The sequence below is a fragment of the Miscanthus floridulus genome, chromosome 18, assembly GCF_019320115.1.
Source record: "Miscanthus floridulus cultivar M001 chromosome 18, ASM1932011v1, whole genome shotgun sequence".
Taxonomy (NCBI): domain Eukaryota; kingdom Viridiplantae; phylum Streptophyta; class Magnoliopsida; order Poales; family Poaceae; genus Miscanthus; species Miscanthus floridulus.
Genome location: NC_089597.1, coordinates 86,175,372 through 86,244,462, shown reverse-complemented (window position 1 = coordinate 86,244,462; position 69,091 = coordinate 86,175,372). Strand labels below are relative to the sequence as shown.

At 44.5% G+C, this 69,091-nt stretch overlaps 2 protein-coding genes and 1 pseudogene across 4 annotated transcripts; all 3 read right to left on the bottom strand.

Annotated features, from left to right (window-relative positions):
• Positions 1-14,600: 14,600 nt before the first annotated feature.
• On the bottom strand, positions 14,601-18,069 carry LOC136522180 (zinc transporter 10-like; annotated as a pseudogene).
• Positions 18,070-18,729: 660 nt separating this feature from the next.
• LOC136522984 (uncharacterized) lies at positions 18,730-27,542 on the bottom strand. The gene is made up of 6 exons (XM_066516768.1): positions 27,034-27,542; positions 26,885-26,925; positions 25,596-25,759; positions 25,412-25,514; positions 25,083-25,252; positions 18,730-19,659 (listed from the first exon to the last, which is right to left on the bottom strand). Exons 1-6 carry the CDS (start codon positions 27,321-27,323, stop codon positions 19,189-19,191), a joined length of 1,239 nt encoding a protein of 412 aa, XP_066372865.1. The 5' UTR covers positions 27,324-27,542; the 3' UTR covers positions 18,730-19,188.
• Positions 27,543-31,435: 3,893 nt separating this feature from the next.
• Positions 31,436-38,420, bottom strand: LOC136523038 (probable phospholipid-transporting ATPase 4). Of its 3 annotated transcripts, none has more exons than XM_066516820.1 (11): positions 38,271-38,420; positions 35,988-37,918; positions 35,789-35,899; positions 35,259-35,535; positions 35,053-35,141; positions 34,858-34,945; positions 34,547-34,756; positions 34,342-34,467; positions 34,113-34,211; positions 33,834-34,025; positions 31,436-32,477 (listed from the first exon to the last, which is right to left on the bottom strand). In XM_066516820.1, the coding sequence occupies exons 2-11, from the start codon at positions 37,796-37,798 to the stop codon at positions 31,821-31,823; spliced, it is 3,660 nt and encodes a 1,219-aa protein (XP_066372917.1). In that variant the 5' UTR covers positions 37,799-37,918; positions 38,271-38,420; the 3' UTR covers positions 31,436-31,820. The 3 variants fall into 3 exon arrangements, with proteins under 3 accessions (XP_066372917.1, XP_066372915.1, XP_066372916.1); XM_066516818.1 differs by having other exon boundaries at positions 35,988-37,912; XM_066516819.1 differs by lacking the exon at positions 38,271-38,420 and adding an exon at positions 37,994-38,130 and having other exon boundaries at positions 35,988-37,912.
• Positions 38,421-69,091: the final 30,671 nt, after the last annotated feature.

Sequence of the window (69,091 nt, the reverse complement as noted above, 5' to 3'; positions counted from 1 at the left end):
GTATCCTCTTTGCCATCCATTTGTTATAAACTGATTTAAACCTTCTAATCAAGATTTCATTATACATAGGCACTCAATCTTTTAGCCCTGAGTTACTCTTTCAATCTTGAGGAGTATTTTGATGAGGATGAAATTGGATCATCATACACTTCTTTCAAGGAAGTTTTGTCAGAGGAGACCAAAAATCAGTTAAAAGATGTTCTGCCAATGTTTAAAAAGAATATAGCCGATTTGGTCCAAGACATTGATTCAACACATAGAGCCTTCTTGGTCATTAAGGGTAATCTATCTCCGGCTCTCTCCAGAGTTTTATCCCCTCTATCCATTTTTGAAGTTCAGGTCCTGAGGGTGAAACGGGCTTAGAGGAATCTGTTTGATCATGAAACTTTGTTGGCCAAGGGGAACTCTAACAGGCAAGAGGCTAAGGAACTGACACAGTTGATTGATCACTTGAAGAACTCCTCCCTCAGTATTGACCCAGAATTGTCTCAACTGGAAGCCAGGCGTGTAGAACTTGAGAAGGAGCTAGAAAATGTGAAGGTTGCCATTGATCGTCATAAGTCCACCCTAGCTCAAATACCTGATGTCATTCAACAACAAAAAACAGAAACTGCTGGCCAAAGTCAGAGAAGGCAGAGCCATCCGAAGTAGCCTCGAGAGTATTCCTGGATCAGCCGAAGAAGACAAACAACAGATCGCAGAAGTTGATGCTATTCGACTAGAAGTGTTGAAAGTGATCCAGGATGTTCTAAACTTATAATTCGTGTATCAATATATATCTTGTGTAGAACCAATGACAACCATACTTTCCGTTGTCTCATTGTGTTTTCTTTGTTTCGGCTAAAGAGATGATTTAAAAATAGTCAATTCCAGACTCCCGATCTTAATCCCATTTAGGTCTGAAAACACTGCCTTTATTAAGAGAACCCCTTGATCTTCTATCTTTAGTCGCCCCACGCCATATTCTCTTCGGTACTAGTGAGGTGACGCTTCGCCTTCTATTAATTGCGGTTGCCTTTTGCACGTCCCAAGGCGTCTACCTCTTCGCTCCGTGGCTTCAAATACCAGGCGAGGGCTTCGGCCTCGAACACATCTGCACTCGCAACCGCTCATGTTTCTTTGCACTTCTCCGTCCTCGTAGAACTCTGTAGCAGCCTTCCTCCCTTCCTATAGATCCAATCAACTTTATGGCTAGTGAGGACAACCGCGGCAAAGTGGGTTAAACGATGGGTTAAACATAACTCATCGTTTAAGATGCAGATTAAATCAGTTTAGATTAATAAACGATGGGTTAAACAGGATATAAGGCCGATCTAGATCAATCCCAATCGGGCAAAGTGGTATTACTGTAATTAAATAAATAATAAAAGCAAGAAGCAATATCGGTAACTTAATGAATCTATCCGAAGGATGCCACCCTTAGATAGAGCCGATAACTTGACCTTAATCTAGTTCGAGCAGTGGAGGTCGACCGGATCGATGCAGCCGTACAAAAAGAAGTATAAGCTATGATGGTACTTACAGACAAGCCGGAGGTCGGTCGGACCGATGCAGCCCTGCTCGTTGAAGAACTCGCTGAGATCTACTCTACTCTTACTCCTAAGGGGTGGCCGGAGCCAAAAAAAAATAAGTAACTTGTATTTGATTGATTGTGTGTTCTCTTACAATAGCTGGGGTCCAATATTTATACCCGGAGCCTAAACATAAATCCTACTCGAGCACGACTCATTATAATCTTCGGCATAGAAGAAAATATTTCTAATTTAAGATAACTTGGACCCTAATGTTTCCTTTTTTGTTTTCTGGCGTCAACCGTAGCTCATCATCGCTATCTGCTGACGTCATCCAAAGAGATCCGATTCCAGAGTCGTATCTGAATCAGCTGATATCGATCCTTATGCAATCGATCCCTTGGTTGGCACAATCTTGGAAGCCTTCGAATTCCCGCGTTCTTCTTCCAAATTTTGGTGTAAACAGTTTTACACATATGTTATAAGTGTATGTTCTAAATATTTTATGTTGCAAGTGTTTCGCATTTCAGAGGTATATTTAGAAAGTTATTGGGGCACGGCCCGGGCACTGTGGGAAGGGGTGTGGCGAGCCGGGGGCCAGCGGATGGGGCGCGCGATGCGGCTAGGGTTCTACGGACGAGGTGTGCTCGTTCTCGTCCTGGCTCTCGGGTCCTATCCGCGCGGAGAGAGAGAGCGGGGGGTCAGGAGAAGGAGTGGCGGACATGGGGCAGGGCGAGACGGGCACGGGGCAGGATCAGGTAGACAGGGAAGGCCGTTCGGTACCGTCTCACGGAGTCCCATCCCATCCCATCTGTCCATTCCAAATTGCAGATAGTTTGGATCTGTACAAGCTTTCACTTTCTCTATCTTTGATCACGAAAAGATGTTCGGTTAGACATGTGAGCCAAGCAGTTGCAAGGACGGTCTAACGATTCAGCGTCTCGTTGGAGGTGGGTCTTTGCAAACAATATATCTCTCTATCTGTACGATCGATCTTCTCGTCCAAGTTAATTAACATTCGGTCACCATCGTCAGATCCAGCGCTCAACTAATAACCACACAGCCGCGTCCTTGACTCGAGAGAGAGAGAGAGAGGGGTCAGTCAGTCAAGCTCCATTTGCTTGCTTAATTGTGATTCTTTTTGCCATTTTATTATTGGAGCAAGTACGTACGTACGTAGGATCGATCGCAACGGAGCTTTAATTTGAGGCCACGGCGTTACGCGTCGTCGTCGTCCCCGCGTGTCACAGTCGACACAGATCAGATGCAGGGCAATTTGTTTAGTCAGGTATCTAACGACGAGTGTATAATTATATATATTTGGCCGCGTGTCGGGTCTGATGTGTTCACACCTTTGTTGTTTCCTTCCTTAGGAAGAAATAGTGCTGCACTTCTGCATTTGGAAGATTGGAAGAAATAGCTGACGCGTTCGCGTCTACAAGAAAGAGTTAGTTAGGTTAACCCAACTGCCAATGCGCACCTATTAAGAGACAACCGTACGTACCCATTGATATTGATTTGTAAGCGCCGAGCCATGCATGCCATACAAACAAAACTTCACGCCATAGTCAAGCTGAAGCAATGAACCGGTTACCGAATTCTAGTGAAGGATCACCATTCGCCATTCGACTAGCCCAGGCGATAAATCAGAAGCAGTACGCAAGGTGAACAAGCATGTCGTCCCCTGCCCATTTTCCGTGTTCCTGGAGTGTCAGCAGGCAAGACGAAACTAGCCATATAATACTTACACAGGCAACTTGAACTTGTATTGCTAATATATATAAACATTGATTTCGTATACGAAAATACTCCAGCAATATACACGTGTACATTTAATGCCTGCCTGCAACGTGATGCCTCCATCTGAACGCAGCTGCTCCTCTCCATACCATACATACAAGTTGCATCCGTCTGCATGGGTTAGAATTTTTAATTTTAACACTTTTTTATAACTAATTTTAAATTTAACACTGTAAGTTTTTTTTTTAAAACTAACATTTTTGGCCGTGCCTATTACCCTGGCACGGCCAAATGCCTGTGCCGCGTCATGCATGGTGGCGCGGCAGAGGTCTGACGTGGCGACGACCGGTTTCGGTGACCGTTGACGTGGCAGCTCTTGCCGCGCAACCTACCTTGGCGCGGCAGTGCCGCGCCCTGATCCATGGCGCGGCAGAGCCGAATAAATACCGCGTGGCCGGTCGGCCGCCCGCACGCAACATGCCCGTCCGCCTGCCGCCAGCCGCCGCACAACGCCCGGCGCCAGCGCCCGCCCGGCCACGCCGCGCCCGCGCCCGCGCTCGCCTAGCCTCGCCCGCCCGACCACGCTGCGCCCGACCACTCCCGCTGCGCAGCGCCCGCGCCGGCCGCGCCACGAACGCCGGCGCGTCAAGACCGCCCGCTCCTAAGGTACCTCCTCTCAATTTCATATTTTTTTTGCTTATTATTAATTTAGGATAATTAGTGATTTAGGATAGTTAGTAATTTAGAATAGTTATGGTTGATTTCATATTTTTTGATTATTATTGATTTAGGATAATTAGTGATTTAGGATAGTTAGTAATTTAGGATAGTTATGGTTTTATGATTGGTATTGATTTATGATAGTTAGTGATTTAGGATAGTTAGGTTAGTGAATTTGTTTGTGATTTACGTAGGTTTGAGGTTGTGTGTTCTAGTATAGTTATGATTTTGGGTTTAGGGATTGTTTATGTATTTATTATTTAGTTTATAGTTAGTTATTTAGTTAGGGATTTTGGGTATAAATACTAGTTTACTCTAAACCAAAAAGGGTTTAGGTATTTTAGGGATTGATTATGTATTTATTATCTAGTATAGTTAGGATTTTGGGTTTAGGGATTTAGGATAGTTAGGTTAGTGATTTATTTGTGAACTTACTAATGTTAATTTAAATTTTGTTAATTTGAATACTCTAATGCTTTACTTATCAATTCGTAACAGGATGGCTCCTCTCACGTAGCACCCGTTGTACCCCATTCTTAAGGTGGAGTACGACGACCAGCACCGAGCACACATCTTGAGTGACAATGACGTAGAGGTGGCCTTGCCTCCTTTGAGGCCCCGCACGCATACCAGGGCGCACCAGTGAGACGAGTGTTATGCTTCGTACATACGGCGTGCCAGCTTTCTCGAGCTTGTCCGTGTTGTCAACCACGGTCTTCCGCCTCTTGACCCAGCACTACTTATTGTAGCTGTAGACAGGTGCGAGTGCATTCTTTGTACGTAAACTTTCTTCTAACAAATTTGAGGCAACTAACAGTCATTCTATTCTTATAACAGGTGGAGGCCTGAGACCCACACGTTCCACCTATCTTGTGGCGAGATGACCTTGACGTTGCAGGACATGAAGGCTATTTTAGGCCTTCGATTGGGGGGACTTTCAGTGACAGGGATAGTTGACAACGATCACTGGAGGGAGCTGGTGGCTCAGTTTACTAACTTTCTTTCACCGGACGACGATGCTTCCAAGAAAAATAAGTGAGTAATTCAAGCCTATTTAATACTTGTATTGCTTTCCTACAGCCATGGGATCTCATTTTCTTTGGTTAATTTCAGAAAAAGTTCTGGGGTTTCGTCGTCCTGGATCATGGAGTGCTTTGATTACTTGGACCCACATGCTGAGGAGGCTCTGATCGACAGGTTCGCTCGTGTGTGGCTCTGGCACTTTCTTGGTGCTTTCCTCTTCCCAGACGCCTCGGGCAACATGATCATCTAGATGTTCTTTGACATACTACGACAGTCGTGGGAGAACATAGCGGCGTACAGCTGGAAAGCATTCCTAATTTAAGATAATTTTAACCCTAATATTTCCCTTTTGTAGAGTCCGATATGTAGTTTCCTAGCGCCAACCGTAGCTCATCATCGCTATCTGCTGACAACATCCAAAGAGATCTGATTCCAGAGTCGTATCTGAATCAGCTGATATCGATCCTTATGCAATCGATCCCTTGATTGGCACAATCTTGGAAGCCTTTAAATTTCCGCGTTCTTCTCCCAAATTTTGATGGAAACACATGCCCCCCACTTTTGGGATAAAAGTGATTTTATTCCAAAATTCCTATTTATCCGTTTACCATACCGCAATCGTTCCATTCCGAGATATACGCATGATTCCTAACTTTTCGGCCTGAGTTTTATATAATTTCCTAACAGTACCTCTTCCAACTCACTCGACCTTTTTGCCTTTGTATTTGGTCACAGTCCAATTGATGAGGACATCACTACTTCATCACATACAAGCCAAGTAGAGGAGGAGATCCAGCATGGACGTCCAATTCGTCTTTTTCATGGTGGAAGCCTAGTCCAACTCAAGTTCGAGTCCGGTTCGGGCTCCAGGACCAGTCTGCCTTAAACTGGTCACTCAGGACGCATCCGGACTCCGTTTTCGACGATCCATATATGGTTGGAAAGCTAATTTGATAAGGAAGCCAATTCAAGTGGTTTCAAGTCAAAAGACCTTCGGAATCAACGGTAATCGTCGAAACAAGTCAGCGTCCAGAATCTACCAGGGTGCTGCGACACCGTCTTTTGGTCCGTTGGACCATGTATCGTGTTTGGGCCCATTAGGGGGCGCGTCTAGGGGGGGTGACGCCCAAAACTCTATAAATAGCAACCATCACTCTTCTTAGGGTTTGGGTTTTATTTAGTTCTTGATTTCCTCGTGAAACAGACATCGTTTTACTGCAACTATCGCCGCCAAGGCCGCTTGCTGTGAACCAGGGCCCCAGTTCTTGATCTTGTTCACCTGGGACGATTAGTCCTTTTGAATAAAGACTTGAACTCCTTGATTTCATAAGCCTCATATTTATTTGCAATTTCAGATTATGTTCATCCTGTTCTTGCTTGTGTTCTCGATTCGCTTGCAGGAAAGCCTTCTCGGCGAGGTCAATCGCGTTCGCGTGGTTGATAACCAACGGAGTAGTGGTGTAACGGTTATGGGGGTCCGAATCAATCTTGGTTCGAAGCCTAGATTGTGAACATCGAGTCTCCACCAATCGACGCTATCATATCTTTCGGAAGATCGAGTCTAGTCTACATCACCAATGACGATCACTCTAGCCGATGTTTATATGTTGACCGGCCTTAGAATTACTGGATCAATACAGCCTTATGAATACCTGAGTGTCGGATCCAAGAAATTTGCCAAGATATCAGACTACACAGGATGGGCCAATTATATTTTGAACCATATTGAAGACGAATCAAATGTTAGTGAAAGGGAATATGTAGCCTTTCTGAACATGTGGCTTGAGAGATTCATCTTCTGTGGATCATCTTGTGGCCCGACTTACAATCATAAACTCACGGGCGGGCATCTAGCAGTAGGCAAGGACATCTCTCTTGAAAAGTATGTGTTAGGAGCCGCTTATCATCTGATGTACCAGGTAGCTGCCCAATTACTGAAGAATGTACCAGTGCATGCTATCAGTGGCCCCTGGTGGTTGATACAATTGTGGCTTAACTGGTACATGCACAAGATTGTAAGGCTTGATCTCAGAAACCTGAGTTTCCCTTCCTCCAACTTTAACGAGGAATATAGAGGCGAAGAAGGAAGAACCTGTTAGTGTACAAGCTATGGTGAGGCTGCATCGGTCATAACAATCGATATTGACATTGGCCATCTCTTCAAAAAGTTTTATAGAGGGTTTGATGCAGACATCCTAAATTGGCTGCCATACGACAAGGATGAAGACAATGATTTGATCTTCCCATTCAAATTTCGATTTGAATCAGGCTGCTCGGATGAGACGGTGGCTGCAATCTTCAATTCCTTTATCAAGCCCTGCGTCCTTCCAGCCAAATTTCATCATGGTCGTGGCAAAATGGCCATAGGTTCCTTCCTCCCAGGCAACCTTCCAACCTATGAATTCTACAACCCCTCTTTTGTAGCTCATCGGTTTAGTTTTGGTCAATTGCCCCCTCAACTTTTCTTTAAGGATATACTGAGGCCAAGAGAGGATATTAGTGAAGTACTAGAAGTCTCTAAAGTTTTCTAGCTGGGGTCAGATCTTTCTTCCCTCTACTTGCATGATTAGGTCAGTGTCAGCTTCTCTTCCACTCTCTTTGACTCCTGGTGGCAAGAATGACACTCTCATCTTTTTTGTGGGTTGGTTCACCCTTTGTGTATAGCTCTAGATAGGAATTTTGCTTCTGTCAGAGAGATAACTTGCCATTTCTTTTTAAGAAAACTACTCGACGAATTCCTCTGCCAACTGTTCTAATCGACCTTTTTAGGATGCTGAATTTGATCTTCTGAGCTTGGATAGGAAGGGGCGTCCTATAGATTACCAGCCACCGTGCCTAGTTTCAAGAATAGGATCGGCTGCGCTTTCACTGAAAAAATTGATGAAAACTCATGCTGCCTCCACTATTGTAACATATCATTCTTCAAAGTGCAAGGCGGCTCAAGGGACAACCCAGAAAACCACTACTAGGAAGAGGCTCCACAGAACGAGACCGTCAGCTGCTCAGGTAAACAATTAATTTCCTTCCCATAATGATATTCAATTGTTGACCCCGTTCCTTCACAGTTATCGACCATTGCGTCCTAACCTGCTCTAGGCACGGGACTGCTATCCTAGGCGTTTAACTCAGCACCAACTGAACCCCCAATCGGCTGATCCTAAAAAGGAGCCGATTTTGGTTGAAATAACCGATGCTTCCATAACAACAGAAAATGTGAGTTTTATCCTTGATGCTTGTCAGAGCATTTCCTTTAACTTTTTGATCTACTCAATTTCCATCCTTCATCTGGCTTCTTACCATGCCAAATACTTCCTGAAGAAACACCAACGCAAGAGCAGGAGCCTGACAGTCCACTTAATGATCCTGTCGGCGTCGAAGGTGATCTGTTGCCGTCGATACTCAGACTATTGATTCCCTAGCTTAGCATGCAACTAATGGTAAGGAAGTTATATGTCCCTTTTATTCTTCTACAATAATTATGAACTAAAATTTTCGTCAACATTGCAGATACCAATGTTGAAAGCTCAGAGCCGATTCAACCAGATGCTATTGGTGCATCATCAGTTGTTCCTTCTTTTTAGATAGAGGCTACTGCAGAGAAGGTATTGTATCCTCTTTGCCATCCATTTGTTATAAACTAATTTAAACCTTCTAATCAAGATTTCATTATACATAGGCACTCAATCTTTTAGCCCTGAGTTACTCTTTCAATCTTGAGGAGTATTTTGATGAGGATGAAATTAGATCATCATCCACTTCTTTCAAGGAAGTTTTGTCAGAGGAGACCAAAAATCAGTTAAAAGATGTGCATTCTTTGTACGTAAACTTTCTTCTAACAAATTTGAGGCAACTAACAGTCATTCTATTCTTATAACAGGTGGAGGCCTGAGACCCACACGTTCCACCTATCTTGTGACGAGATGACCTTGACGTTGCAGGACATGAAGGCTATTTTAGGCCTTCGATTGGGGGGACTTTCAGTGACAGGGATAGTTGACAACGATCACTGGAGGGAGCTGGTGGCTCAGTTTACTAACTTTCTTTCACCGGACGACGATGCTTCCAAGAAAAATAAGTGAGTAATTCAAGCCTATTTAATACTTGTATTGCTTTCCTACAGCCATGGGATCTCATTTTCTTTGGTTAATTTCAGAAAAAGTTCTGGGGTTTCGTCGTCCTGGATCATGGAGTGCTTTGATTACTTGGACCCACATGCTGAGGAGGCTCTGATCGACAGGTTCGCTCGTGTGTGGCTCTGGCACTTTCTTGGTGCTTTCCTCTTCCCAGACGCCTCGGGCAACATGATCATCTAGATGTTCTTTGACATACTACGACAGTCGTGGGAGAACATAGCGGCGTACAGCTGGGGCAACGCAGTCCTAGCATGGACGTATCGACAGCTATGCATTGCCTGCCGTTGCACCTCAGGATATGCGAACATTGGGGGTTGCTCGTACCTACTTTAGGTGTGGTGTTGGGAACGATGGCTCGTTGGGAGGCCCCTTAATAATGGTTTACCGGTAAGTACTTCGGTTCACTATATTCTTGGAGGTAGTTACATATGAATTCATTATTAATGGCTAATTCATTATCGTGTTCAATGCAGCGATGGAACGAGCAGGATACACTCCCTACAGCTCTGTATATCTGGACGGAATTAGCGTTAGTTAGAGGGAATGCATGGCGCAAGTACAGGGAGTACACGGACGGTCTCGACGTCCTGACACAGCACCAGGTTACGCTCTCTTTACTATCATACATGTGTCTTCTTCGATGTACACTATATCATAACCTAACTCAATTACGAAATTTCAGGTGCATTGGTGTCCTTGGGATTCTCCGGAGCTCTAGGACTATCTCAGTCCTGTCACTAGGGACGAGTCAGACGAGTATTGCTGTGACGTCCCTCTTATTTTTTTCCACGTGGTCGAGATTCACTTACTCATCCGGGTCTGCAGACAGTTTGGAAGAATGACAGGCTGCCCACCACCGCTTTACTCCACCAACCAAGAATTGCACGGGTGCGTTATCGATTAATAACAATGCTACAATCCAGAGGTGTGTGGTACAACTAACATCGTTTTGTTGCAGGTATGACCGCAGGAAGAGGTACAAGACCAAGGATTGGCGCGTGACACACAGCTCGCGCATCCATTTGTGGCAGAACAGGGTACGACATCCGGTCCATGCGGGTCCTCCATACGACCAGCACACCTTCGATGAGTACCTGCGGTAGCTTCACAGGTCTACGAGGACACATATCAAGCCCCCGTACACTGACGTGGCGATTGACGAGGACTCGGAGGAAGATGTCATTGAAGATGTGTACGACATTACCAATAGAGAGGACACACAGCTGGAGAGAGCCCCACTTCAAAGATACATGGTAATATACTTGAATGGTATAATTTGTTATCCTTTTGGTATTAAGTATGTGTACTAAAACTGTCCAACCGCATTTCTGTACCCAGGCGACACAATTGTCAAGGATATCCAACGAAGCAGCGTTCCGGCTTCACGAGTCTAGAGGTCAGGGGCCAGGCGTTCTCGCGGCTTTTGTGGAGGTAACATAAACTTATCCGTTCCGAAAATGTTTCTTTAGTGTATATGTGTTTGGATAATACACTAACTTTAACGTCTATTTATGCAGAAGGTGAAGAAGAGCTGCAGGAAGCTGGCTCAGAAGCTGAGTTGCATGGACACTCCTTATGAGGAACCGCCACTCCTAGCGCGGTCGGGTAGCACGTTTTCATCCTCTTTGAGGACACCAGCCGGCTCTTCTCAGCCGATAACATGTGCCACTTTCGCGGTGCGTACACCACCACATCATAGCGCTGGGAAGGACCCTGCAACCGAGGACGACGATGACGACGACCCCCCGGGCTTCCGCAGGCAGCACGACCAGTGGGACGATTGGCCGCAGGACGAGATCGGCATGTCTCAGCTAGGTGGTGCCCCGCTTGGTACCCAAGGAGCCTCACAGGTACTATCAAAGATAGTTTATTTAAATACGTAGGCTCCATGATCTAATGATCATAAAGAATTATAAGTAATCGTGTGTATCATATACTTGCAGGGTATGAGCCGTACGCACCGTCGACGCGACCATACCGACGTTGGCTACACTCCTAATGTGTTGCCAACAAATCCGAAGAGACAGATGCGTCCAAGGGATCCTTACACTCCTGGGTCTTAGTTTGTTAGGTCAAACAAATATTGGCGTCCGAAACTTGCGGGGTTATTTGGTTATGTTATGTCAAAACAATGAAAATATTATGTGCCAGCTTGTCAACTTGCACACGGACTTCATTTATCTGTTTCATATTTGTTTCTTTGCATCGCGGCAGCACTGCCGGCGAGATTAAGTACCAACTAGTTCGGGAACCGACAGTCCCGACGTATCTCGATGCCGGTGGCAATTTTTCATAATCGATTAGTTAAATTGGTGGTTAACCGTATTATGAAAGATGGAAAACAAATCATTGGCTTATCAAATTCTCTATTCTGCCGTGAAAAAAATTCAACAAAAGATAGAAACAAATCTACTATTGATTTTACGTCAAGCAATACTTAGAATAACTCCCACTATCGGCGCGACGCGTTCGGATTAAACCGTTCAGGTACCGCCGGCTGGGCGGCGGGCGCGGCGACCAGGCGGGCTTGCTACTCGGCAGGCGGAACTAGGCGTGATATTTATTCGGCTCTGCCGCACCACGGATCGGGGCGCGGCACTACCGTGCCATGCATGGTGGCGCGGCAAGAGCTGCCACATCAACGGTCACCGAAACCGGTCGTCGCCACGTCAGACCTCTGCCACACCACCATGCATGGCGCGGCACAGGCATTTGCCCACATCAGGGCAATAGGCGCGGCCAAAAATATTAGTTTAAGAAAAACTTGCAGTGTTAGATTTAAAATTAGTTATTAAAAAGTGTTAAAATTAAAAAGCATGGCAATTGCAGCACGTTTGAAACAACAACATCTATAGTATATACAGTATTTGTTTAGCCCGCCACACGAATTTTTTGGCAACACCCGTACTTTTCAGCAAACGAATGATATTTTTATCTCATAATAAATTAGCATAAGCTAAATTTCAGCGAAGGCTAACCGCACAAGCCAAATTACTACCGCAGCGCATTTCACACTAGCAATCATTAGAGGACTACTAACCGCTCTGAAATAAACAAACCCGCCTCCCTTCCGCAATGTCTGTAAGTCTGTACAGAGCACAGAACCACTTCATCGTCATTGGAATCATCATCATCATCATCATCACCGGAGATAGGGCCTATTCGCTCGAACTTATCAGCCAGTTTATCAGCTAAAATCTATAGTATTTTTCTCTCACAACAAATCAGCTTCAGTGACTTATCAGCCGACTTTAATACCAGCCGTAAATCTCGGTTCGTTGTTTCGGTTTCAGTAGTGCTATATATTGTTCAGATTCAGAAACGGGCAGTTTCAGTCTACCACGAGATTAATAGTCCCTGGATTTCAGCTGAACTCACAAAGACTGTGAACTCTGATACTCGTTGGAATCATCATCATCATTGGATGGAATCAGCAGCCAGACGGAGACGGCCAGACGGGGTGGGAGTCGCTCTAGCATTTGAACTGCAGCAACCTCCTCCTGCTGTCGTTTCACAAATCAGAATCCACATACAAATATCCACCTCATCAGCTGTCATCGTCGTCTTATTATCAACTTTACTTACTACTAGTACAGTATCATCTTATCCTGAGCACTAGTAGGTTGCATGGGCGCCGCTCACTGCCTCTGGTGACGTTGATCGCCTTATACGTCAGTCAAAAGATCCCGAAGCTGAGTCCGTCTCTGAAGCATGTAACCCGGAGGCTCCATCCATCCAGCATCCATTGCAGAGAGTCGGCTGCCACGTTTGTACTGACAAACAAACACTGCCATATTGTTCATGGGGGAAGCGAATATTGCTCTGCTCCACGGCCCACGGCGAACAACTGGGTTGACGGGCACGCAGGATCTTTTGTTCGTTCGCCCTCATCAGGCAGCAGATTCTTTACTACTATTAGGAGCACTAGTATGTCCTGAGTGGCAGCCACGTCATGTCGTTTTGCTGTCACTGCCTCATCCTGATGAGTCCTGCCTTGAGAGTTCTCAGTCCAAGGTCCAAGCAGGCATTGCACCTTGCGTACATGTCGTTTTCTTCTGTTCTGTCTCTATCCATGGGCATTCAGTATTTACCTCATGATAGATAGATAGATATATGTAAAAAGAACTTTAGAATAAAGAGATCATGTTTATCTCGTCAGATTTCAGCGGCTTGTGCAAGAAAACAGCATGTGCCTGACAATATACTCTAGCACTAATTCGATTTGTCTCCAAATGGACAGAGAACTCCCCCGAGCAAACATGCAAGTTCCATTTGATCTAGCACCACGCGGTTCTCACAGGATTATTTGATGTTCACTTGTCCAGGGAGGCAGGGAACTTATGGTTGGCACTGGCAGGAACGTTGCCAATGATCTTCACGTGCCATTGTACCTACCCTGCAGTCCACAACTACCTTTTTTTGAACCATACAATACGGTCACCATCGTCTGTATATCAACTTGAAGGAGCTACTAAGCTAACCAAGTTCATGGCCAAACATTCATCAGAAATACTCTAGTAGCTCGCATGAATCATTCAAAGGTCATTTTCTTTTCTTCCTTTCGGTCCAATGGCTAAGCGGTTGTTCAGGGAGGCAGGGTTCAGGTGTTCCATTCCAGTGGCCATTACCAAAAGGAGGCAAAAGCTTTCAAAGCCGAATCCATCCATCTCTGAGGTCTGTCTGAGCTCGAGAGTCGCTCCGGAGTCCTGGATGTCCATGATGGCTTGGCTGCCGTATTCCCTGCAGAGCCATATATACTGACTGACACAGTACCGAGAGCGCATATTCCCCCACGGGCAACCACTGAAGCACTGCAGATATATAATAGTAGATCCTCTTGTCGCTGGGGACAAGCAAAGTTGCCACAGTTGGCACTAGTAAACTGGACACCACGGCGCGCCGGATTCGTCACAATTCGCGTGGGACAAGCAGCAGTCATATCATGTTGCCACTGGGCCCTCATCAGAGACTGCATCGAACTGGCTGGGGGTTATTCCATTGGGCCTCTCTCTATTCTGTCTCTATCTGTCGGAAGCCACATTGCGTGGCAAGTGCACAACATGTTGCAGTTACCAAAAGTAACGAAACAAATTTCTCCCGCAAATTTGAAATTTGCATGTCGCAGCTGATCAATTAGTCATCAGACCTCCCCCATGCCTCTGACTTGTTGGCAAAGTATCTTCTGGAGTCCACGAAGTCTCATGGACAATCTGCAGTTGGCATCGACTTGATCCCCACAAATTGTTTGGGGGTGGGTATTGGGAACAAGAGCAGCAGATGCAAGTCATATCTCCACTTGTCGAAGGCATCTGGAACTGGAAGGGGGGAAACAAAAACATCTTTCTTTTATTAGCAATAGCCAGTGATTTGACTTACGAAAACATCTTTCAGTCTTGTATGCTTACGAAAAATGCTTGTAAGGCAGAGCACTGATAAGCCATTTCTGTTTAATATACATCTGCGAAAACTGATGGGAGTCAAGAACCATTTATTTCGTGAAACCCTGAACTATGTTCATCTGTCTTCTAATCCAGTACAATGTATCCCAAAGAAGGGCATTGATTTGTTACGCCAAAAGGACTGAATCTTACGGCCCACCACCAACATGAAGAGAACAAATAGACAAACAAAAGAATAGAGGAAAGAAAAAAAAAATTGCCCCCATTCTCATCAAGAATTGCAACCAACTAGCTGCCCGTGAGAACCTCCTGCTATGAAAGGCAATTAAGCAGACCCTCTCGAACCTTTGCCTTACTTCCATTCTACTTGCTAAGCCCAGATGGCCAAAGACGACATAGCCATGGCACCAAGGAACAAGGCAATGTATGAGCCGACTTGAAGCCTCAGGTTACAGCTCATCCTCTTACTGAGGAAATCAGCCGCAATGAGGTCCACCAAGGCCATGTAGATCAGAATACCAGCCGATATGGAATCCAGAATGCCCTCTACCACAAGTGCCCTCGGGCTGTTGGGGTTGTAGAACGACGCGATACCTGCCCCCACAGTGATCCCAGTAGGCGTTGTGATAGCAAAGAAGAAGGCCATAAGGAGTGCAGAAAAACTCTTGAACTGAGCCTGCATTTTGTTGGGCAATGAACAGAACACCACAAACACAAACACATCTGCTTCAAATGTTGTGTTCAAATGATAAATTGTTGATCCAAATCACAAAAGGAAGTACTAGATATTAACCTCAGAAATGCAGCCGCCCAATGCAAAGCCCTCAAAAAACTGGTGGAAGGAGAGGGCAGCAACTAGAGGCTTGATGGTGCAGGGATTCTGTGAGACGCCCAAAGATAGCCCGATGATCACGGAGTGCGATACAATCCCAAGCTCAAGAATCTAGTAGAGAAAATAGCGTAGGGTTATTCACCATTTTGCGGATATTATTAGAATATGAATAGCCTTAGAATGTGAATGGTCTTAGCATATGAAGAGTCATGTAACTTGTATTATAAACACTTGTTCAATGAATAGAAACTCAAGCCAGTTACTCTAACAAATATGAAGCAAGTCACCACATATCATATCTCCGGTTGCCGTACAAGTTACAAGAAACCTATAGAAATCAGCTCAGAAGGAATTAGCATGAGAGTGAGTTCATAGTATTTACTGATACATTATCACTACTTGGGGCAAGAAGCTAGAACACCTTAAGAGCATGAATGAATGCAGTTTCATATTTTCATAATACTCTTGGCAATTAGGTGAGCAATAGGCTAGACCACGTAATTGAACATTGCATGGTGTTATAAATCCTGTTTGTGTCTTTTTGGGTCGTCCATGGTCGTTGTAACTTGTAAATTGCGGTGTTCACTTCAATGCTCATGCTACAGATTCCTTTTTAAAAAAAATAGCGCCTGCTAATCATATAGTAGGACTGATAACGCTGTTTACCATGCAATTTTACCCAAATGCATTCCAAAGAAATTTAAATTTCAGTGAAATTTGACCAATTTTTGTGAAAACTCAAAGATATCACATAACTTGTCCACATTTGACTAAACGAACAGGGCCAATTGTTGATAGGGTTTCACTATTCGAAGTGTCCTGGGTAATCACAGGCCAAAATTTTAGAGAGTCCACAACTCCACATGCATGCCGTATCGTCACTCTCTAGTAACAAATGTAACATGCCTTTTGAAGTCAGGAATTTAGCAAGTATCATCACTTCATCGTGCAGTTGGAATATGCATTTTTTTTGTTCTGTGTTTCGAGAAGAGAGTTAGAAACGTACCTGTGAGACAACCACATGACGAGCTTGGGACGGCTCCTCATCGTGCCCATTGTGACCGTCATCACATGGGTCCGATCCCGTGGGCGTAGCTATGCCTGTGTGCTGCGGCGTGCGCGCGCATCCCCACGATGTGCATGGGGTCCTTGTGGCCTCCCCCTATGCCGCTGCCAACGCTCCCCATGAGCGCGCCGTCTCTCCCTATGCCGCTGGCAACGCTCCCCACGAGCGCGCCGTGCTCTAGCAGCGCCACGGTCACGTCGTGGCCGCTCGCATTGGCGCTGGCATTGCCTTCCGCCGCGTCGGCGCGGTGCTGCTTGCTTTCGTACATGTGCGTGCCGACGAAGTCGAAGACGAGCGTCCCGAGCGCGGCGAGCATGGCAACGAAGCCCGGGAACGGGAAGCGGCGCCACGGCGCGGCGGGGAGGCAGGGGTCGGTGAGCGCCTCGTCCGCGTCGTGCAGCATGTGGACGAAGCCCGTGGCCAGGATCACCCCGGCCGCGAACGCCTTGACGAGCACGAACGCCCCGCCGCCGGTGGAGGGAGGAGGAGGAGGCTCCTCCCCGCCCGCGGCAGCGGCGGCCGACGAGCGGGATCGTGACGCCGGTCGCGCCGGCGACGAGTATGGCCGCGACGGCCACCATCTTGAGCCCCAGCGCCGCCGCCTCGTCGCGGCACTCCGCGTCATCGGCGCCGCTATTAGACGCGCCGCAGCTCGCCGTGGAGACCTGATGCTGCCACCACCACCAAGATAGAGAGATACATGCACGCAACCGCATGCCGCGTCAAAATCACAGAACGGACCACGAGAGAGAGAGTGAGGAATCAGAATCAATTTGGTGCTCTTGCTTACCTGCGGCTATCTGCTGCAGGTGTGTGCGGATGTACGACGATCCCTCCATCATTTCCTACGATTCATAGCAACGCAACAACCGAATTATCAACAAAATCTGCGATTCCGCCTCGCAATTCAGCGGGGTAAATGAAGGGGGAAACTAACGAACGAACACGGAAGAACACCGCCCAAATTTCGAGGGGAAAAGAATAGCAGCGAGAAGATAAAAGCAATGTGGCCCAGGAACACGCGGCGAACTAAGGGCCGCGCCACGAGGTTCGTAGAGGATGAGACGGGAGGGAGCAGGTGGCGCGCACCTCGAAGAACGGCATCGCCGCTGAAGAGAACGCTGCTGATGCAGGAAACAGATAATCCCTCTCCCGAACAATTGATGGATTCTTCCGATCCGCGTGGTAGCCAGCGGCCTCCATCGATCGTTTTATACGCGCCAGCAGCGGCAGAGGTGTGGGCGTGATGGTGGGAGCCCACGGACCACGGGCACGCGCCTCACTTCTCTACGTCGGCGCACGGCGGGGCGGCTAGCGGGACCTGCCACACGACGAGGATGTCGTCATCCCCTCGCGGCCCGCCGTCCGATCGGATCATACGGCGGGGCAGTGGTCAGCACGCGGAGTGGGCACGGGGCGCGGGCATGCTGCGCCACAGGAGTCAGTGGCTGGCGGGGAAGGTCCGGACAACGAACGAACGGTCTCTGCAGACCGGGCGCGGCGCCGTGGGTGCGGAGGCGTGCGGCTCCGGGCATGGAGCAACGATGTCGACACCATGGCGAGGGCTGTGCGTGGCGTCGGACCACCGCCGGAAGAACGAGCGAAAATGCAGTAGACTGGTTGCGTTTGGACTTTGCAACGCCGACTGTAGTTTCTTAGAAACGATCTGCTGTATTGTCGTAGACAGCGGCGGATTCAGGGGAAAAAATTCAGGGGGCAGAATAAAAGTACGACATCAACATATGTCTGATGTTCGATCTTAAATCTCGGCTTCACCTATATGATAAAACTTTATAAAAGTGTGACCAGCGATATATCTTCGACGGCTGCTCGATCTTAAATCTCAGTCGTAGAACTTCGCATAAAAATTCATCGAGGGCTTTAGGCCTCCGATATTAAAACGTCGCCTGGGGGCTTCAGCAACCCCCGCGTTGAATACGCCGCTGGTAGTAGACCAGTGTACTGGGCATTCCGTAGCCTTTCACCTAATATAAAACTCGAACTTCAAGAACCGATCAAACTCGAATCTCATATACCAGTACATTCGAAAGTCAAAACATCGTCGGGGGTGTACCAGCTCTTAAAATTGGCAATCGCTACCATGCAAGCGAGCGCATGACAGTGGCCCTTGCCAATCATCCTTTTATTGAACCGTGACAGATTAACCAGTGACAACCAGTTCATCAATAGAAATTAAATCTTCTATTTTCCTCTATTTTAACAAAGGTCCACTTGGGACACCAGTAAGGAGACAACCACACATAGCTCCAGCTATCCAAAAATGGATAGCAACCCACACAATATAGAAACGAGATAACATGCATTCAGATCAGAATCGCAATAAAGATAGCAACCCACACAATTCAATAGTATCAGTCCAATCCTTTGCAAAGCTTCTCTCCATACATAAGCAGAGATAGCAAGTTACTGATCAGTGAGCGAATGTTACATCCAAATACATCTGTTCCATGACACCATATTGTTACTACCACAAAGTTTATAGTTTCAAGGGCCTTCTAAGGCTCATGCCAGACTACGATAATTTTAGCTGCAGCTTCTACAGAAAGCTCAGGGGGGGTGGGGGTGGGGCAGTTCAGGGTTCAGCGACTAGAGACTAGAATCTTTGTTGTGCAATGAAAAGCTCCAGGGAAAAAAATGTTCAGATGCCGCTGATTCGACAAGGTGAATGGAATGTCCCATTTTCTCAGTAGCAGAAATGAGGGAAGGTATAGCTTTATTATCAGATCCTAGAGAAACTGGATGATCATTTTCCATAAGGGTGGTATCTGCTGGAGCCCCGACCACCAGCGCTGCCACCACCACCCATGCCTCCAGCCCCACCGTAGCTGCCATATCCTCCCGCACCATAACCTCCTGGAGCACCATATGCACCACCTCCATAGGCACCACCATATGCCCCGTAGGCACCATATGGACCTCCATACATGGAGCCACCATATGCAGAGCCATAACCTGAGCCATAGCCAGCAGGAGTACCACCATATCCATACCCTCTGCCATATGCACCATATGCTGTGCTGCCATAATATGCTGCAGCAGTTGATCGGTAGCCACCACCGTATCCATAGCCGCCACCACTGCTGTTCCCAGAAACACCACTGCCACCACCACCACCACGGTATGAATCACGGTGACCACCACCACGACTGTGTCTTCCGTTTGAGCTTGAATCACCCCCGCCTGGTTTCTTTGGTTCAGCTTTCTTAATTTCAACCTGCAAAATTATAGAACAATTGGAGAATTTAGTCAAACAATTTTCAAATTGACTCCTGTTGCAATGATACATCAAATATAACAGCAGAAATTATAAGACATAGATGACTTCTAACAAAGACAAATGATGCACCTCTACTATAAGTCTATAACTAAGGGAGAATTGTTGCATGCAGATAAGTCACGGCATAAAACCCCAACCAGAGGTCACTAGGCAAAAATTTTATCAATGAACAATGTTAAGTGATACCAAGTCCCAGCACAGGATGCAGATTGCTAAGTCATCCAACGAAATGCTATATCTTCTAATTTGTCGGCATTGTTCTGTATTCTTATTACCGTCATCATTTGTGTTCCGGTTCATTTATCTATATCAATCACAAAAACCCACCCACTATTTAAAGGAATGTTGGCATACAAGAAATTTACAACAATATACCATAACTTGCCGTACGTATTTCCTACAAACACGAAAACTTTATGTAACCCTAATTAATCCTAAAGGCATAAACCCTAAACTGCTAAACAACAAGAAGAGGACCTAAGAGATATACAAGTGTACTATCGCTGAAAATTCTCCGCAAAGACCATGCAAGGAGAACAGAAGCAGTGCTCTAAAAGATGTGGACCAAAATCATGTGCTTGAGATATAACTCGGATATTGAGGGAAAAAACTGTCACAACCCAAATTGAATTCACTCACAAATCAAATCACAGCAACAATCAAACTAGTTTGTTGTAGTTTTTAGAAGGTGCTGGATACAACAACTATGAAGTGATCAGGAGGAGGAAGGAAAGGTAAATCGAGTCCAGAGACTCGCCTCGAGCAGAGCTCGTCGCCGGATCTGTGGTCTGTTCTTCGACAAGTCCACCGTAGCTACTGCTGCTGCCCTTGTACTCTGCATCTGATGCCTCCGCAGGCCAATGCAAACCCAGTCCAACTCTTCTTCTGTACATTGCCCAGCATAAGCCCAGTCTAATTCTTTTCCTGTCCACTGCCCTGCCCAATTGAAAGCTATATTGAGAGTTCCTGACATTCCTCCCCCCATGAAACATGGCTTGTCTCTAAGCCGTTGCTGCAGTGAACCACTGGGATCCCATGGAACATGCTTCTCACTGATGTCAAATGATATCTGGAAGGCACCAGCTTTGGTCAGTGGTAAACCATGCCAGTACTTGGTATTGCTCAGAAAGGTTGATACTTGCCCATGTATCTGGAACACCAACTCAGCACAGGTGGAGATGTTGCACCAATTAACGTGCATTGCCACTTGACCACAACAATCCACCAAAACTAGGACCATGGCTTGTAAGTTGGGAAGAAATCCACCGGGCAATGTTCAAAAAGGCGCTAGGCAATGACCCATAGCCTAGAGCCTCGGTGAGCCTAAGCAAGCCTAGGCGTTTCAATGTGTTTTTCTAGGCGTTTCCATATCCATGCATATTTACATCAAAGTCTAAAAGAAAAGGAGAAACAGGAGAACAGTGGGCAAAGAGTTATACAAGAAGGCCCATAAAAACAGCCCAAGCCCAAGTCTGAACAGCAAACCTTATCCCTAACCTCACCTCCCAACCTTATCTATTTCCTGCTCACCGCACGACTCGCAAGTCGCGACTGGCCGCGCCGCGCGACGCCCCTCTGCCTCCATGCCGCTCGCTGCCCACGTCCCTGCCTCCTCCGCGCTGCTCGCCGGCCCCAGTCCCAGCCTCCTCCGCGCTGCTCACCACCTCCTAGCCACACCGGCGGCCCGCCCTCCTCCCGGCCGCGCCTATCCTCCGCCTACCCCCTTAGGCGAGGCGGAACCCCTCCGCCTAGCGCGTAAGCGGGCCTAGGCGAGCGCCTAGCAGCGCCTTTTTGAACATTGCCACCGGGATCCCATAACCACCACAGAATCATTATGGAGTTAAAGAAAATGTATACTCCATCAGTTGTACTCGCAGAAACATTGATGCTGCCAAGATGAATTCAAGGCCACTGAAATTCTGGCATTTTGAACACTTGACAAGAAGCTTGAAGTGGATCTTGTTTCAAGTGCATATTGTGCAGGCCACAATTGAAATTTTGAAAGTGAAACCAATCCAGACTAAAGCTGTGACTGTTGCACCTGTCCAGTACCTTCAGCATCATCCGCCATAACTTCAAATAAACTGATGTCTCTGCATGCAAACTGAAGTTTGTACTCAGTTCAGATTAATTCAACTCATCAGCATCAACTTTAGCTTGACAACAACTGACAGATGGCCAATGCTTAGGCCACACCTCAACGTTCTTGGCCCAGACAGTGCCCATGTTTGCAAGTATAAAACCAGGTTATCATTTTTTCCATTGTTTCTCATGATCAAGTATCATATCCTGCTGCATGTGACACACCTCTTCCTTCACTTTCCAAATACTAGTGAGGTTGCACAGATTCATAAATTCAGCTCTGGGTGTGAAAATCTCACTTCTAGCCTTGCTTTGCCATGAAGGGCGGGCCTGGTGCAAGCGGTAGAGTCTTACCGCCTGTGAACGGAAGGTCCCGGGTTCGAGTCGCGGTCTCCTCGCATTGCACAGGCGAGGGTAAGGCTTGCCACTGACACTCTTCCCCAGACCCCGCACAGAGCGGGAGCTCTCTACACTGGGTACGCCCTTTTTAGCCTTGCTTTGCCACCTCTCAACTAGCACCAACTTATAGCTGAAAGAAGCCCCATTATGATTGTTGTCCTGAGCACATCGTGGTTGTACTAATGATGACTTCATGATGCAGTATCCCAATTTGTTATGGTCTCCAATAATCAAGAGGGCTTGGATCCGACCATGACTTGAACAGTGGTGGTGGCCAGGGTTGGAGCTGATCCCAGCTTCTGGACAGAGGCACCAAGATGACTGGTGAATGACAATAATCTTCGGACAACTGTTTTCTCCCCTTGAGTGTAATAGAAATGACAATGCATATGTGCTTTTTTAGCGGTTTGGCCAACACATCAATCACTGCGAACCAGTGGTGTTTTGACAATGTTTCAACTAGATAGTGGTTGAAACTGAGAGACGGCCATGGTGTCGGGATCTATCTCAATTCGAACAACCACACAATATTCAGTAGGGGGTGGCCATGGTTGCTGCAGCTCAGATTGGTTATGTAAGTGATGCACAGAATAACAAACTGAGTTTGAAAACACCAAAGACATAGGTAGCAGTGAATCCTTTGACCAGTACAATACTTCCTCATCCGGATAACACATATCATCAATGGAGAAAGCAGATGAACCAAGAGGTATTACCTCGATCACTTCATATGCACTGCAGGAACAGGTCTCGACACAGGACAGGACTATATACCCGCTGCTGGAATCAGAACAAATTGGTGAAGTTGATGAAGAAGTTGTGGCCCTTGTTGCCAAGTGAGAAGGTAGCTGCGAGTGAAGCCAGAGTGATGGGTAACTTGCTCACTGCTGCTGGAACGCGCAGACTGCATCTGCGACTGGGTGTCAACCACCTGGTGGGCATCACTTGGAGAAGCGTGGTGCAGGCATCAACGTCGGCGAGCATAACGTGCTGGGATGGAGCAGAGACCGAGGGCGTCGTGGACTGGTGCCGAGCCGGCCTAGTAGAGTCCCGGTGTCGAACACTTGGTGTGCAATGTGACATGGTGTTCAATGTTGGAGAATTGGATGGTAAGGTCATCAACACGGGACGGATCAGGGATCGAGGAAGATGTGGGCAGTGTTGCGGATGTTGTCACAGGCATGCTGTTGGTTGAGGTTGATCTCACGCTCGCAGTTGTCGGGGTTGGCGATGAGGATGGTTGAGGTGATGTCCTCTAGTGCAGATGATGCCATCAACAATGCATTGGAAGAGGTAGAGTCGATGCTGGCGGACTTAGCGTTGGAGGAAGCGGAGTCATTGTTGCCAGTGACGAAGGCCGGATAGGGAGCTTGAAAGGCCGTGTTGCTTGCCTCCAAATCAGAGGCCATCTTCATCTTCATCACCATCACCATCACCAGAATCCGGTCTAGCATCTCCTTGCACCGCGACTCTTGTGCAGCGTTCATGGTGGAACCAGAGCACCGCACCTCCACTGCAGAATCCATGGCTAGATCGGAGAGCCCACGGATCAACAGCTCCGATGCCAGTTGTCACAAACCCAAATTGAATTCACTCGCAAATCAAATCACAGCAACAATCAAACTAGTTTGTGGTAGTTTCTAGAAGGTGCTGGATACAACTACGAAGTAATCGGGAGGAAGGGAAGGTAAATCGAGTCCAGAGACTCGCCTCGAGCAGAGCTCGCTGCCGGTTCTGTGGTCTGTTCTTTGACAAGTCCCCCATAGCTGCTGCTGCTTCCCTTGTACTGTGTATCTGATGCCACCGTGGGCCAGTGCAAACCCAGTCCAACTCTTCTTCTGTCCATTGCCCAGCATAAGCCCAGTCTAATTCTTCTCCTGTCCATTGCCCGGCCCAATTGAAAGCTATATTGAGAGTTCCTAACAAAACCTTGAGAGTTCCTAACAAAACCACCCCCACAGTGTTGTTTGGAAGAAGAAACCGCAGTACTTAACCACAGAGAAACCGACCAAACCCTGATAGTGCAGACCCTATAATGCTGCACCATAACCTAGGCCGGTGACCACAGCCCAGGTTCAGCGCCCCATGACTACCCTCAAGGTAGGACTGCACCACTCGGTCACACAGGCCAACTGCCACCATTACCATAGGATGGTGCCCTGCCACTATTTCATAGGTTGCCCGCAAGGGAGGTTTTTAACCAGCCCTGAAATTCGCTTCCACAGGGAATTGAACCCAGGGGCTGGATGTGCTTCAACTATTGAGTGCTGATTTCTGTAATCCAGGGCAATGCATTTCAAGTAACCATCTCCACAATACAAATATAATATCTCATAAAGAATGACATGATGGCGTCTATTTCATCAATAATATGGAGTACAGTGTACACACCCCTATATGCTAAACTAGTACCATAAACCATACTCAAAAAAGTGTCAGGTCAATAATATTGAGCATGCTATCAGTTCAAAGTTCAAAGTTTTCACTTCCTAGCATGTTGATATGTACTCCCTCCATTCCAAATTGTAAGAAATTTTGGCTTTTCTAGATACATAGCTTTTGCTATGCACTTAGATATACACTATGTCTAGATATATAGTAAAATCAATGTATCTAGAAAAGCCAAAACATCTTAAAATTTGGAACAGAGGGAGTACTAAACAAACAATGATCAATATTAAAAAACTCCCAAACACATCAGTTATTGTACAGAGACAGAATTGCATCCTCATGATTACTAACCAAATTAAGTGAACAACAACAATGAAGTACAGCATGCCAAGTTAGACCATTTGCTAACTGAACCTGACAACTGCAGAACTGCTAACATGCCAATGATATTTACCATCACTAAACACAATGAAAGATAAAGAAGTGACCTGTTTCCCTCCAAGATCATGCATTCTTCCCTCTGACATAACCCTTTCAACAGCATCCTCGCTTTCAAATGTGACAAATCCAAAGCCACGTGAACGTCCAGTGCTATGGTCAAGCATAATCTGATGCTCAACCACCTTCCCGTACGATGAGAAGTGCTCCTTTAATTTATCTGCAAGGTTCATATTAATCATGCTTGCATTTGAAACGAATGTTTTCAAGGCCCAACAAATATAGCTAGTGGCTAATCAAAGTTATTATTTGCAAGTTCAATACAATGTTTAGATATCTTTTGCTTGAAAACAAAAAAAGGTTTCAGCATCGCTTGTACCTTCGGTAAGAGATGGTGGAATACCACCCACAAAGATCTTTTTTGTCTTAGGTCCATCTTTCGATGACATTTCCTCTTTCGGAACAGTCCTTTTGACTTCAACCTTGAAGCATAAAAAACGCAGTTGAGAATATAGTCCAAAATTAAGATCGCGATTTTTGGATATTGAACATAGAAGCCTTACTGTTCTTCCATCTATGACATGGTCATCCTCTAGAACCCTGTCAAGCACAGATGGATCGGAAAATGTAACAAATCCAAATCCACGAGGCATCCTAGTATGCTTGTCCTTCATGATCACAGAATCAGTTATAGCTCCATACTTCTGAAAATGCCTTGTGAATGTTTCTGCACATGCAAATGGAGCATATAGCAAAAGATAAGTGAAATAAACAAGTTCTAACAAAAACTTATTGCTCTATGAGATCAGCAATCTATATTCTAATGCTTCTTTTGTAGCTGCAGATACTTGGCGCTACTGGTCACTAAAAAAGGTAGAGCAACATCACTCCTAAAAGGTTCACATACAGTTTTGGAGTTGATTTGGAGGATCATTAATGGGAAAGATTCATCTTGAAGACAACTATAGTTAAGCTACAGAGCAATACCCATGTGAGATTGCAAACTAATAATGTGACATTAAAGACTATGACACTCCTATGATCCGAAGTTAGGAACACAAAACTGACAAATAATTCTAGAACATCAATGCAAACACACACTTAATTGCCATTCAATTTCTCAAATAAAAGACTTCTCCTATTTTCCAGTTCACCCACATTGTCCTTAAATTATTGAAATGAAAGTCATTTACTGCTTTCTAGTTCACAAATCTATGCACACTGAGTCACAATTATTATTATTTCTAAGTTATCGAATCAAATCAAAGCAGAATCACTCCTACCAATACACCAAATGAAGCCCAATCTGTATTGGTCAAATGACATACAGTTCCAGAATAATCGAAATAAAGCATATAGATTAATAGTTTATTTAACATGACTGGTATAAACTATAAAGCATATAGTTTATTTCCAGTTTCAGAATGGCTATATTTCTGAAATCCATCAAGTAAGTAGGCTAGCACAAATCACCAAATAGCAATGTTTTGTATTACTATTTAAGAACACACCAACAAGAAAACAAAGTATAGGCTTGCTTCCATCAATATTATGGAGGTAGCAGTATCTCCCAAATCTAAGCTTTTACCACATACATTAGCCTACCTAAGCAAAATCATAGTGCATCAGTGACTCATCCAACCAATGCAGAACCTGATCAGTAACACACGAAAACAGAAACAACTATATCTTTTGCAGTGTATTTTTCTTTTATGCTAACAAAACACAGCTAAGAACTAATTTGCCTTTGTACTGTGTTGTTTTCCCAGAATATATCGTGTGTTGTACAACATTTTATTTGATATAAACTAAAATAGCCTCATAGTTAGATCCCAAAAGAATTGCTCACTACCTTCGGTTGTCTCCCAGGCTACACCCCCTACGAAAATCTTCCTGCAAAATCACATACGAGGATGCACCAAACCAAAACTATCAGCCACACCTAATCCAATACAACAGACCGGACCATACACGAAAAAACCTAGATACCAAGGAACTCACCCCGAGGCATCACCACCACCAGAATCTGCATCCCTCCCATCCTCGCCACCAGCATCAATATTCCCAACGGCCTCCGCCTCCGCTAGGCCCCGGCCTCCAACGACGATTCTCGTCTCGGCCGCCATCGCCGCTGCCTCGGCGGCTGCAGCCCCCTCGTCCGCTTCCCCCTCCCCGTCCCCCTCCTCCTCCTCCTCTTCGTACACCTCCTCGACCTCTTCAACCTCTTCTTCCTCCTCTTCCTCCTCGTACCCGCTCATGGCGTTCTGGTTCTCCTCCCCGTACCCCGCCATGCCGCGCTGCCGCGACCCGAAGCTGAGCTAAACCCTAGCTCCCAATCGGAGCGGGGAGCGAAGCGTAGCAGCTAGATTAGTGAATGGCGGCCTGCGCTGTGGGAGGGAGCAGGAAGGTCTAGGTTTCGCGGCTGTCGGAGCAAACCCTAGCGGCGCCGCTTCGGGTGTGTGCTGGACTGCTGGTGCGGGGGAGAGATGGCGGCGAGGGGTGGGATTGGTGCCGGTAGACGCTCGGCTTGTGTGGCTCGGCTGGGTTCATAGGACACGTTGGGCTCGCTGGCTCCGTTGGATGCGCGCTGCGATTCGTGCAATTGAGCGAAATGCTGCTAGTGTGACGGTGACCGCGGCGCCGGCTTCACCTCGCGACTGTGGAAAATGTTTCACGTCATTATAAGGCTGTCTCCGATAGGATACCCGGCAGCAGAACCGAATCCAAAATGAGTCTACGTAGAAGAGGTAGTATCCTCTCTTCTAAAGTTTTATTTGTAGAAAGCATTTCTTTTTGGGTTTTATTGTTGAAAAATACTTCCCTCCATTTGTGTTTATTTGTCAACAACTTTTTACTGTAGCAAATTTGACCATCTGTTTTTTCTTCTAAAAAATCTTAGATACTTCAATGTATATAACACTAATGAAGTATGTTCAATAAAGAATCATATATGTGAAAAATTGATGTATCTAAAAATCTTTTACAGAAAAAACGTATGGGCAAAATTGCTACAGTAAAAATTCGGTGAATAGGTATTGAACCATTTACATGTAGCACTATCTAAACGTGAAATGGGTCTTGTATTTTGGGTAACGGTTGTTGGAGACAGTCTAAGGGCACGTTTGGTTCGCACCTAGAAGTCGCCGCATCGTGTCACAGGCTTCGCGCGTCGTGTGATTGGCTAGCTACCGAAAGTTTGGCACCACCAGCGCTCGCCACGCACAGCCAGTTCATTTTGCCACCACGGAGAGCAGTTCGGCTGGGATTTAAAAAACATTGTTCATGCTGGAACGTTGTGAGAGAAAAACTACTGCTCCTGACTGAAAAAATAAGCCGAACAAGCCGGCTTAAAGTGCAGCCGAACACTCAGACGGCTTGCCAAATGTGTAGCGGATGAATCGTCCGCCTCACTTGCAGCGCGGCAAATTTCTGCAGCGTGGCATGCTTAGGCGGGGACCAAACATGCCCTAAATACTCTTTCTTAAAAATCATCCTTAAAATTCTTAATTAAATAAAATTTTGCCTTAAAACATTTATTTAAAAAAATGTGCTTAGAAATTGTTAGCTAAAATATTTTAATTGAAATTCCTTTTCTTAGAAATTCTAAATAGGGCCACCGGCCTACTCCCTCTCTTCTAAAATAGCTGCACATCTTGTTCTTTGAGAAGTCAAAAGGTTCGGTTTGATCAAATATATAACAAAAAAGTACTAATAATTATTATACATAATAAGTATTACTAGATTATGGCATATATTTTTATATTAAACTTATTTTGTGATGCAAATATTGATAATATTTTCTATAAAGTTAGTTAATTTTCTCGAGAAGTGGGATGTGCACCTATATTTGAGACTGTGGAGTACTCATCTAACAAGCACATTACAAGCATGTTTGTAGGTTAAAAAGAATACTTCTCAGCGAATCAAAATCATTTTATGGAATTTTTTGACTAGCTGACTGGACTCTTGGAAACTAGAACTGCGGAATTAGGTGAGACCAAGGTAAGGTCGTTTCTTCTCTAATAGTTAAAAAAATGCATAGAATTGGTTCTAATAGTTTCTCCTTACATATTTCCTATTTGACCGTCGTTCTAAGTATCCACAACAAAAGAGGTAAAGCACGACTTAAGTCTCACCGCACAATGTGTACACACAATATGGAACATTACAGAATGAGTAGTCATCTTTCCAAATATGTTACCTTTTTACATTCATATATTATGTTAAAGTATGAGTGTAAATAAGTAGTAGAATGGAATAACTTGTCCTTTGCGTTGATGTGATGATTAAATATATACATGGTGAAGTAGTATAGTGAAAGGTGTCTTGTCCTAAAAGGATAAGTCAACCCTTCTCACTCTTTTTTTAGAGAACCCTTCTCACTCTCTATATCAAAGGACATGCCCCTTTAATGAGTATGTTATATGTCTAAGATAGTTACCAACTGAAAGGATCTAGTAACCGGTGGCTAGAGGGGGTGAATAGATGATGATCACTAAAAATCAAAGACACTAGGCAATTCTAATTAGAAATACAAATATCCATAAATAAAGCTATTTCTATTTAGTGGTTTTGAATAATTCAGTTTTAAGAATGTAGACCGCTCAAAGTAAGTACCAAAATTGAACTAGGCACAAGAGAATACCACACAAGAAGGTGAGCCTCAGTTTACTGCTTTTCTATCAAGCTTCCATCCCCACAACGTTGTCTTGATACCTAGAGCGATTGATCTCGAGCTAGATAGTGTAGGGAAACACGGGTGGCTACTCGCTAGCACACAAAAATACCGCATAAAACAAGATCACTTGCTTGTAGATGATCATAGATTATACCTTCCCAACGCGCGACGCAGTGGAAGACTTGGCGGAACGCGCGCAGTCGATATCGAGGAAATAGTCGTACCGTACAATTGCACAACACGTAGCAGCACCTCTATGGATGTCCACATATACAGAGAGGAGAACGGCACGACGGAGTGTGCTAGCACTCAACGCTGCGCTAGATAGCAACAGTACCGACGACGTGCACGAGGCACAGGAGTGGCAGGCGTCTCTAGTGGGTGGGGTAATTAGGGTTAGTCAGCCCCTTGCCTATGATTAGCATATATAGGAATGGCTAATTGGGCCACGTGGGCCGGATAGGCCCACACTATGACTTGGGCATATTTCCAACAGATAGAACAATAAGGCGTTACTTACCTCTATTCTACTAGAGATGCTCTTTGCCTCCTCTAGATATGATGAGCTCAATAGCTTCACACGAATCTTCTCTAGAGCAACAACACAATCTTCTTTCTTGTGCTTCGATTGAGCCCCCAAGCTAATTAATTTTATCTCTCCCATGTAAAAAATTAGAAACCCTTTTTAATGTGACTTTTTGAACATGTGCCACTTTATATGTGGTGAATCATTATATATTTGCAAATTGAGCGTAATTTAGTTGGTTTGATATTTTGTGGTGAAATATCGAGAACGACGTGCATATGGTGATTTCGTTGATCTCGGGAAATGTAGCACACTTAAACCTTGGTGAAGAACCATTTTAGCCATTAACATTAGAAGTTAACCTAGTAATGTGTCTACTAATGAACTGAACATTTCTTATAACTCGGTTTTATTTAAATTTGAACTTCGAATTGGGAAGTGTCAAATTAATTTTGGAAAATAAAATTGCCAAACTATGAAATTGTATCGATTCCTTACAAAAAAAAAGATGTTAGATGATTTGCAGCACCAAGCAAAATGACTTGAACCCCTCAAAAGTACTCTATCCGTCCATAAAAGAATACAATTCTTTTTTTTCGAGGAGTCAACGATTTGAAGTTTCACCAAAACTATATAAAATTTACTAACAATTATAATACAATAAGTATCATTAATTGATTATGAAATATATTTTCATAATAAACTTAGTTGAAGACATAAATGTTGATATTCATTATAAACTCGGTTAAAGTTAAACTAGTTTGACTTACACGCATCACATAATTGCATTCTTTTATGGGCTGATAAAGTATTAGTGAACAATGATAAACAGTATCAAACAGTGTTTGCGGTGTCCTTTTTAACAACTTTTGAATGCTATAAGGTAATATCTTTCGTTCAGACCGACACGAAGTCGTCCGATGTTTTTAAAGAAATGACTTTACTCAAGAGAGATTTCTTGGTGTTGGCCTGTGGAAACGCCGTGTCGCCGTATGAGGAATGTTCGCATGCAAAAACGTCATATGAGGAATGGTTCCTCAACGGACGTGTCGATCATGTGATGCAAACCAAACGTCTCGCCCAAGGTTGGATTTTGGATCGGATGATTCCGCACAACTTCGTGACCCAAATCAAATGTGCCGTAGAAATTTGGCAAGGTGAGGCAACATCATGACAAACCCGGGTAAAATAAATTCAAATATAGATAGAAAAGAAAAGCTACTATTACCAACACCACCGTAAACATCGACGTCAATCGATTACAATACATCAATAGGCAACAATCAAAATTGCAGATATACATATGTTGTCAGCTATCTCAATAGGTTGTTTTCCCAACTGAAAGGAGCTATACTTTTTACACGGCTGGCTTTGGAGCTTCCTACTAGGGTGAACACCACCAATTACACCCCAACATTTCTTACAAACGGAGAGAGAGAAAAAAAACCCAGGGAAAAAAAATAAAGAAATAGGAAAAAAAGAAAAGAATTTCGCTATATTGCTCAGAGAAGCTAAAACCACTGCCTTGCAGGAGCAAACAGAGTGGCAACTACTGTTGACGAGCCTGTCAGGTGACCGAGATTCCTAAGATACTGTATGGATTGTTAAAGATGGGCCTTTCTTATGCAATTTTCCCTTGATCTGCTTGATCTTTGCATCAACCCTTGCAGTGAAACCAATCTTTGTCTTCTGCCTGGCCTTCGACCGCTCCCTCTTCCACATTGTCTGGTCTTCGACATCTTTCTTTAAGTACTTGATCTCTTGAATCACATGGTGATCAAGTGGTTTGCACGACCTCTGGTAGGATATGTGTATCAGGTAGGGGATGTTGCAAGCAGCAGTCACCAGAAGCGTCGCTGCCCAGTATATGGGAGCTGGCCCAAGGACTTCCAACAGGATCTGGTAGTTGTCGCGGGATCTCAATGTCATCCCGTAGGCGAGGATGAAGATATACCAAGTTGTTATGCTGCCCCATACAAAGAGATGTTGAATCCATGTGAAATGGCTCATTGTTAGGGCAATCTGCATGTTGACAGCCCAGATGATGCAGGTGAACATGGCAGTTCCCACCGCAGCCATGTCCGCAGTCTGCCCCCCAGCATGGATTGCCTGATCATAGAATATGCAGAGATTGAGGAAGAATATGGCCAGAGAGGAGTAGAGGCCATTCCCCATCCATCCAAGGATCCGGTACCAATCAAAGAAAAGATTCTTTGGCCCTTGCTGGTATAATGCTGGGAACTGCAACATGCAAGTCATGCCATGTCAATCAATATAGATATATATATGAAAGGTTAGAAGCAGCCACGTGGATGATCAGAGAAGATTGCCCAGCTCCTACAGTGCAAAGGGCAAAGGGCCCGATGCATGAGTCTTCTAGTATCACTAACGATCACAGGAAATTAACTAGCATAAAAGTTTACTTGCCAACATGTATTTTTTTTACAGATGTGATTTGATCCACAGATGAGGGCCATACAAACATAATGTTGTCAAGAAGCAAACTTCTGTGCATTTGCATTTCCTTAAAACTTCGGTCAGCTTTAAATATGACACTACCAAGTGACTTCAATCTGCTTAAACGGTTCCTCAAACCATGTGCCTTAACTATTTTCTAGATGCTATGCAAGTCAAACTATTTAAGGAAGACTGTTAAACCATATGAATTTGCACTACATTATTTAATAAACTAAATTTATGGGATGATATGTGTTGACAAACAGTCAGTCATGTTTCCCAACATAATATCACAACTGAGATAACTAACACCGGTATCTTTTACAGTACCCAATGTGTATTTCAAACCACTATATTTTTACATAGTATCCACATAAAAGTCACTTGCACATTTCATTTCAGTGAATGAATACCTGAAGCAGATAACCTAGAGACTGAATAGCATTCTAGTGGAACATTATAGTATCCTCATAAAAGTGACTGCACATTTCATTTCAGTGAATGAATACCTGAAGCAGATAACCTAGATACTGAATAGCATTCTAATGGAACATGGAATGGACAAGTAATACACACCAAATCATTCCTAATTCTGAAACTATCTTTTAACGACAATAATATGTTGCTTCATACAAATGATTTGCATGAAAGGAGAGGCAAAGGTAGATACAAGTTCATGCCTAACAGAATAAATGGGCAATACAAATCATAGTAGCATGAACTAAGATATGCTTGTACATTGAGGCAATATTCATGGTTCTTTTTAGTTTTCTAATATATTATGAACCATGCCAGATAATTGTGTTGTTGTACTTGATGCCATGCAAAGTAGCCGGAGAAGGAATTGATGGACATCTGAGTACAGTATAGTTCTCTAATCTACACCCAGTTGCTAATGATTGTGGTTCCATGGGAGTGTCGTCCTCCTCAAGAAACAAAGTTTAGCAAATGATCTTTTGGGTATCCGCTTATTCATTAGCTTCTTTGCTGGAAGCATAATGATATGGACACAACACAACAAAAACTTTTACCATGAAAACACACACCACATTCCAGGACCAAGCTTTAATTTCAGTTCTAAACATGCCGAGTTTATCATAAGCAGTATGGTTAAACTAAGTTACATGTTCTATCATATACCTGTAAGCAGATTTCGGACGAAACATCTTGCTCAAATACTCCGAGTGATATAACAGGAAGCGAGGTAAGAACAACATTGAAAAGCAGCATAAACCAATCATCGTATACAGATTGCCCAGAAAACCCAGCGAATGCTTCAAAGTAAAATATTGTAAGCCCAAAGGCAATATTCTTGTAAAAGAAGTAGCAAATCTGCAATTCAACAAAAGAAGATTTAGTAAAGTTAAAACATAACAGAATCAGATGCAATAGAATGAATAAAAGTGCTTCGAGCAGCACCATTTGGGCGATTCTCTTGTAGCACCAATGTCCATGGACGACAAGAAGTCGCTCAAGAAACCGAAATTGAGAAATGGAAAAATCACTAGCCATCACTGCCTGGTAAAGGAAAAGAACCAATTTTAGTCATACCTAGTCAACGATCCTTGATGTTATATGAAAGTAGCACTACACTAGATTGGTTCTGTCACACTAGATAGGGTAGATCATAATAATCTGAACAACTCACCTGCATGCCCTCTACCCCACTTATACCAACTCCAATATCAGCTTCTTGAATCATGCCCACATCATTTGCACCATCACCTACTGCTAAAGTGGTTTGCCCTATACCTTCTTTGACGAGCCGAGTCACCTACAAAGTGAAGGAGAGCAAACTCAACATTACTTTATGTAGAAACTACAGATAGTCCAATGGAGAGAGGCAAAGCTACCAGTGCTTTCTGCTTTGGAGACACACGGCAACATATGACAGAAGCACACTCGATTGCCAGGTTCAAGAACATATGCTTCATGTCATCCTCCAAAGCAAATGCCAGAGCTTTTCCATCAATAACTAGAGCAAATGCTGCATCTGGATCCTTCTCGAGTTTGACCATTTGTGACCCATTGGCGATTTGCGACAGGAGACTCTCCTTTGCAACCTGCTCAGTTGTCAAAGATAAAAGTAAAGCCTACCATAAAGAGAATTACCGTCTAGATAAAGCTTCCTATACAGTAAAAGAGAAAAAAAAAGTTAAGGTACCTTCTTTGCATCCTGGGCTACCTGCTCACCAGTGGGTATGGACAAACATATTTGTTTCATACCTTGCCTCAGTAAACTGCATGCATATCTGCAAAAGAAATAGAAACATCACACGATGTTGATGGATGTGATGTGCTAACGAGGTACAAAAAGCTACTTGTACATGTAAAGAATTTCTACTTGGAAACAGCATACCCAATGTTAATTGCAGTTTCCATCTTATCACCTGTCAGAACCCAGATTTTGAGACCTGCTTGTGCCAAACGATCTATGCACTGAGGAACCTGATAGAGCACAAAGAATAACTTATAAGTCAGAACAACTCGAAACAGTAACTAGCATAATACTAGGAACCAAGAAACATATCTTAACAATACAAAAAGTCAGACACTGTATTTTACCCCTTTTTGTAATTTGTCCTCTACAGCAGTTGCACCAACAAGGATCAGCTCCCTTTCAATCAACTCAGAGACTCGTTCAAGTTGCAACTCTCTATCAGGCCCAATAGAGGTCTTTGCTTTAAGAAACTCAGCATTCCAAGAAGAATATTCTGATTCATCAAGCACCCTGTACGATAGTGCCAATGTTCGCAAGCCTGCCTCACCATATTCATTCAAATGCCTAGTTGTATCAACTTCATACATCCTTCCATTTTTTGCCAGTCTATCAAATATGATGCTGCTCGGTTGGGAACAAAGAACAATCACGGATAGTCAAGCTGAAGCCAAAAAAGTGGTGACATTGAAAAAGATAGAAGAAACAAGCCAAGCATGTTGACAGCACCAAGTAATCAGGTGTAAAATTTGCTTCTTAACATTTTTAAGCTAATAACAAAATATCAAAATCTGAATGTAGATGGCTTGATGTACAGGCCTAGCCAAAAATAAATCAAAGAGCATCACCAAATTTAAAAAAATAGTACAAATCCTACCTGTCTGCTCCTTTGCAAAAAAGAAGAATTTGACCATCTTCATCCTGCAGAATTACAGTCATTCGTTTTCTTTTGCTATTGAATTCCAATAGATTGAGAATCTTGAACTCCCTGAAACCATACTCACGTATTAAGACAAAATAATCATAATAATAAGGATAAGGAACAAATTATGGAGTAACAAATACTGATATGCAACCTCTCAATTGTGCCTTCCGAAGAAGTGTGTTTCTCCCTGACAAAGACACTTGATTGTGTTCGCTTGAAAAATTCGAATCCAAATTCCCTGGCTGCCACAAGAAAAGCCCCCTCATCAGGTGATTCTGCTTCATAGGCAATAGAACCAGTTGCTTCATTTATCTCCGGTATCGCTGTGTGACACAGAGCAAGTATCCTGAAGAAGAGTAGAATTGTGGAAGAATTTGGCTCCTTGGTCCAGTTCCCTTGCCTGAGACGGTCATCCTGAAAACTGAAGCCTTTTATGGAGGGCTTTCGGTTGTTCCCAACACTAAAGGTGACTCCTTCTACCAACTCGATTTCATCCTCATTGTTCTCCTCCCATATATCTTGTAAAGGGATATCATGGTCATCAGCACCTGACGCCATCTGCTTTGCAGCAGCAAGTTCAACTTCACTTGAACCCACGCCATATGATACTCCAGCAATTGAACACTTCAGGAAGTCCATCTGATTGCAGGTCAGAGTACCAGTTTTATCTGACAAGATAGTATGAACCTGGCCAAGTTCCTCATTTAAGTTTGATGTACGTGCCTGAGCAGTATTGCCAGTCTCCTCATCAAACATATGAATGTCCTGGTTAATGAAATGTGCTTGCAATACCTTCACAAGTTCAATCGAGACATACAGCGAGATTGGAATCAGATACCCGTAAAGAATGAGAGCTGTGATTAGATGGAATATCCCAGAAAGAGCAGGGCGTGATGGATCATCTAATTTATTGCTTTTCTGTGGCTGCAAGTACCACCAGTTGGGCAAATCGAACTTGATCCTCACAGCGAATCCAACTGAACTAATGATTGATATCAGCACGAGCACAGTAAACAGGATGTATATAATTAAATCCATCTTCTTCTCAATCCTGCTCCTCTTGGATGGCGACTCAGTTGAGTTCTGCATGACTTTACTGTCATGGCCAGTAAAGATAACCACTCCATAGATAAAGGCTGTATTCCTTAGTTTTGAGTCCCTCAGAAGTATCTGAGACGGATCAAGGGCGTACACCTGCCTCTCATACTCAAAGTTACCAGTGAACGTGTACAAGCTCGGGTTGGGATCCTCGCAGCGTATCACTGCCTGGAAATCCTTAAATGACTCGTCTTCTTCCAGCGGCAGCGTAACCTCAAGTGACCTCTTCACCTTAAGGTTCGTCTCACCATCGAGGTTCATCGTCTCAACATAGCAAATGCCATCCTCATAGCTCGAGGACAGTAGCAGTAAGTCAGCAGGGAAGAACTGGTCCTTCTCAACCCTGACGACATCACCGACGCAAAGGTCCTTCCAGTGCCGGTAGTCGAACTCGCCATCACCCTTGTGCACGCTGACCTTGCGGTTGTTCACCTTCATGTCCTGGATGAAGCGGCGCCAGTCCTCCAGCCCCTCCTTCATCATGCTGAGGCCGACGACAAAGGCCAACGGAGCAATCATGCTGACGGCCGAGAAGGGGCACACCGGGGTGAGCGAGAGGATGGCGGTGAGGAGGAAGTAGAGGTTGGCGACGCGCCGGAACTGCTCGAAGATGGCCTTGGGGAAGAAGGTGATGATGTTGTACTTGGTGGTGGTGATGTAGTTGGTGACGTACTTGAGCGGCTTCTGCAGGGCGGCGTTGTTGCAGTAGACGACGCGCGAGAAGCCCGGGCCGCCGACGGCGCCGGCCCCGTCGGAGGAGGGGCCCGCGTCGCCGGCGTGCCCGTGCTGGGCGCGGAAGCAGGAGAAGGTGTAGAGATTGCTCCACCGCATGCGGTCCCGCCGCCGGCGGCCGGAACGGGCCATCTCGGCGCCCGGTGTCCGTCAGCGCCCGATTTCCCGGCTATGCGGATGCCGGCATTGCAGCGCCCCGATCGAATCTAGGATGGGATTCCTACGCCGCGGGCGGGCGAATTGGACCTGCAACTTGGGGAATCAGTTCGTGATCTCGTCGTCAGCGAATTTTAAAAAAAAAAGACAAAGAAATCGAACAAAACGCACGGAGAAATCTCATGCCAGGGAAACCTGGAATCCGCTATAAAACAACGCGCAAATTACACCCGCGTGTATTGCAGACACATACATTCACCTCCTAATTCACCCATGTGAAAAGAGAAAACAGCACAAAACGAACGAACGGACTGCCCAAAAAACTCCGCAACGGGTGCAAACGAGGAGCAAAAAAAAAAAAAAAAAAGGGACGGGGGCGAGGGAAACCCGCAGGACCAGGAACCGACGCGCCAGCATCCAGCTGGGGAGATTGAGACGAGGCACCAACCTGCGTGAAGACTGAAGAGGCAGAGAGAGAGGCACGAAGAGAAGGGCCGAGGCAGAGAAGGGTCCGGTGAGCGAGCAGGCGGGGAGATCGATCCCGGCCTGGGGATTCGCGCGCGGCGGCCGGGCCGGCGACGCTTTGGTGGGTGGTGGTGGGGGTGGGGGGGGCGGAGCGAGAAGGGTGGGAAGGAGACAGGGAACGAGGTGGGGAGCGACTAGCGAGGAGGCGAGGTGGAGGTGGTGAGACGAGACGAGGAGAGAGAGGGATTAGTCGATTAATTAAGTCCGATTATTTTAAATCCGCCATTTATATTTATATTAATATTATTTATTTAACCGTAATAATTACCCGTCGAGGCTCCCCACGCCCTGCAACAGCAAAAACACCGTCCGCAGTTTTGCCTCCTTCCTCCCACACTTCATCAATTCGCCGAAATAGTTCTCCTTTTCCCCTTTTAAGCTAAAAAATAAATAATTGTTTTGCCTAGCATGACTAATAAATGAAATTAATTTGGATATTTGAGCTGCAAGATAGTACGCGTTCGTCGATTTGCGCGTCGCTTACGTGGCTACGTGCTCGTGCCCAACAACCCCAAGTCGTTGGCTCCATTCTTTTTGAAAACGCTTGGCTCCATGCACCACGGCGGTGGTGTGATCGAGAGTCGTCTGCGGAAACGGAGAACGAGGCGTGAGCAGGTGGAGGAGCGGGTAGCTGCGGCCATGGCGACCGCCGCGACCGGGGGACACACAAATGTGACGGGAAACTGCTTCAACGGCTTTGCACGTGGGGGCGCACGCATCATCTCTGTGTCTCTCCAAATGCGTCGTCAACATCGAGCGAGACGAGTTGGGCATGGTAGTAATAGCACATGGAAAGCATTCGAGAGGTTGATATAATGTTGGATACAACGTATTTTGGGAAGTATATATGGGCTCAATTGGCTTTTCTTATAATTTATATTTTTCAGCTTATTTTTTTTCAGTCAAAATATTTTTTATTTATTTTGTTTAGTGAAGCGAACGGGTCAATCACCCCATCAAAAAGCTTTAATAAACAAACCAAACCTTGTTTGGCACGTGTCTAAAATAGTTTTACATCGTCTCCTAATTCATTTTAAAAGAAATGATAAAAGCCACTCCTTACTATAAAAGAAGCCAAAATTAACTGGAGCTCTATTAAATGGCGTCAGAGCTGGTGAAAAGTAGTCATTATTCACTGACAAAGCCAGTTTTGGCCTTTCTTAGATTACAAGTTTTTTCACTCTCTCTCTATCACATCAAATCTTTGGACATATGCATGGAGTATTAAATGTAGATAAAAAATAACTAATTACACAGTTTGATTGTAAATTACGAGACGAATCTTTTGAGCCTAGTTAGGCCATGATTGGATAATAATTATCAAATACAAACGAAAATGCTACAGTGCCTAAATACTGATTCCTAACCTCAATCTAAACAAGGCCTTTGTAGAGAAAAAATGGCTTACACGTATTGTATTAGAATTTCTTGAATCAATTCAATGTTACACAAAAAAAAAACATAAAAAGAAAGAAAAAATCCTACGGCCAGGCAAAAAGATATTTTGCTGTACTTTCGGCATTCCAATATAGTAGTTTTCTCTCTATTCTAAATTATAAGTTATTTTTGAATTTTCTAGGTATATTATACATTAGGTCTATAGGCATATTAAAAGCAAATGTATCTAGAAAAACTATAACGATTTATAGCTCAGAATAGAAGAATCACATCAAATAAGGCCTTGAAATATCACATAGGGGGAGGTGTCACACAAATTGATATCAAGATCAAAGATTCTATGTGTGGTATCTCAAGAAGCCCTACACAAAATACAAGTGGTACAAGTTAAAAGTGGTATCTTCAAGTGGTGTCATTCCAACAATCAAGTGATGTCTATAAAAAATGCAAGATTCAAGCCTGAATCATCTACCCTAAATGCATACCTTTGCATCAATGAGAAGCACACATTTTATGAAAATTGATGACAAAGGAGGAGAGATTATACAAAGATATAAAAGCTTTAAGATTGAGATTGTAGATATGAAAGCTTTGGAAGAATTAAAACAAAGAAGTAGAGATTGGACATGGACATGGACAAAGAGGGAGCAATATTGAAGAAAAGAGATGGATCAAAATTCTTGGACAAAAGAAGCACACAAATAAGGGGAGCAAGCTCATGAACTTTGATTGATTGCATTTGATATGTGCAATTCACGTTTTTGCTTGTATTGCATAAGTTCTTAAATTCAATATGCATGCTTGTGTGAAGTATGCTAGTTGTAGAATTTGATTGATGAAATGAAAACTAGCATGCATAGGATGATAGCTAGACACTTGGTATGCTTTTCAAGTAATGCTAGTACCTTGGTTTTAATGTTGATCTCATGAGGTATCTAGTGATTTTATTTTCAAGTGATATCTAGCTAACCATGGTGCTAAGGATGAACTTAAAGGTGCAACTCCGATTGGTATCATGCTTCAAAGGTTTACTCTATACACCTTAGCATCATTTAGTAGTAATTATACTCCCATAATTTCAATCTATGCATATGTGCGAGCTTCAAAATAAACGCTCTAGCACATATGTAGGGGGAGCTAATACTACTATTTTGGGTTTATGGTACTTGTCCAAAATTATTTACACATGGTAAAATTGCTTGGGAAAGCAACATGAATCCAAAAGAGCTTAATTTCCATATCTTTGTAGAGTTGTCATCAATTACCAAAAAGAGGGAGATTGAAAGGTCCTTATGTAGTTTTGGTAATTGAGTGACAACCCTAGGTAGACTAATTATGTTTATGTGAGATACACAGCTGATTAGTCCATAAGTATATGTGTGTGAGCAACATATGCCGTGAAGGTGAAAATGATTTGGAGATGTTGCAAAGCTCACACATGTGATGATGAAGGAGCTTATTGCACATAAGACATGACATTGAGTTACGTGATCAAGGTGGAGAAGATTAAGACAAGACTTGGCTTGATGGACCGGTTGTAAGCGTGAAGGGCAAGTCAGAGGCTTTGAAGCGATGGACCGCGTGGCGGTGAAGCTTGAGCAAGACTTGGCGCTGATGGACAAAGGCAACGGTGAAAAGCAAGTGAAGTCAAGATCGATGAACCAATATGATCATGTGGTGATATAAAGTGGATCATATCATTGTTGATCATGTTGGTGCATGTGTTGCATCGACATTGGAGGAGATGGAATGAAATACGCAAGGCAAAGGCATAACCTAGGGTATTTCATTTCACCGGTCATAGGTGTGTAGAGAAGTTGATGACTAGGTTTAGGATAGATAGCCATAGTATCAAGAGGGGCAAACTTGTTTGCATATCGGTCATCTAGTGCCACTCGAGTGATTTAACTTTGCATCATCGCTAGGATCGAGTGGCGTGGCAAGTTGAGTGGCTAATCCTTTGGAAAATGTTTATGAAAAGCTAACACACATACACATGATGGTGCACACTTGGTGGTGTTGGCACATTTGCAAAGGAGAAAAAGTTAGAGTTGTCGTGAATCAACTTAGAGAAGAGAAAAAGGTTTTTCGGTGTACACGGAACTATAGGATGGTCCTTGGATTAGAATACTATTTTGATACATTGTGATTTGGATCAAGTATGCATGTTTGATGTGTAGCCCTCTGAGTAAGCTTTTCAAAATGTCCAAGATCATCGAAATCGGAGTTCGGAGCTAAGAGTTATAGCCATTTTAGCGCTGAAAGGTCTGTGACCGGACGCTGGCGCGAAAAACGAACGGACGCTGGGGTCCATCGTCTGATCAGCACCTACGAGTCCGGTCACAGCATCTGGTCAGTGTTTTTAGCGTGTCTAGAAGTGACTGGATGCTAGGAGAGTTCAGTCAGTGATGACCGGACGTGTCCGGTCGCTGAAAAATATCGCTGGAACCTCTCTGTAAGTGACTGGACGCTGGGTTTCAGCGTCCGATCGTTGTGACCTGCGCATCCGGTCAGTATGCGCTTTGCCCAGTGAAGGGGTAACAGTTATTTTATCCCTTAGGGCTATAAAAGGAGTATGTGGCCGGCCTTGGGCTGGTTACTTAGCACCCTCATGCCTATGTGGCTTGTGTAGGAGTGCTTGGATGCCCTCTAACTCGTTCTTGCAAGAGTGCGAATCGATTGTGAGTGAGTGTGATTCTAGTGCGTTGCATTGTGAGATTACATTGAGTGGTACTAGGTGATTGAGTTGCAAGCCGGTGGTGTTTGTTACTCTTGGAGGTTGCCACCTCCTAGATAGCTTGGTGGTGGTCTCCATCGAAGCTCACAAGAAGCTTGTGTGGTGCTCCGAAGAAGAGCTTTGTGAGGGCATTGTGCTCGCCCCGCGGAAGCTGTGAAGAGCAACTCTGGTTAAGCATGTCATTGAGCTACCTTCACTTATAGGGTAGGTTCTTGCGGTGCCCGACGTGTGGACTTAACGGGTGATGCCAATTAGCCGTCGAACCACTAAGTGAGCGGTCGACACAATGGGGACATAGCGTATTGGCAAGCATGTGAACCTCGGGAGAAAATCACCATGTCAACCTTGTCCTTCCTGTTGGTTTGTAATACCCATACACAAGCTTGTGATTACTTTTATATACATTGTGCTTGTGTAGTTGCTCTTGTAATTAGTTAGCTTGTGTAGCTCACTAGTTACCTTCTTGCTTGTGTAGCATAGAAGTAGCTCCCTTGCGTGACTAATTTGGTTTGTGTAACCTTATTAATCGCTTTGCTTAGTTTGTGTAGCTAAGTATTTATGCTCTCTAATTTGGCATTGGTTGCCTTGTTATTAAGCATTGCTAGTGAGCTTAGTTGGATTTGTGCTTTTGCTTACTAGCACGTGTAGGAGCTCCCTCATTGGTTGAAATACTAGTGGCATAGGTTTGTGTGACCTTGCTCCTAGAATTGGTTAGGTGAGATCTAGTTAGCCTAGCACCTTTGTTGCTTAATTAGGATCTTTGTAAGGTGCTAGAGAACATAGATAGAGGGGTGTAGTCTTGGCTAGACCGATAGTTTTAATTCTGCACTTGTTTTGGTTAGCCGATGCGATTAAGTTTTAGAAACAACTATTCACCCCCTCTAGTCGCCATCTCGACCCTTCAGAAAGCATCCACGAGGGAGGGGCTACCCCAGTAGATGACCTCGACAATGAGGTCGAGGGGGATGCAGGGGCCACACCTCGCTTGCAGGTAGAGTAGCTAAGGGCACGGCACCATGAGCTCGAAGAAGCATGACTTTAGCTCAAGCAGGAACGCGCGGAGCTCGAGCGAGAGATCGAGTGCCATGGAGACGGTGGCCATGCACATGCCATGGCCCATGATGTGAACCGAAGGATCATCAAAGAGGACAAAGCCCTCCCACACTTCACCCGGGCAAGCCAAAATGTCATTGCCGCAGTGGCCTTACTCTAGGGCTCCCAGAGCCCACAACACCCTAGGATCATCGGGCCCATCATGAGATTCACACGCTACTCGAGAGTGCGGCGATGTAGCAGGCCGAGAGCTCACTGTCCCAATGACATGAGCTCGAAGCCAGCCAGCGCATGCCCTTAGAGGGACCCAATACAGATGTGTCAGTCCACTAGGCGTAGTAAGGCAGCAGGCCGTGCGCCGCAGTCCTGGTGCATTAGCGTCTCAGCCTCCACCATGATGCGCGCGACACCCTCGACACCCGTAGGCATACCCACGGCGATGTGAGGGAGGAGATTAGCCATGGCTACCACCCTCATCATGGCAGACGCTACGACATCAGTGAGGACTAAAGCCTGAGCCCTGACTTGCCGGGACCTCAGGACTTTGGCTGACACATCCTCAACGCCTTTTTCCCACCGCGGTATCGACCACCGATCAACATCCCAAAATACTTTGGGGAAACGAACCCTAGATTGTGGCTCGAGGATTATCAGCTTGCTTGCCAAACCAGTGGAGCAGATAATGATGATTTCATTATCCGCAACCTTCCATTGTTCCTGGTCGATTTGGCGCAAACATGGTTGGAACACCTTTCGCCCAACCGAATCCAAAGTTTTGCGGACCTAAAAGAGATCTTTGTGGGAAACTTCTAGGACAAATACGTGTGTCCTAGGAACCCATGGGATCTCAAGAACTACCGACAGAAGTCCGAGGAAACTCTTTGTGGGTACATCCAGTGCTTCTTCTAGCAGTGCAATGAGCTGCCTAATGTCGTTGACGCCGACATCATAGGAGCTTTCATGTCTAGGACCACCTATGAATCCCTAGTTCATAAGTTGAGATGTAAGGGCCCGTGAACCACCAAGGAGCCCCTCGACATCACCACTAGCCATGCCTCGGGCGAAGAGGCAATCGAGGCAATTTTCGACCGCCTCAAAGGCAAGGCAAAGTGGGACGAGGACATAGGCGAAGGAGCCTCCAACCATCCCAACAAGAAGAAGAACTAGCAGCGGTGCAAGGGCTCGCTCATGGCCACCACCGACCACAAAGGGGGGTCAAAAGCCTACCAAGGGTACCCTAGACCACTTTGAGAAGCTGCTCGAAGGGCCATGCCCGAACCATGCTTTCCTCGTCAAGCACCTATACAAGGACTATGTTCTCATGAAGTGGTTCTTGTCTGGAGGCTCTAACAAAGGGGAGCATAGGAAGGAGCCCAAGCCGACCGCAGACAACACCGAGGGGAAGGACAACATATTTCTGATGCTGGATGGCTGCCTCATGATCTTCGAAGGGTCAACGGCTTATGACTTTAGGCGCTGCTAGAAGCTTCTGCGCCGCGAGGTCTATATGGCCGAGCCAGCCACGCATTCCTTCCTCCGATGGTCGAAGTCCGCCATAACCTTTGATCGGACCGACCACCCAGAATGCGTCCCATAGCCGGGAAGATATCCACTCATGGTCGACCTCATTATCGACATAAAGCAGCTCACCAAGGTGCTGATGGATAGAGGCAACGGCCTCAACATCATGTACGTTGAAACACTCGATGCCATGGGCATCGACCGAGTATGCATCCGACCAACTAGGGCGCCTTTCCATGGCATCATACCTGAAAAGTAGGCCATGCCACTTGGGAAGATCGATCTGCCCATCACCTTTGGGAATCCAACCAATTATAGGATGGAGGCCCATACCTTCTAGGTGATCGGGTTCCATGGAACCTACCACGCCATCCTAGGACGTCCATGCTACGCGAAGTTCATGGCCATCCCCAACTACACCTATGTAAAGTTGAAGATGCTGGGTCCATGCGGGGTCATCACCATCGACACCTCCTTCTAGTGCGCCTATGAGTGCAAGGTCAAGTGCTATGAACATGCCACGACAATTGTCTCATCCAAGGAGCTTGCGGTAATCAAGGAAGAGGCCATCGAAGAAACACCTGACCCAAAGTGGTCGACCGAGTCTTTCAAGCCTATAAAAGGTGCCAAAGAGGTCCTCATAGACCCCAGTGGCTCTAAGGGCAAAGTGGTGCACATTGGCACCACGCTTTCCTCCGAATAGGAAAGCACGCTCGTCGACTTCCTCTATGCCAATAGAGACATCTTTGCATGGAGACCCTCAAACATGCTAGGCATTTCGAGAGAAGTCACCGAGCATGCCTTGAAGATTAGGCCAGGCTCCAAGCCAGTGAAGCAGTGCCTGCATCACTTCGACAAGGAGAAACACAGGGCGATCGACAAAAATATTACATGGCTTTTGGTGGCCAGGTTCATCAAGGAAGTATACCACCCCTAGTGGTTAGCCAATCCCATTCTTGTATGAAAAAAGAGTGGGAAATGGAGAATGTGTGTTGACTATATGAGTCTCAACAAAGCATGTCCAAAGGATCCGTTTCCTTTGCCACACATAGACCAAGTTGTCAACTCAACATTAGGGTGTGAAACCCTTTGCTTCCTTGATGCGTACTCTAAGTACCATCAATTCATGATGAAAGAGTCTAACTAGCTCACGACGTCTTTCACCACCCTGTTTGGATCATTCTGCTACATCACAATGCCGTTCGGTCTAAAGAACACGGGGGCTATGTACCAATGCTGCATGCTCAAGTGTTTCGGGGATCTCATTGGGCGAACCATTGAGGCCTACGTAGATGACATCGTGGTCAAGTCTAAATGGGCTAACTAGGTCATAGCCGACCTAGAGCAGACCTTTATGAAACTCCGAGCAAACGGCATTAAGCTCAACCCTGAGATGTATGTTTTTGGGGTCCTAAGGGGTATGCTATTGGGTTTTATTGTCTCCGAGCGTGGCATCGAAGCCAACCCAGAGAAGATTTCTGCCATCATGAGAATGGGCTTGATTCAGAACATAAAGGGGCTACAACGAGTTATGGGGTGCCTCGTCGTGCTCAACTACTTTATCTCGTGCCTCAGTGAATGAGGTCTCCCCCTCTATCGGCTTCTAAAAAAGGCTAACCATTTCGAATGGATGCCTAAAGCCTAGGAGGCACTTGATAAGGTCAAGCAGCTCCTAATGAAGGCCTCGATCCTGGTCCCTCCGACCAATGGGAAACCACTTCTGCTCTATATTGTGGCCATCACACAAGTGGTCAGTGCCGCCTTGGTGGTAGAGCGAGAAGAAGAGGGACATGCCCTCAAAGTGCAGTGTCCCATGTACTTCATTAGCGAAGTCTTGTCCGATTCTAAGACTCGCTACCCCTAAATCTAGAAACTCCTGTACGTCATCCTTATTGCTAAGAGGAAGTTGCATCACTACTTTGAGTCACATCTAGTGATGGTCATGATGTCCTTCCCTCTTAGCGAGGTCATCCAAAACTAGGATACCATAGAAAGAATCACAAAGTGGGCACTCAAGCTGATGAGTCAAGGTATTTCATATGCCCCTCGGACGGCCATCAAGTCCCAAGTGCTGGCTGATTTCATTATAGAATGGACCGAGGTCCAAATGCCACTAGCAGAATCACAAAGTGGGCACTCAAGCTAATGAGTCAAGGTATTTCATATGCCCCTCGGACAGCCATCAAGTCCCAAGTGCTAGTTGATTTCATTACAGAATGGACCGAGGTCCAAATGCCACCAGCACTCATTGACCAAGAGTACTGGACGATGTACTTTGATGGATCGTTGATGAAGAAAGGCGCTAGTGTAGGGCTGGTCTTCGTTTCACCCCTCGGGGTACGCATGAGGTACATGCTTCGCATCCATTTCCCCTCCTCTAACAATATGGCCGAGTATGAGGCACTCATCAATGACCTACACATCACCATCGAATTGGGTATCTAATGGCTCGATGTCTGGGGTGACTCCCAGCTGGTCATTGACTAAGTTATGAAGGAATCAAGCTGCCACAATGCCAAAATGGCTATATATTGTTGAGAAGTCCGCCAGCTAGAGGGCAAGTTCGATGGTCTCAAGCTTAATCACATCCCAAGGCGTCTCACTAAGGCGGCCGACACACTGGCAAAAACAACATCTGGCCAAGAGCCGGTGCCGATGGGTGTCTTCGCCAGCGGTTAGTATAAGCCCTTGGTCTGCTATGAGGAGCTAGAATAGACCGATGATGCGCCGTGTACCCTGGGCTTGGGGGCTAACCAGCCGGTGGCTCCATCCAACCCCAAAGTTATGGAGCTTGATGAGGATCCAACGATAGAGCCCAACCCTCTAGCCAACTGGAGGACGCCTTACCTTGAGTACCACCTCCATGAGGCGCTACCGATGGACAAAACAGAGGCTCGACGGCTCGTGCGTCATGCCAAGTCCTTTGCCCTTATTGAGGGCGAGCTCTACAGGCGAAGCCACACCGAGATCCTATAGCGCTGCATCCCCATCGAACGAGGGAAGCAGTTACTGAGTGATATCCATGGTGGGGTCTGTGGGCACCATGTCGCACCTAGGACCCTAGTCAAAAACATGTTCTGACAAGGCTTATACTGACCGACCATAGTAGCTGATGCTGAACATATGGTGTGCACCTGTGAAGGGTGTCAATACTACGCTTAGCAGACCCACCTGCCGACCCAAGCACTCCGGACGATCCCCATCACATGGCCATTCGTGGTCCATCACTTTGGGGTCTCAAACTCCATCATCCCAGACAATGGCACGCAGTTCACCAGAAAGAAGTTTCTCCGATTCTATGATGAATACCATATCTATGTCGATTGGGCCACCATGGCGCACCCCTGCATGAACGGGCAGGTCAAGAGCGCAAATGACATAGTCCTACAAGGCCTCAAGCCTAGGATCTTTAGTCGGTTGAACAAGTTTGGCGGATAATGGGTCATGTAGCTTCCTGTAGTGCTCTAGAGCCTAAGGATGACCCCCAGTTGGGCCACCGGCTACACACCATTCTTCATGGTCTATAGTTCTGAGGCTATCCTCTCGACCGACCTTAATTATGGAGCACCGAGGGTCAGGGCGTACAATGAATAGGGAGTCAAGGCGTCCCTCGAGGATGCCATGGAACAGCTAGATGAAGTACATGACATTGCCTTCCTCTGCTCGGTCAAGTACCAGCAAGCATTGCGCCAGTATCATAGCCATCGAGTATGGGGTCAGGCCTTCAACGTCGAGGACCTGGTGCTCTACCTCGTCCAGAGCTACTAGAACCACCACAAGCTCTCCCCATCGTGGGAGGGACCGTACGTCATCGTGGAGGTGCTCCGACCAGGCACCTACAAGCTCAAGACCATCAACGACGAAGTCTTTGTAAATGCCTAGAACATCGAACAACTATGTCGCTTTTACCCTTAATTTATGCACCCTTTCTCTTATCAGTTTCGCTATCAACTCCTTGATCTTTAGTGACACCCCACCCTAGCAACGGCAGGGGGTCAGGCCTCACTCGAGGGCTGATAAGAGCATATCTATCTGGTAGACATTCTCTACGCCCGACCCTTTCTCACGTTAAGACCCAGAAGCAATGGTCACGGAAATAAACGCTGAGTAAAACTGGTCAGACTACAAGAAACCTACGCCCCAGTGGCTATGACGTTTTTGCTCACCAGCGTGATTAGAGTTTTTTCTATACCTTGAGCTTTTTAGCCTTAACTATGGAAAGAGTTAGTATGTGTTTAAGAGTATATCCACCTAGCAAACATTCTATGTGCCCAACCCTTTCTCACATTGAGACCTAGAAGTAAGGGTTGCGAAAACGAATGCTGAGTAAAACTGGTCGGACTGCAAGAAACCTATGCCCCAACATGATCAGAGTTTGTTTACCCGCATCCTGAGCTTTATAGCCTTAATGATGGGAAGGGTCGAAACACATTAACCTTTTTATACAAAAAGGGGAGAAGGGATAAAAATCTGTTTGGCCATAACAAAATTTAAGAGCTTGTCCACTTATTATGAATTCACCGCTTGGCTTATCTGCCTAACTAATTTCTTGGGAGGGGGGATGATCTCATGCTCTATCTCCACAGGTAAGTCATGTGCCAGTGGGTTAGCCAAGTCGATCAGATGGCTTGGGCCACTGCCGAGAGATGGGTAAGGAGCAGTAGGATGCCCCATGCGGGTTATGCCGACTCTGTCACGAACGACGGACCCAGATTCTACTCGAACATATCTGGTAAGAGCTCCCCAAACCCATCACTCAAGCCATCGATGTAACTTTACCAACCCTCACTTTACTTTTCTAGTGCATGATCATTCATTCATCCATTCTCATACATCCAAGCATCGTATATGCAATTATTTCATCGCAACGATTCATGTCATGTCATGAAGTGGTAGTCGTCTCATTCAACATGAGCGGCGACCGATCGAGGTTCAAAGGCTAGCCCATGAAGGACTTGAGGCCACCTCATGTCGAATAGGGCCAAGGGAGAAAACGCAGATGAGCCCCAGCGGCCTTTGCTCGACCCGCTCAGAAGCGGACAGGGTCATCTTGACCTTCTTGTTCGATCCTAACCTCGAGCCATGCCCATAGAATCTCCATCGAGGGGAGGCCAACGGGCGACCTAAGTTAGTCTTCGAAATGACTCAGGCATCTACCAAGAGGTAGGTTAAGGAGCAGTGGAATGCCACATTAGGGCTATGCTGACCCTATTACAAATGATGGACCCGCATTCGACTCGGACATACCCGTTAGCGAGCTCACAAAGCGCGATACTTGAGCCATCGGGGCAAGTGATGTTAGCTCAACCCCTCCAGTTGTGGAAATAGCAGATGGGGTGATGATCACAAAGATGAGCTGACCCCTCGACCAGACCCCTGCAACATGTGGGGGCTCAAGGGAAGTTGGACTCACAAGAAGACCGAATGTGTGGTCACAGAACAATGGCTCGGACCCTAGGGAGGGGGTACGTACGAAAACTAAGAATAATGTTTTTAAAACTAAGAAACGCTTTCTCCTACTAGTTTCGCTATTATCTCCTCGATCTTTAGGGAAACTCGACCCCGTCAATGGCAAGGGGTCGGGTCTCACTCGGGGGCTGATATGGGTATATATATACCCTTTTTGAAACAGTCGCTGTGCCCGACCCTTTCTCACATTAAAAATCTAGAGGCAAGGTTTATGGAAACGAACGTCGAGTAAAACTGGTCGAACTGCAAGAAACCTACGCACCAACGGCTATGACACTCTTGCTTACAAGCATGACCAGAGTTTTTCTCGCCCACACCTCGAGCTCTATAGTCTTAACAAAAGGAAGGGTCGGAAGGCTTTAACCCCTTTTTTACACATAAAAAGGGAGAAAGAATAGACTTGTTCAAACGAAACAAGAGAATAGACTTGTTCAAACAAAACAAGAGAATAGACTTGTTCAAACGAAACAAAAGGGATGAAACTTGTCTGCTTATTACAGATACGCCGCCTGACCTATCTGACTAAACTAACCCCTAGGAGGGATGATTTCATCTTCTATCTTGGCAAAAAGGTCATGCGCCAGGGGGGCACCTCCTCCTTGATGACGTCTAGTTCGGCGTCGGTATAGATGGGCGTGAAGCCTTGGCTCATCGTCGCCAGATCGATGTTCTCGTAATGAGAACAAGCAATTGTGAACAATCGATGAACGCCGAAGCGAAGCATGGCCTTCACCATATCACGTGCCTAGTCCATAATCCGGGTGGCACGAACCATGAGGGAGCTTGCCTCTAGCTTCGAGGCCAGCTCAAGCTCATTGCAGACCAGCTGGACCGCGATGCGCAGGTTGTCATGTTCATCGCTCTCCTTCTGGAGGGTGTCCTTCACCTTGCTAAAATCCATCTCCACGCCATGGCTCTTCACCACCTCCGCCCTGAACTTATCATCGAGACCTGCCTAAGTCACATACCGACCATGTCAGAAGGCTCACCATGGATTCCAGGGAGAAAGGACAACAAGAGAAACCAAAGACTTACCATTCACATCCGCCCGATGCCTATGCACCTCAATGCGCTACCAGGTCACCTCGGCCTCTAGGCGCCAGACCTCCTCTTGGCGCTACCCGACCTTCGTGGCGAGCCCGATGGACATGCCTTTGGCTATGACCTTCAAGTCCCTCTCCCTCTAGAGATCTTCTCGAGGTGGCCAACCCGCTACTGAGCATCGACGCGCTCCTAGCGAGCCAGCTCAGTCCCTGCGCGGAGCTCCTCTATGGCCCAGAGTAAATCGTCCCGCTCCTTCCGTGGCCGTTCGGCCTCAACAACGTCCGTGCGTGCCCTCTCGATTAAGGCCGTGAGCTTCTCCTTGGCCTCATGGGCGGTGTCGCGAGCGTCCTTCTCCCTGACTCGGAGGTCGGCCACCTCCCAGGTGGCAGGGGCAAGCTCAGCCACCTCCTAACTGGTAGCAGCGAGCTGTGTGGCCAGCCCCTCACTCCGCCGCGTCTCCTTAGCAAGGAGCTGGTACTTCTCCTGGCTATGAGCCATAGGGACCTGCGAAGAAGACAAGACTTAGAGGCATGAAAAGAGAACATAGGGATCGGAAGCACGTTCATATCATACCTGGTCAACCGAGGTGACAATGTCGCGCATCGAGCCGAGCATGATGGTCAGGGCACGAACCGTGTCCCCAACCTCCATGTGGACACTCCCCCATTCCCTCTCCTCTGCCGCATCATCAAGGGCAGCCACCCAGACCAGAGACTGGGACATCCTCGCGCTGACCTCAAGCGACGCTGACCTCTCTAGCGGTGGTAGCTCCTCTAGAGAAGCTCCTCTAGCGACAAAGGGGACGGGTGACGCGAACACGGAGGCTTGCCCTATCGCCACATCCACGAAGGATGCCTCAGGTGCACCCCCTTCCGTCCACCCCGCCGCGGACACGGCCACCTGCATAAACGGCGGCTCTGGTTGTGCCTCCTCTACCTGCGACATCGAGGACACGGCTGGCCGCACCGTGCCCGCCATGGGCACCCCGGACGCACCCTCCTCCACCATGCTCACCACCGGTGCAACGCCAGCCAGCTCCTGGCGCATTTGCTGGAGGAGAATCTTCTTCAGAGCAAGCCGCAGGAGAGTCCCACACCCTCCGACGCTGCAAGGGACATGATGGTCAGATTGTGGCAAAAATCCGTTAAGACAAAAGAATGAAGGAACTCTTGGCTCACCTTGACGCCATTATACGAGGATGTTTTGGGGCCGGCTTGCCCGACTCTAGCTGCTATTTAGTGACTAATGTGACTAAACTTTAACGGGGCACTAATGTGACTAAACTACTTTGGTGACTATTTAGTAGTTAAAGTAACTAAAGTTCAGTAGCTAAATTTTAACGGGAGAACCAAACGGGCTCATAGCCTGCTTACTTTTGGTATTACCTTTGCAGGAACTTTCTTCCATTCGAATCAATAAAAGGTGATAGCAGGAAACTTCCTAACCACACGGTTTCAGCAAGGAATACCGCTGCAGTGCCGCACATTACTTTTACTTTGCGCTTGCGCCTTTGTTATCTTCGTTCAGAGAGCATGCTGCAGTATATTATGATGCTGGGATATCAGGTTCTAGTGAAATAAAAAGATAAACATCATGTTCGTTTGATCGTTTCTGTGGCTTATAAGCCGGCTGATGCTGTTTTGTTGTGAGAAAAAAACACTATATCATGGCTGATAAGCATGACTGATACGATCAAGCGAACATGATGAAAAGAAGGAACCCGTTGCAAAAAAAAAATTGTTTTCTATTAACTAGATAGAGTATCCACGCAGATTGTTTGGTTTGGAAGGGAATGTTTGCTTAATGTTTAATGGTAAGTCCAGGTGTAGGGCCATTTGTCAGGCCAGAATTAAGTATTGTTGGCACATTATGAGATTGGCACGAACAAAGTACGGACTGCGAGGATGAGTGCTTCAAAGTTCAAATAAAAATTCAGTCTGGCCACCAGCTGGAGTCCTAAACTAACCCTCCCCCCTCCCTCCCCCCCCCCAAAAAAAAAAAAAAAGAAGACAATGCAATTTGGTGGTGAGCTGGAGCTCAGATCTCTACTACTCTCACTTGTTCTGGGTCATCGACTCATGACTCATCGTGGGTTCCACGTGCCAATTTGGTTGCTTGGCATAGTTTGGAAACTGTGGAGCAGACGAAGCATTAACAATGAAATTGCCGTGTCCTAATATACGCACACATGATGAGGAGTTTGTTGTCGCCACATGTTTATCTAAAAAAAAGTCGTAGTGCAAGAAAAAAAATTGTAATGCAGTTTGCTTATATATCCAGAAAATTTAGTTGTACTAGTTTTCGTTCTCAGTGTGGACGATTGATCGAATAGGGCGGTTGGCATAGTACAGCTCTAGCTAATTCTTCAAGTAAAGATTTACCAGCTGATGCATTTTGTTAGCAGCAAAGGGGCAGGAACAGGAAGAACAGAGAAAAGGCAAGGAAGAACAACAGAGGCAGGAAGGAAGACGAATATCAGGTTCAGGTTTGTTTGATACAATAGTCGGTCCATGGCCCCGTTCGCTTGATTAAATTTGGCTGAAAAAACAAGTCAAAAACACTGTTTCAGCTAAATTGTTGTGAGAGAAAACACTGTTCCAGCTAAAAAAAGAAGCCGAACAAGCCGGATTTTAAGACAAACGAATGGGGCCCATGAGGCAGAGACCAACACATATAGGATAGCAATTCACACACGCACTTCCTAACGGGCTCACTTGTGACCCACTCCAACCCAAATACTTTGGTACTCTTTGTCTTGGTCCTCTTCGTTCTTTCTCCCGCCTCAGCTAAAGTCGACGTGTCCTGTTGCTCATCCGGCACAGGCCCTGGAGTCTGGAATCCTGACACATTTCTGTTTAATACCAGTGCTGGTACCACTTGGATATTGGTCAATCAGGCCTTGTTTAGTTCGCGAAATTTGGATTTTGGGTCTACTGTAGCACCTTCGTTTTTATTTGGCAAATAGTATCCAAACATTGACTAATTAGGCTTAAAACGTTCGTCTCGTAATTTCCCACCAAACTGTGTAATTAGTTTTTCTTTTCGTCTACATTTAATGCTCCATGCATGGGCCGCAAACATTCGATGTGACAGGTACTGTAGCAACTTTTTGGAAATTGGGTAGCAACTAAACAAGGGCTCAGTGAAATAGAATACTTAGGCGCCGTTCGGTTACGCTATTCCCGGCCATTCCTGGTCAGGATTGGTTTCGGTGCTATTCAAACTATTGAAGAAACCGTAGCTCATAATCTGGCCAGGAACCGTGGCAACCCAACGAGGCCTTAGGCTTAATTACCACTCTGTGCTCGTGCTTCACAATAAATTGTGAATACTGTTCGAGCTGTGGACCACTGACGAAACAATAATTGAGCTGCCCTAAAGGCTGGTCTGCTTGCACAGTAGGATCAGGTTTTTGTCTGTAAATATGGCATTGCTGCTTCTGTTATAGTAACATTATATTCGGTCTGTTCGCTGGTTAATTTCTGGGCTGATAAGCCCAGCTGGTACTGATTTATTGTGAGAAAAAACATTATTGGCTGTCTGATAAGCCCTGGCTGAAACTAACAAGCGAACATGCTAATTATCGCGTGGAGACAATAATACACTGGAAACATAAACATAGTTACTTCATTTGCAGTTATCAACATATGTGTAGCATATTTTTTGAAGCTTTAGTTGCGTCATCCTTACACCTTAGAAACATATATACCTGCATTGATTCTTTCGAAACATATATGCACTACTGGAAACTAAAAAGTTCCTGTCGGTTTGCCTTCAACCGACAGAAAAATTATGCGTTGTTAAATCCTGTAACCATTTACGCTATTTTAGCTGTGGAGGCTGTCTCCTTTCATCTAATCATCTTTAGAACAGCAGCAAGCAGAGAGAGACAGAGAGAGAGTGGCATACTACTCTTCCTTCAATGCTAACTTTTTTTTCCCGGCCCCTTTGCTTCGTCTTATCAACTTAGGACTGGTAGGCACGACGAATTGTTATTAATTAATAGCAACGAAATAGTAGCAGGCATGGTGGTTGATGACTTGATGGACATGCCTGTAATAGGAGAATCTATTCTCTTTTTGTTTCAAGCTAACATATGTCATTGTCCAAAGCAGATTCCGCAGGCTTACAAGTTTTTTTTATAAAGAAAATGGCCTCTAAATTTCGATCCAATGGTGGGAATGCTTTCTTCTTCTTCTTTGACCTGAGTGTTCTTCTTATACGAGTTTTGTTTCCCAAAGCCTTGAGACCCGTTTGATATGGCTTATGCGGATCCATCCAATAGATGCACTGTTCATGCATTTTAGGATGTGTTTGGTTGCTAAATGTTAGTGGTTTTAGCTCCACCCCGATCAATCTAAAATATCAGGGGTCGATCAAGTTATCCTTTTTTTTTGCATCATCTTCTCTGATCATTTTTTTGTATCACCAACTCCTGCTACAATATACTGTAATAGTATTGAAGCTGGAGCCGGCATAAGTCATGCCTTTATATTCCCATTTGCAGCGGCTCCCGTGCTACAGTGCTAGATCCGCCTGAATCTGGCTCTAATAAATCAGTTGGAATTTGTTTCCCCTACCACTAACCAATTCACCACCTACAGCTCATGTGGTGCACTTCTGTCCTCTGCATCGCCAAGAAAACACATATATTTGCTACTCCTTTCCATTTGAAACTATTGCTTTTAGCCTTCGTCTTAACTTGTTCCAAAATACATACCGTCCTAAAAGTTTTAAATAACCATTGCTCTTTTGTTCTTTTATTTTTCTTGGTAAATACTGTATATTTCTTTTATGTATTTACGACATTGGTCAGCTCAAATTTGACCTAATCAACGTCGTATATACAAAAATTGAGGGAGTACTCACACGAAACTTGTTATATGTTCCACATATCCGTCCATAAGTAGTACTCCCTCCTTTTTTTCTAAACTGGCTAGCATGCCCATGCGTTCTACGGGACAACTAAACTTTTGTACTAAAAACACACGGATCGCACGATAAGATAACAATACTATAAAATTAAATACTGATGTTAACGTGATATTTAATCCAAAAAGCAAAATTTATGATATTAACCGTCACGGAGAGTATAGCGTCGCATACTCACCAACTCTACTTTCCGTACATTGCAACGGGAACTCCATATTCTGGTGCAAAGTGAAGCTATACAACGATTTTATCGTACTCTTAACTCTCTTATCACCAACTTAAAGTAACTTTTGCATCGATAGGTAATGGACAGCTGCTAGCACAATGCTATCGGATGGATATTCAATATTGTTTCGTGATTCATATTATGCCATAAAAGAAGGAACCCCGACAGGTGGCGACCAAATTATGTTAGAAAGTTTTTGACACATACCAGTGGAATATTCCACTTGGTAATAGCGGTGCATACTCTACCATAGACCATCGAGTAAAGGCATAAAAAGATTTATGATGACCCAAGTAGGCATTGGCTAACATCGCAAGGCCAATCAACATTCTATCACTATACCTCAAATAAATCAAATCACTAAATAGATACTACCACAGAACCTCGGATTTTGCTTCACCCGTTGAGCTTAGTAGTTAGTATTACCTGTAGACAATGATAACAAAAAGATTCAGGGAAATTTCATCAAACATATTACCTACAGAAAAGAAAAATTGATCTGCAAGGTGGAGCCGCAAGGGCATAATATATCAGATAAAAAATTTTAATACAAAAAAATGGTTAAAGAGCAATGTCTGTCGATATTGTCTTCACTTACGTTGGCAACACACTACAGGAGCTTGGTTTTGTTCTCTATTATTGAGTCCAACTTGCCCCCACTTATTGTCAATGTTTGTAAGATCGGTACCAAATGCCCAGTCATTGGGCATTGCCTTCCTAGGTGGAGTTACGGCAACAATATTGACATTGTTCTGAGACAACGAAGATAGCACACTGGCAATGCCATATAGTCAAACTTTGGCTACAAAGTTAGTAGCAGAATTAGTATAAGTTGTACTTCTATAGGAAAATATTTGCTAGAAGCATGCAACTATAAAAAAAAAAAAGGAATACATGTACTAACTTCTCATGTTGCTCTCTGCACTGTCCATCTCCAAGAGTCCAAGGAGAAACCTTGAAGCTTCATGAAGTGATATCGTCTCAACCTACACCAGATATAAATCCCATTACCTTTTTTTGACCAAATTGTGGCAGGTATTCTGCACATTCATTAAGAAGGAAGCAAATGATAATGTATAAGGATCAGCAATCTTGCAAAAATCCGAGCGTAGCTGAAACAAAGAAACAGAGAACTAACAAAGAAAATTTGTTCTAGGGACAACATCAGACATCCTTCCTTTCAAAAAGTCTCTTCGGGTGCATTGGTTCCCCTGTATGTGACTATGTTCTGCCTAAGGATGGTGGACAAATTTTATGGTTTGAACACTTTGTTGTCAAAAACTATAAATCCCATTTCAGTTAACTTGAGAGGAAACTAATCACCACAATACAGGGACAAATAGAGTGAGGCTCACCTTCATGTAGTGAAACCACAACATATGCAAATATGCAGTAGATATAATTCTAAAAAAAATTAGTGAGGACCGATTCAGTGTTCAGATACATTTCCTTCAATAAGCTTGCATTGTATGGTATTCTAGATCCTGTTCTTTTCAATCTTAATTGAAAGGCAGAGCTCCTGCCGCTTACATCATAAATGGTATTCTGGAGCCTATTTTGCAAAGTAGTACAACAACACAAATCAGAAAGTAATTAATACTCACTCCTCAACATTTTTTTCTAGTTTGTGATCCATAATAAGCAAAGAAACATCCCCACCCTGAGCATCGAAAATACAAAGAGAATCGTCGACAGAGGTAATAGTGATAGCTCAACCATCAATTATCACAAATATAGCGGTTGTGCCAGAAGTTTGCCCTGGTAAACATAAAAAGGAGACATGAACATTCGTGATAGCTTGTAGTATGGTAGTAATTGCAAAACACTGAATGCAGAATCATGCCTTGGCTCTGGAACTCCTTGTCAGTGGATAGGCCCCATGACATCGCACAAAGACATGGTTGAGCAAATTGTTCCTTGTGTATATCACGGTAGCATTGTCAGTATGACCATCAAGCACCTGAAGATGGGAAGCTACAATAGCACTTGGCACCACTCCAGTCTACCCATGGTAATTGTTGCATCATTCATTCCCTAGGCCAGTATAGCAACCAAGCAGCCCCAAGACCTACAGCGGGGCACACAAACAAACTTATTGAGAAAGACCTGGTAAACATACATATCCCTATCAGTATTATCTCTTCCACGAGTTGTACAATGTTCAAACCAGGCAGTCTATGTTACCATGAACACACCAATTTAATATGAAATAAAAGGAGACTGAAAAGTTCCACTAATTCTATTTCGGCAGTAAATGAGACTGCTATTTTCATTATTCAGAGATGAACCTGCACTTAAAGCAATTGTGCCTTGAACTAAATAACTGGAAAACTTAAAGCAATGGTGCCTTCATGATGAACCTGCACTTCTGAAGCTCTTCAAAAACTAAATCATGAAACTAACGGTTACACAAGTAGTAAAGTGTTGTTGTCCCCCCTCAGCCATTTCTTTCATAAAAAATTCATTACCTGAACGATGAACAATCATAACATTGCTTTGATGATAAGAGAAAAAAAATAAAATTGGTAGTTGAACCTCATTTTTAGCACTTTTGAAAGAAAAAAAAGCTGAAAGTCAAGCTCTACGGTTTATTTGCAAACAATAAGGTCAATTTCTAGGTTTCCACTTTAAATATCCACGACCACTTCCCACCAAAGCACAATGATCTTGGACACAAATAATTAATACCTTGGAGAAAGTTTATAAAATTTTTGCTACACGCATGAACATTTATACATAATCCTTCGCTCCTAGGCCTTAACTAAAAAAATGCGTACCAGTGCAGAGAGCTCCCGCTCTGTGCGGGGTCTGGTGAAGGGTGTTAGTGGCAAGCCTTACCCTCGCCTGTGCAATGCAAGGAGACCGCGACTCAAACCCAGGACCTTTCGGTCACAGGAGGTAAGACTCTACCGCTTGCACCGGCCTTAACTATACAAAGAAAATTACATGCATTGCACATTCATACATAATCATACCTCAAAATTAGGAAACAGGGAGCACAACATCATCCTGCAAGGAGAGATTGCACACGACTGGAATCTGAGCAAGTCTTCGCAGACTCTTCAGTGGGGTTGATTTGGTCATATAGCGAGGACATATTCCTGCTCACACCCGTATCCCAAACAAATCAGATGAAATCAAGGACCAACAAACACAAGAAAATAAGAACATCGACAACTCACATCTCCTCAGTCCAACAGGAAGACGGTATGTACCTGAGCCATGCGCACTGGCTCTAGGGCAAGGTTGAGGACGGCACGTGACTTCGAAGGTGATGACAGGGCAATGGGCGTCCGACGTAGCCCCTCGCGGATGTCGTCCTCACCGAGCCCCAGCAGCAACGCTCGCACCGCTAGCTCTAGGGCGAGGGTGAGGGCGGCGCGTGACTATGAAGGCGAGGCAGCCGACGATGGCGATGCTGGAGGGCGGGTTGAGGGCGGGGGCAGGGTAGGGGCAGGGGCGGGTGAGGAGTCCGGTTGGAGGGGGCGGTTGCGAGGTCGGCACATGATTTTGATTTGCAGCGGAGATTGGGGGACCTTCCTTATTTTATAGGCGCGAGTGGAAACAACGTGCGAAAGATATATGTAAAATAAGGATGGTATCGCACAGGCAGAGAGTTGTCTCAGTTACAGAGCACACACCTTGGCGTGACGCGATCCCAACCCAGCAAAAGATGGCGAAACTCTCCTGTAAACAAAGTAAATTTTAAGCAAGAGATGCATATATGTGAATAACATGAACAACTCATATTAGACAATGCTAAGCTCGATCATAAATACATACCAGAGTCATGTTGGTTCAGTCATATGTATTAATTAAACTTTTTTAAGCACATGCACTGTAAAAGAATCTGAGCACTATAACACGGATTTCCTGATAGTGTGGAACTATTTCCACCGAGTGTCAGGCACTAATAAAAGACCTATTCTTAGGCATCTCAAAGGCCGCGGGCAGGGAGCCAGGGAAATTAGAAGAATCAACTCATTCTATGTTTCTGTATTAGAATTTCTCATCAGACACTTAGTCTGCACATATGTAATAGAAAAAAAAACAACCCCCTCAAAAAATAGAAAAAAACAATGAAAATAGATAGACTGACATGCACAACCGCACTACAACAAAAAACGAAAAAACACCCTGCCTTGATATCAGCGGCAAGGCATGAGAGCAATGAACGAACAAAATTGACTTGGTGTCCAGTATACCAAATCGGTATTATTATATTATCTTTATATAAGAAGCAGCCAAAAAAACAACCACCATCTCCATTGAAGCTCAACAACACAATGCTCACACTGCAAAATAGGAGGGCATGAGCTAGTTAACAAATAGCAATAGAATGATAATTTGTGTACACATACACATATCAAAGAAGTATTACAATTTTATCTTTCTCATGTAACCCTTTTTTAAGTAAAACGCCATAGACTGAACCATAAATTGAACCACGAGAAAAAAGCAACAGCAAGATAGCAGATGTAGTGAAGCACATAAGGTCTGAACATGATAGTTGATAAAGACATAATTTTGCGGCCTAGTTAACAAAATTCATGATTTTACTGAGATATAAATAAGGCTAAGCATCAAATGCATGTGTATCACACAGAGAACCATGTGTCAAATGCATTAGTACTAAAAATGTGGATTGGTAGGAAAAATGGATATTATTGACAATAGATGCAGGCAACTGTTGTAGTAGTACTAAGAACTAATCAGCAATACCAAAATCAAGAGATCCGCCGCCAAGTCTGTTGTGGAACCCATCAAAAGCACAAGACTTCAGGATCCACTTAAGCAGTATGATGCTCCTATTTACCTATAGGCAGCCTATGCTGATTCCTGCACATAACCATGCACGCCAATGAGATAAAAAATACATATTAACTTGAGCAATCTAGAACTATAAACTACCCGGTGAGCATAAAGAAGAAACTCTGCTTGTCACTCTGTCTCACCAAACTGAATGCTTATGCTAGTATCTGAAACTAAATTAGCATTTATTTTTGTTATGTCCTGAAACTAAGTAAGCGATCCTTGTGTCCAATTATTCTCTATACTTAGTCCACAGAGAATTTGGTCATTTAGATTTCCACTGCTATTTCATAGTGGAAGGCATTTGCATACTCATAAGTGTAACTTTCAGTCCATGTGGACTGGAACTAGATAGAGGATAATTTCATCCACCAGCGACCATATAAGAGGACTTAAATCATAGGTTCAGTAGAAAACAAAGGGACAAAAAGGGAGGGGTGCCAGAGTCATGCTAATCGACTGTAGTAAAACCACCACTAATGGACACCCAAAATATTCCAAGGATTGCTGCATCTTTGGATGAAGAACTCTTGAGCACATGACCATGCACCGGAGCACAGGCCTAGCGAAGCAACGCACCATCCCATTATGACTACGTATGCCAAACAGATAAAAAGCAGGTGCAATGGGCATGAAAAAAAACAAGAGAATGCAAGACAACACCTAAATCATGATATCCATCGGTTTGGCTGGCAAATAAGCAGAGAGCAGTGATGTTAGTAAATCTAAACTATAAATTACCCACTGCTGCATTTGCCAAATGACACGCATTAATATTATTTTGGTTATACAATGCCTTGTTTGTTCAGCCCACCTGCAACATCAAGCATAGAAAGATACATAATGCATATGACCAAACTGGACTACAGTTATAGGCCTACAAGTACAAGGGCTAGGAACATTCAGAGGAAAGAAGATCAAAGCACACAGAACCGCAAGCGTGGATCCAGTAAAGGACATTGGGTTTGTAGGCATAATACTTGCATACACTTGCAATTAGATCAGATAAGACTCGAATACCAAATGCTCGGGTCTGCAAAGGATGGGCATACCTGTTGGGTTCTCATCGTAGGTCAAGGGCCTCATGAAGATCTAGCGAAGTGACCGACGAAGACAGGAGCTCTTGGCGTGCGACGGTGGCGGTGTGAGGACAAGGAGGCACGAGCAGGAGGTGGCGGTCTTGGGCTCCCGGCGACGGCGGCTCCCTCCTTTTTTTTCTAAATTATATGTTCCACATATCCGTCCATAAGTAGTACTCCCTCCTTTTTTTCTAAACTATAGTTCACTTTGTTTTCATCATAAAGCCAAACTATACTTTAACTTTAACCAAATTTTAGAAAAATATATTAACATTTACAAGTTTGAATAAATACACTATCAAAATATATTTTATGAAAATAATGATACTCATTTATGCTTTCGATGTTGGTACATTTCTCAATAAACTTTATCAGAGTTAAAGAAATTTACCTTAGAATAACTCAAATCTCTACACCTAAAAAATCAGAGCATTATCATCTGCACCGCCCCGCGTATCCACTGTAATCCCCTCACCTCTTCCGAGCTCGTTTCCAACATATACTCCCACCAACAATCCTTTCTAGGGATAAAAATGAACAAAAATAAAGCAGAAAACCCCACTCCCATTTCTGTTTCTTTATTTTTGGTAGAAATGAGAAGGATTAGAAAAGCCAAAATAAAAAAGGAATCAAGATATGCAGACATACGGAAATGAACAAGCATGGATAGAAAGCTAGAAAATTAAGTTATGATTATTCATGTATAAATTCACACAACAATATACACCTATAAACATATTCACTTGCTGTGGCAGAACCGCCTAATCTAATGCCTCCCAGGAGTACTTGTCTTTTATTAGACACTAATTACTCAAGGGAGGACACTAAATTACGTAGTTCTATCGAATACACCCCAAGGGAGAACCCAAAAATCCACATTTTTCCATCAGGATCACAAATGAGAGAATAAAGCTTACAACATTCTTAAGTCATTTCTTGCATCACTTTCCATGCAACATCAAAGTAAAATATTTATTGTTTATAACAATGGAAAATAACCATGTTATCAGAGTTTCATCAAAAATAAAATCAATTAATGACAAGTTAAACATTAACATGATGATCCGTTATATACATCATAACATACTATAAGTTTTTCCATTTTAAAACATTTTGGGTAGAAGTTTCAAATAAACTATATGCCTGCAACGTTAAGGAAATCCTCGCTGAGCCCTCTAGGAGGTTTCCACATGCAAGTGTCAGCTCGACATGTTCCTATCACCTACAACAGGGTAGAACAAACCCTGAGGACTCAATTGTACTCCACAAGACTTACCCGTCAGGAGGAAAGAAAAGACTCCAAATATACGCAAGGCTATCTGGCTTGTGGGTTATTGCATCTATAAAAGCATTACTAAATGTGCGTCCTTATATTCAATTTCATTAACAGTCATTATTAGTTCATTAACTAACCATTCTATGTAAGCACCTATGCTCCTTTCAAGCAGGTGGTAAGCCATCAAAACCATTTTACCATATTTCATATTCTAGTTCTTACTACAGTGCTAGACTGTAGACAAATCATACCGGATTACCCGGTGATTCATGAATCAATGTGTCCAGCTGAGTACCCCGAAACACATGCCCCACTTGTAACTCAGGCATAAATAGGACCAACTGAAAGCTCTAGTTTGGTTTTGGTGAATTGATGAAACCCTAAGTGCTAACCTAGTTTATCAAGTGATCATGAGATAGGTAGCACACTCTAAGTGGTGAAGCAAATGAAGATCATTGCATGATGATGATGATGCCATGATGATGATCAAGTGCTTGGACTTGGAAAGAAGAAAGAGAAAAACAAAAAGCTCAAGGCAAAGGTATAAACCATAGGAGATATTTTGTTTTGATGATCAAGACACTTAAAGAGTGTGATCACATTTAGGTTTGATAGCCGTACTATTAAGAGGGGTGAAACTCGTATCAAAATACGGTTATCAAAGTGCCACTAGATGCTCTAACTCATTGCATATGCATTTAGGATCTAGTGGAATGCTAACACCCTTGAAAATGTTTGTGAAAATATGCTAACACATGTGCATAAGGTGATACACTTGGTGGTTGGCACATTTGAGCAAGGGTGAAGAAGTTAGAGGTGAAAAGGAGTTAGTCTCGCTGGTCACAAGGTGACTGGACGCTGGTCCTAGAGGAACCAGTGCGTCTGATTAGTTGTAACAGCAGTGACGCTAGCGTCGGTCAAACGACCGGATGTTGGGTCTTGGACTGACCGGACGTTGAGGTCTAGGGTCCGGTCCTATTATCGGGCAGCGTAGAGAAAAGTCACTGAGTGACCAGACGCTGGTAGGGTCCGGTCAAGCATGACCGGACGCGTCTGGTCGAAGAAAATCGTTTCTGGAACCTTACTGGAAACGACCGGACACTGGAGGCTGAGCGTCCGGTCAGTTTGTGCACTGTGTCCGGTCAATAGATGACCGTTGAAATATGACAAATAGTATTTGAAGCAGGGGACACGTGGCGTGAATCACATGACCGGACACTGAGGGCCAGCGTCCAGTCAATCGGACCGGAGCGTTCGGTCACCTCGCGTTGTGCCCAGTGAAGGGGTACAATGGCTCTATTTCATGGGGACTTCTATTTAAGCCCCATGTCTGGTTGAAGCTCATACCTTTGGCCATTTTCATTGACATAGCAACCTTATGAGCTTAGCCAAAGCCCTCCCACCCATCTCCATCATTGATTCATCATCTTTGTGAGATTGAGAGAGAATCCAAGTGCATTGCTTGAGTGTTTGCATCTAGAGGCACTTGGTGTTCGTGTTTCGCTATGGGATTTGCTTGTTACTCTTGGTGGTTGCCACCACCTAGATGGTTTGGAGCAGCGAGGATCATCGAGCGGAGGGTGGTGATTGTCTCTAGTTCTGATCGTGGTGATTATGAGGGGTTCTTGACCTTTCCCCGGTGGAGAGCCAAAAGCTACTCTAGTGGATTGCTCGTGGCTTGAGTGATCCTCATCTTGTGTTGGTTGTGCGGCACCCTATTGAGGGTTTGGTGTGTGAAGCCAATTAGCGCGTGAACCTCCAAGTGAGTGAATCACCACAACGAGGACTAGCTTGCCGGCAAGCAAGTGAACCTCGGTAAAAATCATTGTGTTCATCATTGATTCCGAGGTGATTGGTCTTCATTATTATTCATCCTTGTGATTGATTGGTTCCTTCATCTATACGGTGGTATAACCATCTTGATCACTCTCTTTATATTACCGTAAACTAGTTGTCAAGCTCTTTAGTGTAGCTAGTTGTGAGAGCTTGCTTGCTTAGTTGGTGTGGCTCTTTAGTTAGCCTTTGAGAGCACACTAACATAGAGTAGTATCATAGATATTGTGTGAATAGATACTATCTAAACTAGAATTGTGGTAGGTGGCTTGCATTTTGAGTAGGCTAGCGCAACACTTATTTTGCCTCATAATTGTCTAACCATTTTGTTAAGTGTTGTTGTAGAAATTTTTATTAGGGTATTCACCCCCCTCTAGCCATTAGGACCTTTCAAGTGGTATCAGAGCTGAGGTCACTGTGATTTGAGACTTAATAATCTTCGGTGTAAAAATGGCTCAAATCAACAACACAAAGAAGCCACCTCAATTTGATGGCTCCAACTATCCCTATTGGAAGGCTAAGATGACAATTTATATCAAGTCAATCAATAGGAAGGTTTGGAAGGTGGTAGAAACAAAGATTGAGATAGAAGATGAAGAGGCTCCCACCGCTACCGAAGAGATGCTACTCTAAAATAATGACATTGCTCTTAGTGCGATCCATGATGCTATGGATGAAAGAACATTTGAGCAAATCAAGAACATTGAGAGAGCTCATGAGGCTTGGAAGAAGTTGGAAGAATCATTTGAGGGCACTCAAGCCGTGAAGGGTGCAAAAGCATACATTCTCAAAGAGAAGTTTACAAGCTTCAAGATGAAGGAGGACGAGAGTGTGCTAGAGATGTTCCATAGGCTTCAAGTGCTTGTCAATGATCTCAAAGCACTTGGAAAAGAGGTGAAGGACAAGGACTTCTCCCATAAGTTCTTGAGATGTTTGCCTTCAAGATTTGGCACATTGGTCACTATTCAAGTAAGGAGTGGTTTGGACACCATGACACCAAACCAAGTGTTGGGAGACATCATGACCGATGATACATATAGAGATGTAGATGAGAAGGAAGAAAAAAAGGAGAAGAAAGATGAGAAGAAGGATGAGAAAAAGAAGAGTGTAGCCTTCAAGGCCACATCATCCAAGGGCAAAGCTAAGCAAGAAACATCAAGTGAAGAAGATGAATCTTGGGATGATGATGATGATAAAAAGATGGCTCTCTTTGTGAAGAGATTTGGCAAGTTCATGGTGAAGAAGGGCTACCGTGCTAGAAGAAAGAAGTCTTCATCCAAGAACAAAGAAGAGTCAAGAAGGTGCTTCAAGTGTGGAAGCAAAGATCATCTTGTTGCTCAATGCCCATGCAATAGCGATAATGATGATGACAACAAGAAGAACAAGAAGAAGGACAAGAAGGAAAAGAAAGAGAAGAAGGACAAGATGGCATTCAAGAAGAAGAAGGGTGGTTCATATGTGGTCACTTGGGATAGTGATGCTTCCTCAAGTGATGATGATGATAGTGATGATGACAAGACCACCAAGAAGAAGGCATTTGCAAGCATTGCTATCAATGAGAAGCCTTCTCTCTTCGAATCTTCATCATGCTTCATGGCTAAGGCCACTAAGGTACAAACTAGTGATGATGAAAGCGATGAAGGCCATGATGATGAAAATGAAAATGAAAATAACCATGATAGTGATAGTGATGATGATGAACCTACTAAGGATGAATTATTTGATATGCTAGAAGATACTAGAGAACACTTTGACATCAAGAGAAGGGAATGCAAAAGCTTGCATAAGGAACTAAAAGCCCTTAAGCAAGCCTTTGATGAGCTCAATGCATCTCATGAGAGGCTAGAGGAAGCCAATGAGAAGCTTGGCAAAGCTCACAAAAAGCTTGAAATGACTCATTCCTCTTTGCTTGATGAGCAAAATAAAAAGAAGCATGTTGAAACTTACAATATAGGTTTAACTTGTGATATAATTGATGAATCACTATCTATGCCTACCATTGTTGCTCCTACTAACCCTTCTTGTAGCACTTCCACTTCTACCTTATCTAGTAGTGATGGTCTCACTTGTGATGCCTCACTAGTGGTTGAGAATGAGAACCTCAAGAAGGAGATCAATAAGCTCACTCACACCTTGGCTAAGGTTTATGGTGGTGAGGACCGCTTGCTTATGTGCTTGGATAGCCAAAGAGCTTCTCTCTACAAAGAGGGATTGGGCTATATCCCTAAGAAAGGCAAGGCGGCCTTTGCTCCTCATAAGACTAGTTTTGTGAAGAACAATGGTTGGTTTTGCACTAGTTGCAAGCAAGTGGGTCATAAAGAGCAAGAATGCAACAACAAGACCAAAAATGCTAATGTATCCTTCATAATGCTTAATTCATGATATATGCTTACTAAGGGTACAAATGGTGTGAAGGCTAAGTTCATTGGTAAACCTTGGATGGGCTCAAAGAAGAAAGACATTTGGGTATCAAAGAGCTTAGTGACTAACCTTCAAGGACCCAAGTAAGTTTGGGTACCTAAAAAGAATTGATCTTCTTTTGTAGGTCAATTACAAAGCCAGAGGAAGGCATTGGGTTCTTGATAGTGGGTGCACTCAACACATGACTAGTGATGCAAGAATGTTCAACTCAATCAACACCAATAGCAATGATAGTTATGATAGTATCACATTTGGTGACAATGGCAAAGGCAAGGTCAAAGGGCTTGGTAAGATTGCAATATCTAATGACATAAGCATATCCAATGTATTGCTAGTAGAGAGCTTGAACTTCAATTTGCTATTCGTAGCTCAATTGTGTGATCTTGGATTCAAATGCATATTTAGGGTAGATGATGTAGAGATCATAAGTGTAGATGGCTCTAGCTTGATCTTCAAAGGCTTTAGATATGAGAATCTATACTTGGTTGATTTCAATGCTAGTGAAGCTAAATTATCCACATGCTTGTTCACTAAGTCTAGCATGGGTTGGTTATGGCATAGAAGGCTTGGTCATGTTGGAATGAAATAATTGAATAGATTGGCTAAGCATGACTTAGTTAAAAGCTTGAAAGATGTTGTGTTTGAAAAGGATAAGCTTTGTAGCTCTTGTCAAGCCGACAAATAAGTTGGAAACACCCATCCTAAGAAAAGCATGATGAGCACTAGTAAAGCATTTGAGTTATTACACATAGATTTGTTTGGGCCAACACAATATACTAGTATCGGTGAAAACAAATATGGCTTTGTGATAGTGGATGACTACACTAAATACGCATGGATATTCTTTCTAGTGGACAAAAGTGATGTATTTGCAACATTCAAATCATTTGTCAAGGGCATTCACAATGAGTTTGAAACAACCATCAAGAGAGTTAGAAGTGAC

Coding starts and splice junctions, on each gene's coding strand:
- LOC136522984 (XM_066516768.1), bottom strand. CDS start 27,323: ATGGCGGGGTACGGGGAGGAGAACCAGAACGCCATGAGCGGGTACGAG. Junction 25,253..25,411: donor TCCACCATCTCTTACCGAAG/GTACAAGCGATG, acceptor TGAACCTTGCAG/ATAAATTAAAGGAGCACTTC. Junction 19,660..25,082: donor ATGATCTTGGAGGGAAACAG/GTCACTTCTTTA, acceptor ATAATTTTGCAG/GTTGAAATTAAGAAAGCTGA.
- LOC136523038 (XM_066516820.1), bottom strand. CDS start 37,798: ATGGCCCGTTCCGGCCGCCGGCGGCGGGACCGCATGCGGTGGAGCAAT. Junction 34,946..35,052: donor GAAACTGCAATTAACATTGG/GTATGCTGTTTC, acceptor TTTCTTTTGCAG/ATATGCATGCAGTTTACTGA. Junction 34,212..34,341: donor GTGGGGTAGAGGGCATGCAG/GTGAGTTGTTCA, acceptor TTCCTTTACCAG/GCAGTGATGGCTAGTGATTT.